Source organism: Myotis lucifugus, unplaced genomic scaffold, assembly GCF_000147115.1.
Source record: "Myotis lucifugus unplaced genomic scaffold, Myoluc2.0 scaffold_27, whole genome shotgun sequence".
Taxonomy (NCBI): domain Eukaryota; kingdom Metazoa; phylum Chordata; class Mammalia; order Chiroptera; family Vespertilionidae; genus Myotis; species Myotis lucifugus.
Window position 1 is genome coordinate 8,476,283 of NW_005871075.1, and position 61,058 is coordinate 8,537,340.

Consider the following 61,058-nt stretch of genomic DNA (forward strand, 5'->3'; position numbering starts at 1 on the left):
TAGTTAAAAGTGTAGCCTCCTGAGTGTATTACAGATGTGTCAAAACCCGGAAGTGGTAGAAGGGTCGGGGGACGTTTAAATGTCATAGGTATGTGTCCAAAGGCAGTTCACTCGGGAGGGGGCAAGTTGGGAGAGGTGATAGAAAAATTTAGCTGAATAAGGAAAAACACCAGTGGTCTTTGTAGCAGGAGAGGATTCCCGTCTATTTGGGTGGACTTGTGTTGTCCAAAATTGTAATGGTTTCCTGTCCTTCATTAATAAAAATTCTTATAAAAAGCCAAGTGAAATTGTTGGTCTTTTTTCACTGCAGTATCAATGGTGTGAGCCCAAAGGTCCGGAAGGTGCTGCAGCTTCTTCGCCTCCGCCAGATCTTCAACGGCACCTTTGTTAAGCTCAACAAGGCTTCCATTAACATGCTGAGGATTGTGGAGCCATACATTGCTTGGGGGTGAGTCTGCCTTCTCCTTTGACTTCTATTGGGGACGTTGGTTATGTTAGCGAGATGGATTTTAGGTGTTTTGACAGCGGTAACCTTATTGTTTGGTCGTTTATGTCTGCTTTCTTATTTCAGGTACCCAAACCTGAAGTCAGTGAATGAATTGATCTACAAGCGTGGTTATGGCAAAATCAACAAAAAACGAATTGCCCTGACAGATAACTCACTGATTGCTCGATCTCTTGGTAGGTTCTGCCTCTTTGGGGGAAAGTTGATATTAGTATTTTCTGGCGTCTTGTGGCCATGCATTTTTCTCTTGTTTTTATTTACTTTTAACTATACATTATAGCCTATAATTGTGTTTGTTCAGTACCTTAAAATTTAGCGATCGCGATCTTTTTAAAAAGTAATATCTTAACCTTAAAATGTTCAGGTAAATATGGCATCATCTGCATGGAAGATCTGATTCATCACTGTTGGAAAGCGCTTCAAAGAAGTGAACAACTTCCTGTGGCCCTTTAAGTTATCTTCTCCACGTGGTGGGATGAAGAAGAAGACCACCCATTTTGTAGAAGGTGGAGATGCTGGGAACAGGGAAGACCAGATCAATAGGCTTATTAGAAGGATGAACTAAGGTGAGCATCTACTCGAGAGAGGTTTACTTAATACTCGAGTAAATGGGATGCAGTCTCATACTTCTCCCACTAAATATTGATATGGGTTTGGTTTGAGTTCTAATATATTTAGTGGGGTTACAGTTGGTTTGGTTATTTATGGAGGGGGGAAGATCTGTTTTTTTCTACTTAAAAATGGAAACTGAATTGGTACTTCATAACCTCCTGATTTATGTTAATTCCTAGCTATTGAGGTGGCTTCTTTAATGTTTTTTTGTTTTTGTTTTTCCCTTTCAGGTATCTACCATGCTTATTTTTGTAAATCTGGTCAGTTAATAAACTGAGTCTTCAAAATTGAAGCATATTGTTGTCTTGGTGACTTTTTTGTTAGCCTGCCTCACCTCTGCTGTCCCTTAACTATCAGCAAATTTTAGTATGTGATAAAGTTAAGCCAACTCAACAGCCATTGCATCCAAAACTAGGATTCAGTTTGTATCTTGTGAAAAACACTTATTGGTTTTAGTAAGGACTTTTCTCTGCAAAAGAGGCATCTTAATTTTTTACTATTGAGTTTGCCAAAACTAGTTTACTAAGAAAATTTATTTTGCAGGCCTTGGTGCGTGATTTATAGGTAAGATGTAATAAAAGCAGTTTACATTTTAAAATATTGCTGAAATTCCATTCTCTCAGGCTTTGGCTTGCCTATAAAGTATGTAAATGTGTTTTCCTTTGTTTTTCTTGTTTTGTATCTTCTGTCCGTATGTCAGTAAGTTTTTCATTGCATATATTATGGTTCTAGCCGGTTTTGCTCAGTGGATAGAGCCTTTGGCCCAAAGGCTCCCGGGTTCGATTCTGTTAAGGACACGTACCTTCGTTGCAGGCTCCTCCCCAACCCGGGCCATGGTCTGGGCTCGTGCAGGAGGCAACCAGTTGATGTGTTTCTCTCACATATGTTTGTCGTTCCCTCTCTCTTCCACTCTCTCTAAAATCAATGGGAAAATATCCTCTGGTGAGGCTTAACATAAAAAAAATAATATAGTGTATATAATTATGAAGGAAGAAATGAAATTAGTGTCCATTGATAATAGTTCTTTTGGAGCACCTAAAGCACTCCTAATGAAACTATTGAATATAACTTCAAATGATAAGTGTTGGTATTTTATTTTTTTCTCCAAAATATTTGAGAGAGAGAAATACCAATGATGAGAGAATCATTGCCTAGCTGCTTCCTGCAGGCCCCATACTGGGGATCAAGCCCACAACCTGGGCATGTGCCCTGACCAGGAATTGAGCCGTGAGCTGGGTCACATTGAAGCTCAACCACTGAGCCACGCCAGCTGGGCAGTTTTGCTATTTTATAAGAAACATTCCTCTATGGTTTATGTATCATCTGGTTAATGAACTGAAAGTTTTAAGTGTACAGTGTAACATGAAATATGTATAATAAAAGTTACAGTTTTTGTAATCCTCAGATGTGCCAAGGGTATGATGTATATGAAACACGTGCCCTGTTCTTTTGACACTTTTGCACCAGAATCGTTACTTTTTAGTATTTGAAAGTTGCTAGATAAATACATTTAAGAATTCCTTTAAATTCTTTGGTCTTGGAAGCTGTTTCTCCAGACTAGTGAATTTAGGGTCAATGAATTCTGGAGAGAAATTAAAGTTAAGGTCCTTTAGTCTATCAAATCAGTAATACACGTCTGAGTATACCTGTGTTGCAAGAAATTTAGTGTCTTAGTACTAACAGTTGGATCACTGTACAAAAAAAATAACCAATGTACATTAATCTTTAGGTGGCGTCTAAGAGTCTGAGTTTTGAAGTTACCATTTTGTTTTGCTGCTCAAGTAGATACAGTCCCAGTCCCCCATCCCAGCCTTTGCTCATCCAGTATCCTGAAAGGTAGAACGTGGCTGTGAAGAAAAAAATTGCATTATTGTAATAAAGTTGTACAGATGGCATATTGCTAACTACCTAGGCGTGGGAAGGTAAATGTTGGAGGAATTGGGATAGTAATACATAGAAGTGACACTCTATATGGGTGATGGCATTTGACACAGCTTTTTTTTTTTTTTAATCTTCACCTGAGGATGTTTTTTTTCCATTTATTTTTTAGAGAAAATGGGGAGAGACATCGACTGGTCGCCTCTCACATGTGCCCCTTGGGGCTGGGACTCGAACCTGAGACCTTAAGTACATAGGCTGATGCTCTAATCACTGAGCTGAGCCGGCTAGGGCACCTTTTTATTTTATTTTTATGGTAAAATTGGTTAGATATGGTAGTCCCCTTATCCACAGGAGATAAGATTCCCAGTGGATGCCTAAAACTGGATAGTACCAAGCCCCATATATACTATTTTTTCTTATACATACATACCTTTGATATGTAAATTAGGCACAATGAGAGGTTAACAATAATAAAATAGTCATTATAACCATATTGTAGTAAGTTATGTGAATGTGGCTTTAAAGTAAAATAATGGTAACTTGAACACAAGCACTGCAATACAGGGGCAGTCAATCTGATCACTGAGAAAGCTATTCAATGACTAACAGGCAAGGAGTGTATATAGTATGGAGGTACTAGACAAAGGGATTGTCACCACCAGGCCTGGGCGAGTCATTTCATCACTACTCAGGATGCTGTGCAATTTAAAACATGTTTAATTCTGGAATTTTCATATAGTTTTGGATTGAAATCATAGAAAGCAAAACTGAGGATAAAGGGGCACTTCCATATGCCCCTGTCCCCAAGTGCTCAACAATCTTGCCTGCAATGGACAGCCGTAGGTTTGTTAGGATCCCTAGACATTGATGCATCACCACCCAAAGTAGCACAGCTTTTGAAGCTGGTGAGGGCTAGGAAATTCACGAATATCTAGGATAAAGAAATGGACTGGGCTGTTTCTGTCCTTGGTAGATACATTCCCGTTTTTAATCCTATAAATTATTTCCCAAGTGTGGCCAGAGAATAGGGACCTGTTTGGGAGTGGGGAGGAGTTGGAGACATCCAGATTAGGATTGCTTCAGAATTAAGGAATCTAGTAGGAGTGTCAGAGGGAATAGAGGGAGAAGGTAGACCCACTGTCACATTTTTACTCACCAGGAAACTGACAGCTTCAATTGTCACCCGGCAGCTTGTGACAATTGAAGCTGTCAGTTTCCTGGTGAGTAAAAAGGGGACAGTGGGTCTACCTTCATCACAGAGTCATGAAGATAGTGGATAGGGAAATGTTCTGTGAACTGTTAAAACCTATATAAATGCAGCTCAATACCTTGTTTTACTTAGCCCACCTCTCCTAAAAGGAAGAAGGCTAACCAACCTTTCTGAAGGTCTGGGCCTCTAATTAGGTGCTACGGCTACACACTCACCTGTGCATTTCCATTTGTACCCTCTGAAGTGCCGGCTTTATTAGGTCTCTTGCTGCCCCTGTCTTCAGAAAGTGTCATCTGTTGCCTCACTGGCCTTTAGCCGATGGTGCCTCGCGTTGCCTAGAAGGTTCCTCTGGTAGGCTGGATCAGAGTGCTGGCTTTGGAGCCAAACTGCTTACTAGCTTAATAAATTACTTAACCTTTCCTTATCAGCAAAATGGGGGAAATAGTAATACCTGGTTTCAGAGGATTTAAAGGATTAAATGTGTTTGGTCAAGTAAAATGCTCAGAACAGTGCGTGGCTCAAAGTGCTAAGTAAGCATTTATTGTAAAATTTGAGTACTTATTAGGGGCATACAAATGAAAATAAGCCTCTGTTCTCGTGTGAATGAAATGGGCAAGATAGACGAAACAAATACGGAGATGTACGTGCTACAGGGACCGCTAGAAAGTGAGTTTATTGGGGTCTTTGAGGACCACCTCCAGGGGAAGATTGACAACTTTCTGCCCCCCACTGTTTTCCTTTACAGATTTGGTATCAAACTGGACAAAACATTGTTCTCATACAGGCATCCCTCTCTTTAAGGCTAGCCTTTTTATCGTACATGTAACACACAGCACACCTCATTTTAATTGTTTCGCAGATGTGGCAAGACCCTTTAGCAAAGATGAATGGCTTTATTGTGTCGGTATAGAACTGAACCTGCATGTCTCCATGTAGGCACTATGTATGTTTACTGTTGCTGTGGTAACAAATCACAAACTGAAGTTACTTAAACCATAGATTTATTGTCTTAACAGTTTTGGAAGTCAGAAGTCCAAAATCTGGTTCACTAGGCTAAACCAAATTGTCAGCGGGCCTGCCTTCTGGAACTCAGGGGAGACTTAAGAAGCTGCTTGCATTGCTTGGCTCGTCACCCCTTCCTCCATCTTCAGCGTGCCATCTGTTTCCATCTTCCCATCACCTCTGGCTCTGCTCCTCCTGCCTCCCTCTCACAAGGACCCTGGTTATTACATTGGGCCACCCAGGTAATCCAGGGTAGTCTTCCCATCTCAAATACCTTAATTCTGGCTCATCTGCAAAGTCCCTGCATAAGGTAGCATGTCCTCGGGTCCCAGGAAATAGGACGGAAATCTTTGGAAGGGCCATCTTTAATCTTTAACATATGGCTCCCGGCTATATTTTTTCTTGTTCCTCGTAAATGAGAAGCTTCTAATGTAGGGTCTCGGCACTTGTAATATTGTGTCTGGAACACTGCCCTCAGGTCTGTGTACTTGGCTTTTTCATTTGGGTAAAAGGTCTCTGACACACCTCTTCATAGAATGTTTTTCTTCATAGCATCTCTTACTGTCTGATAAAACTCCGTTACCTTGTCTTTGAGTCACCTCCTTCTCTGTTCTAGTCCTTACAATGCCTGGTGCATCCCATGCCAGTTGCTGCTTTGAGTTAATCCTCTTAAAGGGCAGTAGCCATTTAAAATGATGTATCTCCAGTTGGCACATGTAGTCCTTGGGTGTTTGGATGGGGAATGGTGAAAAGAGTAGGGGCTGGATTGTGGATGTATGAGTTTTATTGTCTAGGGATAATAGTAAGTGAAAACAGAGCAACATGTTAGGAGAATATAGAGATGGTTCCACTGTGAGGATTGGAAGTTTCACATAGGTTGGTAGGATTTGGGTACCTGGTTATAAAACAATAGGAGCCAGGCCTGGAGTTGGCACAGAGCTGGGGGCAGGGGTGGTGATAGCCAAGAGGATGTGATAGCAAGACTTAAAAGCAGCCAGTTAATGAACATTTGATCACGAATTGAGTGGAGTGTACATTTAATGCACATAATCATAGGTCCGTGGTTCTCCACTTCTGAGTGCAGCCCCAGAACTGAGTTCCTAATTGGTTTTGACTCCAAATATTTTCCCCTGGCTATTCCTCTAGGTAAATATACCACTATCCCTATGAAACCATATTACCAGGGCTAAATTTGCAGCCTATTGTGGGGTCAGGAGTACAGCTAAGGTCCTGTGCAGGTCAGGGTGCTAGGCAGGCTTCCTTGCTAGGGAGAGGACACATGTAAGCCTTCACCAAAGAACCCAGACAAAGGAAGCCTAGAACATGGAATTCCGGCGGAGGGGGGAGGGAATTCGGTGTGATTCTGTCACTTACCCTAGACGGGACTAGTCAGGTATTACTGGGGTGTTTGAAAGGTCCAGACTCATCAGTACTCTGGGACCCTGGTAGTTTGAATCTTAAAAATGCAACTTAGGACTGCGCATCGCCGGCCTTGTCCAACTGCCCACCACCCACCCTGAAGCTGGGTGTACTTTTCCTGCCCCTATGACCTTGTTTCAGGACTGATTCGTTCACCAGCCTTGTTTCGCCACCGTCCCCAACTCCGACCCCTTTATCTGTGACCCCGGGGGCGGGGTAGGGTGTCTCCCAGCTGCCCAAGCACCCTCCTAGCTCGGTTCCCAGAGGGACGGCAGGGATGGCGGCGGGCGACAGCAGGGAGGGCAGCCGGAAGCTCCAGGCGCCTGGCAACGGGGGCGCGTCTGGCCGGCAGGGCTGCAGCCTCCGGGCCGCTGTGGGCTGGGCCGGGCGCTCCCCTCTCCTGAGCATCATCGGGCTGCGGGCAGCCCAGCATGTTCGCCCCGAGAGCGGCGACCCCGTTAGCTTGCGGCGGCCCTTGCGGCGGCCTGGCCGGCCCAGTCCCGCAGTGCCCCGCCGCCGGCTCCCGAGCTGCCCGCTGCCCCCGCTGGTCCCAATGCCCCCAATGCCCCAGACTCAGATCTGGGTGCCACCACCCTGGGCCCGGCAGGCGAGGAAGCCCCTTCACCCCATGGAGCTGCTGACACAGTGAGTGTGGGCGGCCTGAGGGCCCAGGGACCTTGCCCGACCTCCTCCCGGGAAGGGAGAACTAGCCTTGCGAGGCACGTGGGTCACTCCTAGAGTTCTTTTCCAGGGGACCAGGCAGGGAGGCCAGGGAGGGCGGGGCTGAGATGGGAGCGAGCGAAGCCAGGGAGGACCACCACCTGATCTGTACCTTTGCGCCCCCACCCCCTTTCCGGAACAGACCAGCACCCTCAGCCATCCCGCCAGCAGACGCACGCGCGGTGCAGGGGGGGTGTTTACTGTCCTCCACCGCACATGCACGGGGCCACGTGGATGGAGCAGGTTTGCGACGCCAATTGTGTTTATTAGAAAGCTCTGGCCCCATTTTCATTGCGGATTTTGCTTTGTACCATTTCTGATTTACCTGTAATTTGAGCTGATTACTGTTTTCATGCGGGGTTGAAAATACTACAAGAGATTTGTGTGATGCTCGGCGTCTGTTCTGTACCGGCCACTTCCCCTACAGCCTTTTGGGATGAGACATGAAAACTGTGGAGCCTCTTTCTAGACAAACCAATTTTGCACCCATTTCTGGGCATTGTGTGTCCTCCTCATCTTACTGACTTTTCCCCTCCGGAATCCTTGCTCTTCATCTTACTGACTTTCTACTCACGTTGCTAATGGTGAGTTAAGTCTCCAGTTACAATGGCTTTCCTTCAAAAATACTTCTGACATTTCCTTTTTAAGTTCCTACATTTTTGAAATTGCATCATAATATCAATGGAATCATGTATGGATTCCTTTGAGAAATTACCTTTTTCACTTATGAGGATATGGTAGATGCCTATCATATCTTTTATATAGGTCGGCATTGAATATTTCATAGATGTATCATATAGATAGATGTGTGATCATGTGGTATAGATGTATCATAATCTATATAACCATCTTGCATTAAGGTTGGTTCCAACTTTTCCTTATTACAAACAGTGAACATTCTTACCCCTGGGAATAGTTCTACAAAGTTAATTTCTTGAAGCAGAATTGCTGGGTCAGGTATATGTACACTAAAAAATGTTGGTGGAATCTTGCCTTCTTAAAAGTCTTTACATTGACATTTCCATCAGCAGGCTGTGTTTGGAAAAACCTATGTTTATCATTTAAAAACAAAACAATAGCTTTCACTTGCTGAGTGTTTATTACATGTCCAGTGCGGCTTTGAACACTTTGCACATGTTTTAGAATTAATCCTGGCTGGCGAGGCAGAGTGGAGTGGGGCATTAATCCTCACTAATACAATGCAAATCACAGGCACTATTATTTTCTTTTCTTCATGATCCTATAGTTATGCAGCTATTAAAGGGCAGAGTCAGAGTCAAGATTAGAATCCAAGTTCTTTTTATTCCAGTGCTTGTGTTCTTTGTTGGATCAGTAACGGAATTGTTTCCTTGAGTTGTTTGGGGATTAGATGTGATTGTGTATTTGATGTTACAGTATTACTGATAGTTCTTTTCTCTGCTTCTATCGAACTGGACATGGTCCAGAACTTCCTGTGATTCTGATTCCTCTGTGTCCTCTGCCTCTCCACTCACTTCTCTGCCTTTTCTTTATCTTTCTGCCTTGTGTATATTTTGAGGAAATCTGGCTTGCTTCTCTCTCTCAAATCTCCTTTGGCAACTTTAGTCTCCGGCCTCACTTCTCACCAGTAAATAGATAACTTAAATTTTTCATCTCCCAGCCAAACCTATAGTCTTCAACTCCTGTAGCTTAAACCCAGGTTAAAGCTCTACCTGGAGGTTCTAGCCCAGGGGTGGGCAAACTTTTTGACTCAGGGGCCACAATGGGTTCTTAAACTGGACCGGAGGGCCGGAACAAAAGCATGGATGGAGTGTTTGTGTGAACTAATATAAATTCAAAGTAAACATCATTACATAAAAGGGTACGGTCTTTTTTTTTTTTAGTTTTATTCATTTCAAACAGGCCGGATCCAGCCCGCGGGCCGTAGTTTGCCCACGGCTGTTCTAGACTCATGGTATCTAAAACAGTTCCTTGTCCTCCACCCCCGGGCCAGCTCTTTCTCTTTGAATTTAATTCATGGTTCCATAATTCTTAGTCAACCTAGAATTTTAAATCCCTTTTCTTTAAATCACCTTAAATCCCTTTTCTTTGCTGAACCTCCTAAACTCAATCAGTCGTTAATAGTGCATTCTCACTGCTGCTACTCTAATGTAAGCACCCTGGGCTATTGTATTAACTGTCTCAGCCTCTGCCACAGCTCAGTGCAAGGCCCTTCTGTGCCCTCCCATTGCTCCGGGAAGAAAGCACAAACTGCATTCGGATGTGTCTGTGATCTCCCCCCACTCCCTTCACCCCCCACCTCTGGTCTATCAGTTCATTGTTTCTCAGGATGCCTTTACCTGAACCATGTCTCCATTTTCCATGGCATCTTTTCACACCTGTATCTTTCCAGGAATGTCATTACCCACATTTCTGCCTGTTTGAATTTTATATAAATGTCATTTTCTAGTGTCTCCTAAGTCTTGAACCTCCTTGTGAAGGTCACATCTCCTGTCTTTTAACTCCTCTAATATGAGGCGTTATGTATGTATCACCCCTTGGGCTGTGATTTCACACTTCGCCTCATGTTGTAGCTGTATGAATGGCTATTGTTTTTCCTTTAGGACAGGAAATTCTGTGAAGGCAGGATCTCTATTTAGTTTATCTTTGTGTTTATGAAGCACCTGGCACACTCATGTGCACGTAGTACATGCTTAGTGAATATATTTGAGTAGGTGAGCTAATACATTCACTTGGGAATAAAAGATTGCATGTATTAGTGTATTGTTAGCTATAGTCACAAACAGACCTCAACATTTAAGTGATCTAACATATAGAGTGCGTCCTCATTTATCTCATGTGCACGTCTTTGGGATGTGGGAGGAACATGGAAGACCTAGAGAAAACCCACGCATACATGGGGAGAATGTGCAAACCCCACACAGACAGTGGCCCCAGCCAGAATTGAGTTGTTTTTTTCATTTACAAAGCAACTATTCCCTCCCCCCAAAAAAAATATGGAACGCTTCACAAATTTGGGTGTCATCCTTGTGCAGGAACCATGCTAATCTCTGTATCATTCCAATTTTAGTATATATGCTGCTGAAGCGAGCACACAAAACGACTTTAAACAAAATGATGCTACTAGAGCACCTGGCGTTCCTGATCAGCAGGCTGCTTTCTTCCCATAAGTAGTAGGATCCAGGCTCTGCCATTCACGAGCAATTTGCTCTTGTCTAGTTGCAGCCAGCAGAAAGGGAAGGAAAGAGTGTGGAGAAAGCAGACCTGCTTCATAAAAGCTTCCTGCATAAAGGAAGCTTGCATTTTCTCACATTCCCATCTCAGGGAGGCAGCCACTTCCCAGGAACAGCTCTGTTCTCCAGAGGAGCAAGAATTCTGGTAGGCATGCAGCCTGTTCTGCCACAGTTCATTTCTTCTTATCAAAACCTGTGGCACTTAGCTTGACGTCCTTGCTTAAAATCAGAAGCAAAACTCTCCGACTCGCACACTCAGGGTTAGCAAAGGCTCTGTAGTACCACAGCTTTATCATGAATAGTTATCACAATGAACTATAATCATTTACTTTTTCCCCTCAGTACACTATAGGCTTTTGCATCTTCACCATTTTTGTACTTCAGCTTCTAGCACAATGACTGACATGGATAAATAAATAACCAGCTTTCTTAATGAATCTATAGCTTGTCTTGGTGTTTACTTGATAATTATTTTGGTTTAAACAAAGCTAAAATTCAAGATAATCTTACCATCTGCTGTTTGATGTTTGGATTATTTTCAGCCTTTTTTCTTTTTATTATAAAAATACAGAATTTGACATTCTTGAAGATAAATATTGTGTGTGTCAATGATTATTCCTTTAGGATTAATTCCTGGAAGTGAATTTCTGGGTCAGACGTACATAAAATTTTAAGGACATACATATTGCTATCTGGAAATGCTATAAAAATGCATTTACTAGCCCTGGCTGGCATGCTCAGTGGTTAGAGCGTTGTTTTGTGCAGGGTTGATTTACGGTCAAGGGCATATATCTGGGCTGCAGGTTTGATCCCCACCTCCAGTTGGGGCATGTGTGGGAGGCAACCAATCAATGTGTCTCTCTCACACTGATGTTTCCTCTCCTCCTCTTCCCCCCTCCCTTCCACTCTCTAAAAATCAATGGAAAAATATTCTCACTCCTTGGGTGAGGATTTAAAAAATGCATATACTAAAACCTATGAGAGTGCCTAGTTCCTTGAAACCCATCTTACACTGTTGAGTAGTACAGAAAAAATTCTTGCCATTCGTTTGGCAAAAGTTACAGCTCATTATATTGCTTTTATTGTAGTACTACTGAGGATGAACTTTATTGACCATTTCTATTTTTTTTTTCTGTAACAAGTTACCTATTCTTTAATAAATATACTTTCTATAGGGTTCATTTTAATTTTTATTCCTAAGTATCCTTGTACATAAAATAAATTCTTCAGTTCTTTATGTCTTCATTCGAAAAATTATTCTGGGAACTTCTGGGCAGAGTGAGCTGACATGAAGAAGACTCCATTCTGCCTCATTATATCTCCAATGTGGGGTAAATATAATAAGGTAACTTATGGATAGGTGGCTGGGCTAGGAAGCAAGAGAAAGAAATGCCCAGGTGCCATACATGAAGGCATGTTCACCTAGGAAGCCACTGTTGAGCATCTGCCGAAAGCTGGGAATCACAAAGGAATACTGTTCCCATTACTATGACTGCATCACAAATTCCTCCAAAACGTAGTGGAAAACAACCACTGGCTGTGCTCATGGATTCTGTGGGTCAGGAATCTGGACAGTGCACAGGACGGTCAGCATGGCTCTGCCTCCCCACGTCTGGGGCCTCCAGTGGAGGACTTGAAGACTTGGGGCTTGTTCACTCCTGTGTCTGTGGTTGGTGCTGGCTGTGGACTGAGACCTTAGCTGGGGCCTCTTCCTACCACCTGGCCTCCTCACAATATGGCGGCTGGGTTTCAAAGGTGAGTATTCCAAGAGAGAGCCACGTTTATGAACTCGCCTTGGCAATCACACAGGCACTTTGACTACATCGTATTGACTGAGGAAGTTAGGTTCAGGGAGAGAAACAGACTTCACCTCTTGAAGGAGGAGTGTCGACATTACACAGAAGGAAGAATGTGTGGGGATGGATATGTATTAGTGCATTCTTCCTTGAAAAACACAACCAGCCACAAGAACCTTGACATTGAGATGGTAACCAGAAAAATGCCCTCCATTGGTCTGAGGAGGCTGCAAGGAAGCTGGCCATCCACTTGCACTAGGAAAAGAGTCAGCTACTAGACGGAGCTTCAGATCCTGTACAGCACACGTCTGAGGCCTGAATCCATATTACTTCATGGTTAAGGGATCCCAATCCCAAAAATGGACATATTAACTGGCACCTCTGAAACCCAGGTCCAGGCAGAGACGCATGGAAAACCTCTCTGCAGCGAAGTTTCTGCAGCTCAGGGACCATGGAGTCCTATAGACAGCAGTCTTTCCAAAGATGAGCTCACACGTTTACTTCATACAAACTACATAAGGAAGTGGACCACAAGGAAGGAGACTTGGCAGATTTAGCAAATGGGAGATTTGTATCCCTAAACTAAAAAATGATGGACATGATGGGAAAAATTAGATTTATAATATTCAAGGAGATGAAGGTGTGGAAACCGTAAGGCAAGAACTGGGCAGTATGGAAAAAAAATAGGCGACGTCTAGGGTTGCATGTTCTATTTTGCTGATTACATTCTGTGATGTCAGGTAGTAGGTGCCTTTGTCTCCTATATGTCCTCTAAATCGGTAGTTCGATCTGAAACACATGGCAGGCTGGGTTTGTCCCGGGGAACATAGTTTGCTGACCCCTGGATTAAAGTTTGGGGGACCAGTAGTTCAATATTCACTAATTCATTGTTAATGTTGACTTTATAAACTGTATCAATCTTGAGTAATGAGAATCAACTTTACTTATATTGTATGTTATCTGTAATAAACTTTGTTCATTTGTTTTTTTAATGTCTATCTCTCTCGCCTACGTTTCAGGAGAACAGGGACCCCATCTGGTTTGGTTCATTTTTACATCCTTGTTGTGTAACCTATGATTGTCATTCATCACATTTTTGTTAAGTGAATAAATGAATGGATGGATAAATAATGAATAGAGAACATTTAACATTTTCTATTTCTAAACTAGGTGAAAAAATAATATAAAATTTAAAATATTTGGAATATTTTAATTAAAAAATATTTAAATGCACCCTTATTTTGAAGTGCCTTTGAAAATATAGTAATTATTTTATAGCTCTTTGTTTTAAGCAGTTAGTTCAACTCAATCCCTTTAATTTGAGAAAGCATTTGTTTTTTTTTCTTTTTTTAAAAATATATTTTTTATTGATTTCAGGGAGGAAGAGAGAGAGATAGAAACATCAATGATGAGAGAGAATCATTGATTGACTGCCTCCTGCATGTTCCCTACTGGGCGGATCCAGCCTGCAACCCGGGCATGTGCCCTTGGCCGGAATCAAACCCGGTACCCTTTAGTCCACAGGCTGATGCTCTATCGACTGAGACAAACCGGCCTAGGGCTTGAAACCGGTTTCGGCATTGAGTGAGTTTTTTATGACCTGCCCTAGAACATAAGTACTTTGTTCTTTTTATTATCTCTTTCTACATGTGTTTTTTTTAAACAGTCTTTTTTTGGTCCTATAAAGTATCCTTAATTTTTCTTTTTCCACCAGAATTAGTTGGGAACCTTGTTTTCAGGAAACATCAGATCAAAAACATTTGTGTGTTTTTAAAAATTTATTATTTCAGCACATTCCTTAAGTTGTACATTCTTGCAGCTATGGGCTTTTCCTCCCTAACTTTTTATTATGGAAAATTTCAAACATACACAAAAATGTAGAGATAATAGTGTAATGACCCGTCGTGTATTTATTGTGTGAACTTTTTAAAAATATTCAATTTTAAGAAACATTTCTCTTGATCTTATTGGCTATGATGCCCTGAGAGGCATTTACTGGTATTGCTAGTCCCTGACAGTTTCTTTTGTCCTGGAGGGAGGCTTCTAAGGAGAGAAGGGCCTACCTTGGAGCAAAAAGAAAGCGGTCAGGTCACCATCACCTTTACAAGGAAAATGAAAAGCAAGTTCCTAGCAGGGAGTCAGGATTGTGATTTTAGTAGTCTGTCAAGAATTTGGAAATTTAATTGCTCCCTATTTTAGTTCAGACTTGTTGTCATTTTCATTATTGTTGTTGACCTTCTGGTTGTCTTGTTTGCTCATCTTTGGTAATAAACGCTATGAAATCAAGGGAGTTCAAGAGCATCAAAGAAAGAAGGAGCCCCTCTTCTTCCACCGCTGCTGGGAGGGAGGACAAACCCAGTGTGGGAAGCAGTGTGAGCCTCTGAGCTACTGGAGGGAAAGCCGGTGGCTCAAAGCAGAGGACAGTGGCTCCGAGGAGAGGACGGGGTGGGTCCCGTTGGGGATACCCATGTGGGCCCGTGGCATGGTGCTGAGGTTGAGCTTCTCTCATGGCTGTCCCTGCGTTTCCTAATGCTCTTCACGCCCCCCTCCTCATCTTTCTCCCCCCACCCCCGTAGCCCATAATGATGTGGTTTCTACCCTCACCTTTAACTCCAGCACTGCCATTTCAAAGGGCCCAAGATCTCACCACCAAGTCCGGTCTTTCCCCCCTTTATTCTCATCCCATTTCTCACTTCCCAATAAGTAACCTCTCCTGGTTTTCTTTTTAATTAAAAAAAAATTTTTTTTTTATTGATTTCAGAGAGGAAGGGAGAGGGAAAGAGAGATATAAACATCAATGATGAGAGAGAATCATTGAATGGCTGCCTCCTGCATGCCCCCTACTGGGGATAGAGCCCACCCCCAAGCATGTGCCCTGACCAGGAATTGAACCATGGCCTCCTGGTTCATAGATCGATGCTCAACACTGAGCCACAATGGCCAGGCTAACCTCTCCAGGATTTGACACAGCTGCTTAATAGGAGATGCTAACCTCTCACCACTCCAAGGCAGTCTTCGTGCCTACCCTCCTTTCTTCTCTCTTCTCTTTTTCCCTCTTCCTCCTCCTTCCCTCTTCTCTCACCTTCTTCCCTCTCTCCTCCCACATTCTCCCCTTTCCCTGCTTCTTGCTGCCCACCCATTTGTGGGGATGCACACACGCCACGTTGTCTCTCATTTCATATCTTTTCCCATGTTTCCTTTGCTAGGACCCTGTGTTGTTTTCCCTTATAGCACTTTCTACACTGTGTCACCCGTTCCGTGTCTGTTTGCTGGATTCTGAACTCCTCAGGGGCAGGGATTGCTCTGTTTATCATGTTTCTCCAACGCCTTGCACAATTCCTGACGCAGAACCAACCTTTGGGAAATATTTTGTATGAATGAATGAGCACAGCTGAACCTGGGTACCTGTAATCCTTTTGTTGTGAAGACTGGAGAAAATGAACATAAAAGGCCGGGCAGGGAACATGGGATAATAAGGCATCTGGTGAATTGTCACTGCCGTGCTTGTCGTCATTGTCCTGAGTCCGGGCCGCGCCTTGCTCACAGTGTACCCTCTTCAGCTTCACAGCTATGATTGAATTGAATATACAGTGCATAAGCTAGATGCGTGACTAGTTGTTCTTCTGTGTCCATGTTTAGAATAAAAGTAATGGCTATCTTGAGGGCATGCTTATTTTCTATCTTGAGGGCATGTTTATTTTCCATGGAGCATAGAAATTATTTTTTTTAGGCAGAAATGCATTTTATATTTTATTGTGGTAACACAACATGAGATTTTTAAGTGAGCAATACAGCATTGCTATCTGTAGGCCCAATGTCACAGGGCAGGTCTCTAGAACTTACTCATCTTGCATCACTGAAACTTCATCCCTACCAATTAGCAACTCCCCACCCTGAACCCCAACCCCCTGCCCAGCCTCTGGCAACCACCAGCCCATGCTTTTATAAGTTTGACTATTTTAGGTACCTCATATAAGAGGAATCATGCAGTTTTTGTCCTTCCATGACCATCTTATTTCACTTAGCAAAATATCCTTAAGGTCCATCTGTATTGTATATTTCAGGATTGCCTTCTTTTTATGGCTGAATAATATTCCATTGTTGATCTCTACCTCTTTTTTTTTTATTCCTTCGTCTATTTTTCAAAAATATTTTTTTATTGATTTCAGAGAGAGGCAGGGAGAGGGAGAGAGAGGTTTTCTCCACATGTTGGCTATTGTGAATAGTGCTGCAGTGAACATGGAAATACTAATACTTCTTTGAGATACTGATTTCAATTCTTTAGGCTAAATACCCAGCAGTAGGATTCCTAGAGTCTATGGCAGTTCTATTTTTAACTTTTTGAGGAACCGCCATACTGTTTTCCATTTTGTATTTCCACCAATAATGCCCAGGGTTTCAATTTTTCTACATCCTCACCAGCACTGCTATCTTAAAAATTTTTTTTCAATAGTAGCCATTTTAACAGGTGTAAGGTGATATCACCCTGTGGTTTTTATTTGCATTTCCCTGGTTGTTAGTGATGTTGAGTGTCTTCATATGCTTATTGGCCATTTGTATGTATTCTTTGGAGAAATGTCTATTCAAGTCTTTAGCCCATTTTTAAAATAGGTTATTAGTTTGTTTTATTTACTAGAGAGTTGTAGGAGTTCCTTACATATTTCTGTCATTAACCCCTTTTCAGATATATGATTTGCAGATATTTTCTCCCATTCTGTAGATTGCCTTTTCACTCTGTTTCCTTTGCTGTGCACAAGCCTTTAGCTTGATGTAGTCCACTTGTCTGTTTTTGCTTTTGTTTCCTGTGCTTTTTGGTGTTATAATCATAAAATCATTGCCAAAACCAATGTCATGAAGCTTTTCCCCTATGTTTACTTCTAGGAGTTTTATAGTTTCAGGTCTCAGGCTTAAGACTTTAATCCACTTTAAGTTTATTTTTGTGAATGGTGTAAGAAAGGGGTTCAGTTTCATTATTTTGCATGTGGATATCCAGTTTTCTCAACACAATTTGTTGAAGAGACTGTCCTCTCCCTATTGTGTATTCTTGGCACCCTTGTCAAAGATCAGTTGATTACATATGTGCGGATTTATTTCTGGCCTGTGTGCTGGTCCATTGCCTCCAGCTTTGATCTTCTTTCTCAAGATTGTTTTGGCTATCTGGGGTCCTTTGTGGTTCCATATGAATTTTTAAATTGTTTTTACTATTTTTTTAAAAATACCATTGGGATTTTGGTAAGGATTGCAGTGAATTTGTAGGTCATTTGGGTAGTATGGATATTTTGACAATATTAAGTTTTTGAACCTATGACCATGGAATATCTTTCCATTTATTTTTTTCTTTAATTTCTTTAATCAGTTTTTCAGTGTATAAGTCTTCACTTCCTTAGTTAAGCTTATTCCTACGTATTTTATTTAAATGATGCTATTGTCCTTAGCCAGTTTGGCTTGGTGGATAGAGCATCGGCTTGCAGAATGACGGGTCCTGGGTTTGATCCTGGTCAAGGGCACATGCCCAGGTTGTGGCTCAATCCCCAGTAGGGGGTATGCAAGAGGCAGCCAATCAATGATTCTCTCTCATCTTTGATGTTTCTATCTCTCTCTCCCTCTTCCTTTTTCTCAGAAATCAATAAAAATATATATTTTTTAAAATGATGCTATTGTTTTCCTAATTTTATTTTTAGATAGTTTGTTGTTGATGTATAGAAATACAAGTGATTTTTTTTGTGTGTTGATTTTGTATCCTGCAACTTTACTGAATTCCTTTATTAGTTCTAACTTTTTTGTTTTGGTGGAGTCTTAGGGCATTCTTGCACATAAGATTGTTTCCTTTATAAACAGGAACAATTTTGCTTCTTCCTATCCAATCTGGATGCCTATTACTCCTTTTTTGGTAACTTCTCTATCTAGGACTTGCAGTACTACATTGCGTAGAAGTGGCTAGAGTGGGCATCATTGCCTTATTTCTGATGTTAGAGGAGGAGCGTTTAATTTTTACCATTGAGTATGATTTTAACTATGGGCTTTTTACTAGTAGCTTTTATTATGTTGAGGTAATGTCTCTGTATTTCTAGTTTGTTCAAAGTATTTTTTTATCATCAAAGTGTGTTGAATTTTATCAGATGTTTTTTCTATATCTGTTGAGAAGATCATGTGGTTATTTAATCCTTCATTCTGTTAAGTGGTATATCACATTAACTGATTTTTGTATGTTGAACCATTCTTGCATCCCAGAGATAAATTCTACTTGGTAATGGTGTATAATGGCAATATTTTTGAGAGAATCCTAAACATTTTCTTGTACATAATAACTTGCTGTTGGACTTAAATTGTTTTTATATTGCCAATTACCTATAACCTGGAATTTGAAAGAATTCATTAAACTTTATAAAAGGAAAAACTCTTACTACATATTTTAGCTATATTGTTAAAGGCCTCTTGCTTTAAAATACCAAGAATATGTATTTAACATACATAATATAAGTAAACTTTTCATTTAAGTTTATGTTAGTATTTAATCTGTATAATGAAAAACAGATTGGAAAAAATATTTCTCTTTGAAATACCTTTCTTTTCTTTTTGCTTTTGTATTTTGTGTCCCAAATTCGGATCAGCATGTCACTTTCATCAGCACTGTTGAAAGAAGAAAAAATGCCAGGACTATCTCCTGAAATCAAATTTGAGACTTCTGATGTCACCAGAAATTCCATGGACAGATATTTTCTTTTTGAGAGTGGTTGGAGGAAAGCGGTTTTCGAAACACAGAAGTTGAAGAACGGTAACGTCAATTTTACTCTTATTTGACTTAAGAAAATATAGAAATAGTGAGTTTGAATTTACATGTATATTTTTAAAGTAATAAGAGACATTTTATAATGTTTGTAACATTTAAGTAAGAATACTGTCTTAAGCTTACGGAAAAGATAAATGGAAGCAAATTAAAATTAATTTACTTCATGTAATTCTGTGACTCATGATAGAACAAATTTAAAGAACTACTTCCCTTGATATCAGTGCAGTTCTCCCTCTGTTGGATCATGCTACTTTTCATGAATAGTGTTTGTTTTCAAATACCTCAAGTCGCCCTTGCTGGTTTGGCTCAGCAGTTGGAAAGTTTGCCTGTGGACTGAAGGGTCCCAGGTTCCATTCCAGTCAAGGAAGGGCACAAACCTCAGTTGCAGGCTCAAATTCAGGCCCCAGTTGGGGCACATGTAGGAGGCAACCAATCAATGTGTCTCTCTCACATTGACGTTTCTCTCTGTCTTTCCCCCTCCCTTCCACTCTGTCTGGAAATCAATGGAAAGGATGTCCTTGGGTACAAACTAACAAAAAGAAAAAAACAAAACAAAACTGGTTAAATACCTCAAGCTGGTTTTCATATTTTAAGAAACCCAGATCTTTTACAGCACCTTTCTGTATTAATAATTCTAATCAAAATTATGTCTTCTTTCCTTTCCTGTAAAAAGTATTTTATATCCTACTAGAGGCCCGGTGCATGAAATTCATGCATGGGGTGGGGAGTTGAGGGGGGTGGGAATGGGGGTCCCTCAGCCCGGCCTGCGTCCTCTCGTAATCCAGGACCCCTTTGGGGATGTTGGGCCTAAACCAGCAGTTGAACATCCCTCTTGCAACCCGGGACACTGCATGCACCAGTGACCATACTTTTCATACAGGTGAAAGGCATCTTGCTGTTGTATGGGCAGCTACATTTTTTGCCCTGATTATAAAAAGTAGTACATAACATGATCCTGCTGAGTCAGTAGTACCATTTTCCCCATCTTATGGGTGGAAAAACTGAAGCAGAGAGAAGTTACGAAATTGGCTTTGTCACACAGGTATAAGTGTCAGAATCAGGGCTGACCATAAAATGTGCAAGCCAGAGTCCATGCATGTCATTGCTGCATCATCCTGGTGTTTGTTTTTTTCAGTTTTAGAGTAGCCTTGCTAGGTTTTAATTTTTAAATCTAAGAGACTGTTCCCAATATATACGGTAGGGTCCCTAGGCCTAGCCAGCAAGCAGGGCCATCTGTGGGGCGACTGGTGGGTGGGACGATCTGGGAGCCCCTGCTGGCACCCGCCTTGGCTGGCAGCCTGGAGCCACCTGCTGGCTGGCCCCTCCCCCTGATCGCCACCACTGATCGCTTTCCTCTCAGAGGGCAGACGCTCAACACAGGAGCTGCCCCCAGTCGGGAGGCGGAGGGGGGCAGGGGGACAGCTCTTGCATTGAGCGTCTGCCCTCTGGTGGTCAGCGCATGTCGTAGTGACCAGTCGTTCCACCAGTCATTCCACCGTTCGGTCGATTTGCATATTAGGGTTTTATTATATAGGATAGTTGCTCAATAAAGACTAGTTTGAGGACTTTTGACACGTAAATGAGTATGTATAACTTTCCCTCCTTAATTTCAAATTATAAATTACATTTTTTATTTGTCCTGAATTCTGCCATTAGCTTTATTGATGAAGATATAATTCTTGAAAATAGCAAAATTTGAACTCCCTCACCATTTCATCACTTCTGGTTTTGAATGTGTTGCTACAGTTTTTCAATTTTTCCACAGGCTTCCCATTAAAGGTACTCAGAAGACACCCGTTTATCTGTCCTCCTACCCCCAGGTTTAATTGCTTAAAAGAGAATCTATATATTTTTTTGATCAAGAGAAACTTTTTTTTTCCAAAAAAGAAAAACAATCAAAGTTTGTATAAGAGCATTTTGAGTATTTAATATAATTCTAGCCCCACTAAATATCTTTTTTATTACTGGGCTAGACTTGCTCAGTAGAGAAAGCTTTAAAAACAATTCTCTATGTTTAGTTTAATGACCAACCAAACCTTTAATCTCAATCTTTTTTTCCCTTCATTTTGAAAATTTTTAATAATTTGATAATCTCTTTGTCTAATGATATGTGAGGTCAGTAGAAGAAATCTTGGTGTTTCAATATTGTTATTTACAGATTTGGAATTTTGCAGCGAAATCATTAAAATCAGTGCCTGGAAAAATAAAATAAAATCAATGCCTGAAAATAGAATTCTTTTATCTCTTATTGCTAGCTCAGGTGATCATGTATTTACATTCCTTGATTTTCTACGTAAAATCAGGAAGCAGATAATGTAAGACTCTTGAAAGTGCTTTCGGCTCTTTTCAGTGTGAATCCATCTAATATTCTGAGGATTCTAGAATCATGAAGACAGAGGACAGTGAAGACTGTGAGGCTCTGGGAAGCTGTCCTTTTTCTTGGTTCGAATCTTAAGCAGCCCCTTACCCACTCTCCCCTGCCGTCCCTATGTTAGGAATTCAGGTGTTCTCTCAGGAAAGATGGTAGGTAAACTACAGTAGCTTAATTTCCTTTACTTATGACACATTTAGTATGTTTTGTTATGCATTGTAGTATTAGGAAAAGAAGTTACATACTTTTAATCAGGAAATAATGAAGGTGGTTATGATACTATTTTTTATTAGAATACACCCAAGCATTTGGTCTAGAAGAGCTCAGAGAACGTGTCAAAATGCCATACTTACCAGGATTGCAAAACTGCCAGAAAAGTGTGAGTTCCCCTCCACCCGAGGTTCCTAGCAGACGGCCGTGCATTGACACCCAGATGCCTCCAGTCAGGTAGGTCCTGCCTATTCCATCTCTCCTGTTGAATACTTAGCTGGAGTAATACTTCTACTTGGAGAGGTCTTTCTGGCCCGTGAATCCAGTTCTTTCTTGCTTACTAATTTTTTTCCATAAAGGATTTAATTTTGTGATTTTTATTCAGTTTGATAAGTAGGAATTTCCCACGGTTGTTAAGTGACATTGTCAGAAAGGATATGAGGTCTTTTTTTTTTAAATTTTTATTGCCCTAGTGTAAGTTGCTCATGAGAATATTGGAATTTTTAGCAATAAAAATAAATGAACTCTGCAATATGAACAGATCTCACTACCCTGCATACAGAACCTTGCATTTCATTTCCCATTTGAAGTGATGGAGGGGTGATTCTGAATGAGACATCAGCCTAATGAAGAGCCTGCATTGTTAATCAGAAATGAGTTTGTCAGCTGGAATCCTTGCATTTAAAAACATTGTTATGAACTAGAGGCCCAGTACACAAAATTCGTGCATGGGGGATGGGTCCCTCAGCCCAGCCTGCACCCTCTCCAATCTGGGACCCCTCGGGGGATGTCTGACTGCCGGTTTTTATTAAACTGTGTTTAATAAAACAACGTAGTTTATTTAAAAGTTCCTGTCATTGCGCTTTTACCTTACCTTGACTTTTTCACCTAAACTGCCAGTCGGACATCCCTCTCACAATCCGGGACCACTGGCACCTAACCACTCCTGCCTAATTGCCCCTAACCACTTCTGCCTGCCAGCCTGATCGCCCCCAACTGCCCTCCCCTGCCAGCCTGATCACCCACAATTTGCCCTCCCCTGCTGAGACCCACCTCCTCCACCAGGCCCCACCTCCACTGTGAGCATGACCATCTTGTGACAGCCATTTTGTGATGACATTAGGGTGTGATGCATGAGGGCGTGATGACCACCTAGGCTATTATTAGTATAGATACCTTTCCCACTGTAAATCAGACTGACATATCCTTAAAAGAAAACCCCTTTCATTAAAGGGATGTATGTATATATTCATTAGTAAGGCAGTCTTCTATTTGGTTTCTGCTTTGGTTTATTTATTTATTCATCGGGTATTTATTGAATGGCCAGCCTAAAAACAAGACAAAGCATTGAAAGCAGTCTGATTTGCAGATCTCTTTAGGGGAGAATTTATATCTTTACATATATTTATATTTTCATGTCATGAGCTTTAAAGTCAACCAGTTGTACATAGTGCACAAGTATCAGAATTTCAGAGTTTATATCTTGAGTTTTCCACCAGTATTATGCTCTTGCTAACTACTCAAAATAAATCCTGATAATATAAATAGAAAACTAGAACATACTAAAAATGAAAAGTTGTGGTTAATTTATATCTAAATTGTGAAAATAAGAGCTTTGCAGAAAATTTACCCATCTTAACATCGATTTTTATTGTTGGGTGTTCTAGCCTTTTTCATTTTGATATATTTTTATTTTAGTTGTAATTTTAGTGTACTTACAATGTTTTACTTTGCCTTTTTCACACACACACACACACACACACACACACACACACACGTACGTACTTATCTCACTATATAATCTTCAGTTATTGATGTTATTAAACTGTGTTTAATAAAACAACATAGTTTATTTAAAAGTTTCTATCATTGCACTTTTACCTTACCTTGACTTTTTCACATTTGTGAGCAATAGCACACATAAAATCTTTCCCCTCATTTTAAATATTATCTGAGGACAGATTGCCAAGCTCTAGAAATATACTAAGCAGCACTGCTCTTTCTGAAGTGAGATTACAGTGAGACAAGGCAGAGCCAGAGACGGTGGAAGAGAGTGAGTTGCCAGTAGAGTAGATGGTGGGAATTAGAGAGACAGGACGGTAAGACTGTGGAAAGAAGAGGGCCCCCTGGGAACCTGAGTACAACACCTACTCAAGGACACTGTGTTTCCATCACCAGGACACCTGTATCCCTGTCACTTAGCCCATCCCTGTCATGTCCCCAGGGGTCACAGCCCTTGATGGGGAAGGGAGTAAGAGTGTGGAGGGCTGCCTGTGATGATGGACTTGTCTCAGTCCAGGCCAGTCTTCTGACCCTTCTTTCAGTGTGTATGATCCCCTAAAAAACTGGAAGCCCAGAAAGCACCCCCTGAATTAGCCTATTCGGCCTCTAAATTTTCAGTCTTTATGTTGCTTCCTACTGTTTCACTCTATTTCAGTTTTTTGTGTGTGTTCTTTTTTTAATTTTTCATTTGCAATTTTGGCTGTTTGTGAGATGATTCATCAACATTTCACATTGACTTGAGTGTCAATTCCATAAGTCAATGAAAGATAATTTGAATATATTGCAATTGTGTTATGACAAGTGGTCTTCATATATAAGCGGAAGAGAGGAGCTAAGTGCATGATGTTAATGAGTGCATGGCAAGCAAAAATGTTAGTTCTTGTGCCTGTCTTTGAAATGAGTGTCTTTATTTTCACCATTCTGGTGAGGACACGTTGAGTTGCCTGCAAGTTTTGTTGTTGTTTTTTGTTAATCCTCATCCGAGGATATTTTTTTCCATTGCTTTTTAGAGAGAATGGAAAGGAGGGAGGAAGGGTGAGAGAGACAGAAGAGAGAGAGAGAGAAACATCCATGTGAAAGAGGTATATCCATTGGTTGCCTCCTACACACACCTGGCCTGGGGCCGGGGATCAAACCTGCAACACAGGTAGGTGCCCTTGACCGGGAATCAAACTCGAGACCCTTAGGTGCTCAGGCTGACACTCTATGCATTGAGACACGCCAGCCAGGGCTACAAGTATTTTATTCTCCTCTTCGTATTGCCCAGCTCCCTGTGAAGGAACAATCTTGGTAAAGCAAGGAAGTCCTCATTTTTGTTTGTTTTGTGTACAAACCTTTACCCTCTTTGATTCTAAAAGACTAATGTGTTTTCATATTTCTTTAATGCTAATCAGAAATTTTCAGTGACTCTCAAGGCACAGTCTGGTAATATAACTGATAGTAGGAATCCTAACGGTGATGAGTATTTAAAAGTTTTGGCTGACTTCTAAAGTTTAATGTAGCTACAAGAAATTCGGAATTCTTAGGTACCCTCTCACCCACAGCAGATTCAATCATGGCATATTTCCTACATATTATCTAGATCTATCCCAGGGGAATGAGAGTTAATTATGTCAAACTTTAGATTGTGGGGATGAATAGGTGATAAGTGTACAAATAACTGAGTTGGTTAGCTGGCATATCCAGATACCCTGTTGATCTAATCTTGATTCCCTTCCTCATAGCATTCCCTGAATCATGATTAGTGAGAATTAAGATAAAAATAAATTGAGATAAAGATGGGAAAAGTTACACATAACACTCCTTCATGGGTAAAATTTATTAGCAAAAATTGAAACATTAAGTTGGTTCATATCTGTTTCTGATTAGATTAGCTATGATGGAAGGAGTTTCGTTTCTTTAAAGTTTATTTAATTTCTTTGTGATGTCCTTCAACAGGTGAGTCTCACTAGAAGCATGCTTCATGTCTCTTACTGCATTTTGAAAGATTGATGTGCCCTGGATTTGTAGAGAAGTGACTTCATGATAATATGTAATTTCAGGATAAAGAAGACCAAGGAGTCCTGCATTGTGGTACCACTTCTGGAGAGACCAAAAGGCAAGCAGGCTCCTCTTTTTTCTGACCACATGTCTTATTGGGCTGCGGAATACTTATCTTTTGTTTTAAACGTCCTTTCTTTCCACTGATTTAATTGTCTTTGTTTTGTTACTGCTTCTTTGAAGCTTTAGTTTATAAATGTAGTAGATGCTGTGTTCAGTATATCGTGTATCTTTAATATCCCAGGACCCTGGCATGGGCCCTCCTCATCGCAGGTGGACCATTGCAGTTGCCTGCAAACTAATCTGGCTTGGAATTTCTGGCCTTTGAAATCCTTCAATACTGCAACAAGCCTAAGACCTTGGCCTCTAATCACATCACTCCCTTCTTCAAAAACAATTCCTCCACATTACCCTCAGACTAAAGTATGAACTCCTTAACTTGGCACTGAACCCTTTACCATCTTGCACTAACTTGCCTTTCTGGCCTGATCTTCTAATTAATTATTTTCCTGAATCCTCTGTTATCTTATCACATCCAACTGCAGAAACTTATCTCTATGCCAATAGTTTGAGTTCAAAAGAACTACTCGTAACATTGATTTATTCCTAAGCCTTTGGTGACTAGGAAGGTTTATAGCACCAAGTTGTATTTTTACTTATTTGGAGTATGAATTTGTTCCTTGAAGTGATAAAATCAGGCATTCTCACCTCCACATTTCTGATGTGTTTGATCAGAATTTTGTTTTTCAAAATTAGATTCTGAAAAATCAGTTGAGCCCTTTAGGTGAGGTCTACAAGATCATGGGAATTTCTTGGCAGCTCTGGTATCTAGACTTACTGTCTCAGCCCTAACTTTTGTGTGTTACTGATTCCTGGGCCTTACACTAAGGGAACCGTATATGGCATGTGACATGCACATGTCTAGCATTTAAGTTCTCCAATAAGTTCGTGCTCATTTCCTGAAGGAATTTTATCCAAAGTTAAATGGGAGACATTCTTTTTTTTTTTTTTTTGAAAGATTTCTTGAAGTCAAAAGTTTTCCACTTTCTTGTCTTTTGTCGACTATTATGTAAGCCAGGGTTTTTCAACAATGGCACTATTAACATTTCAGACCAGATAATTCTTTGTTGTGGGGCTCTGTCCTATGCATTGGAGGAGTTTAGCAGCATCCCTAATGCCAGAGTATGGTCACTAGATGCCACTATATGGTCATCAAAAAGGCCTCCAGACATTGCCAAAGGTCCTTAGGGTGCAAAATCACTTCCAGTTGAGAACCACAGGATTAAGTATAACACATCGAACATTATATATTATTTACTATTTGTCCTTCAAACTATCAAATGTTTCCTCCTTTATCTGTGTATAACAATTCTTTCTTTACCAGTTGAAGATTTTTTAACCTTATTATTATTTTTTTAATATATTTTATTGATTTTTTTCAGAGAGGAAAGGAGAGGGATAGAGAGCTAGAAACATCGATGAGAGAGAAACATCGATCAGCTGCCTCCTGCACATCCCCCACTGGGGATGTGCCCGCAACCCAGGTACATGCCCTTGACCGGAATCGAACCTGGGACCCTTCAGTCCTCAGGCCGACACTCTATCCACTGAGCCAAACCGGTTAGGGCTTTTAACCTTATTTTTATGATAATCACAGTTATCCATCACTTCCATGAGTTTATACTTATAGACGAATGGAGCTAATAGAGCACCTCCAAAGAAACCACAGACACTAAAATTGTAGAGTAAATAATATGTAATGCTTTCTCGACACTGTTAGTAGCAGTCAGAATTGACTTATTAGGAGCTTTGCAAGTTCAGTCTCTGGATGGTCATAGGTTAAATGTTCATGAACTTCTCCTTGGATATGTCCTTTCTCTGAATTTCCATATATATAAACAATTTCTGTGATCAATAGGCAGCATAAAATAAAAATATACATGGTAATTTAAGCAAAAGACAACTTGGCCCAAATGAACATTTGTCTGCCTATGTTCCAATAGGCCAAGTTTATGGTTCTTTTGGGCCAGATGCTATATCTTCTTCACCTTTATAACCTGCAGTGCCTACACCAGTTTCTGCAATATAAAGAGTGTTCAGTAAATACTTGTTGATTTTCCTTGAGTCATGCAAGAACACAGTTCAGGCACTCATTCACCAAATGTGAATTGAGTATCTATTCTGTGCCAGGCCTTGTTCTAGATGCTTGGGCCTCGGTTACATCCCTCCACAAAACCAAGGTCCCAGGCCTTGTGGAATTTACATTCTAGTGAGAGAATACAGCTGACAAACAGCCTATATAATAAAGAGTAAAATGCTAATTAGACCGAACAGCAAAACAACCATCTGAAGGTCGTTGTGAGGTCCAGCCGAGGCAGCTGGGGCTGCAAGGGCCGAGCTCCTTGCACGAATTTCATGTATCGGGCCTCTAGTTAAATATAATAAAGAAGGTCCATTGCCTAGTATATCAGAAGGTGTAAGTAAAACAGAAACAAAATAGAATAAGGGAAGGGAGATCAGGAGATCTGGAGTCAGAACAGGTTTACTGGAGAGGGTAATATTTGAGCCAAGACTTGAAAGAGGTGAGGGAATTAAACTCCTGGAAAACAGTTACTCTCTTGGAGCCAAGAAAGATCCCAGGGCAGGATGGTACCTGACCGGTTGGAAGAATTCAGGAGTCAAGAGTGGCTAATCTCAGAGTGTGAAAGACCAGGTAAATGAGGTAACATCTGACCCTGTAGGGCCTGGAAGGGTCACTGTATCTAACTCTGATTGAAATGAGGAGCCACTGAACAATTTTAACAAAAGAATGATTTCCATGTGATCCGATTTAAGTTTTTAAAGGATCATTTGGTAGCTGCCATCTATTTCAGTAGTTACTCCTTTTAAAAAAAAAAATGGCCCAATCCTGGTGATGTGGTTTAGTTGGTTGGGCGTTGCAAGGCCCATGCACCTAAAGGTTGCTGGTTCAATTCCGGTTGTCAGGCAGCTAATCCATGTTTTGCTCTTGCATCGATGTTTCTCTCTCTCCTTCTCCCTTCCTCTCTGTGTCTCAAAATCAATAAAAATACTTTATAAATTAAAAATAAATAAATAAATCCTGTAATTCCATTATAATAAATAAATACCCATAGAACTTCCACCTCCAGCTGTGCTGGAATAGCTTCTATTAGATGACTTTACCACTGAGAATTAGCATAAGAGCTAATTATAAAAAATCATAAAAATATATTTTATAATAAATATAAAAGTTGTATATTTATTATTAATATAAAATAATAAAAATATTAAAAAGCAACTACTTTAAGGTGCCAAGAGCTCTCATTTCCAGTAGGATTTCAGAGCTGAGATATTGGAGAAATAACCACAGAGAAGTGAGCCCCAAATTCTGTGAGCAGTTTTCTCTCAGGTGTTTGCCTGTTCCTAAGGGGCATGTCTGCCAGGTCATATGTCAGGACCTCAAGCATAAAACAGCCTCTTTGAGGCGAAAGAACTGAGCAGAGGTTTCAGTAAGTTAGCATTTGCTGGGGAGATAGAGGGGCAGGTTAAGGCCTAGCCAGGAGAGCCATTAGTGAACTCCCAGGCTCTCAGTTAAAACTCCCAGAAGCTGCACACAATAAAGGCATCCCAAAAAGAGACAAGCTTTAAAACAGCCTATAGCCCATCCTTGGCCGGATTAAAGTGACGGCTGCCAGAAGAAAATGAAATCTCTCTGGAAAACATAAGGTGACAGAGCCTTGCAGGTAAATCACTTGAGCCATTTGTTTTCTTTGGAGGAGTCTTTTAAAATGATCCAGTCATTTTAACTTTAGGACTCTTAAAGCATTCTAATTTGTCAGTCAGTTTTGGTAAGTTATATGTTCTAGAATTTCTTCCATTTTGTCTAAGTTTTCAAATTTATTGGCCTAAAATTTAATCTTTGCTCTATCTGTACTTCTGTTCCTTTTCTAATATTACTTACTAGAGTCCCGGTGCATGAAATTTGTGCACTCAGGGGGTCCCTCAGTTGGCCCTGTGCCCTCTTGTAGTCTGGGAGCCCTCAGGGGATGTCCGACTGACGGCTTAGGCCCGCAGTTGGACATCCTTAGCACTGCCGCAGAGGCGGAAGAGGCTCCCGCCACCTCCGCTGTGCTCACCAGCCGTGAGCCAGGCTCAGGGCTTCTGGCTGAGCAGCACTCCCTCTGCAGGAGCACAATGACCACCAGGGGGCAGCTCCTGCATTGAGTGTCTGCCCCCTGGTGGTTAGCGCTCATCATAGCAACTGGTTGTTCTGCCATTCGGTTGATTTGCGTATTAGCCCTTTATTATATAGGATTTGTTCCTTCTGCCTTGTTTTCTTGATTAATCTCACCAGAGGCTTTCCTTTGTTATTAGTCTTTTCAGTGAAGAACTCTGATCTTTTTAAAGTTTCTTATTGCAAATTTGTTTTCTGTTTCTTTTCTGAATTATCATTTCCCCCCATGTTCTGTGGGTTTATTCTTTTCCTAATGTATATCTTACACCTCACTTATTAATTTTCAGCCTTTTTTCCTAACACAGGAAATTTAGAAAATTATACCCTAAACCATACAGAGGTTAATACCCTAAAATTTCTCTTTTGTTTCACCACACAAGTTTTGTAATATTTTTATCATCTACTTAAATGTTTATTATGATTTATTTTTTATTGATGCATAATTTAGAATGTGGGTAAATTTCTAAATATTTGAGAATTTTTATATTTATCTTATTGCTGACAACTTCAACTTAATTTTATTGGTCTGTATGATAACAATTCTTTGAAGTTTTTCGAATATTGCTTAATATCTAGCATCTAGTTATTTTGCAGCCAGAGGGTCTAAGATCAAGTCCATTGCAGTGCTAAGCACAAGAATGCTGATCATATTCTTGCCCTCTGCTCTCTCTGAACTTCTCACTCATGTTACACACTCAAATAAAAACAAAACAAGCAAACCCAACCACCCTGGAGATTTGAAGACAGTTTTTTTGATACTTGAAACTTTAACGTGAAATAACAGTATTTTCAAAATAATATATGGATTCATATATTATTTTCAAACACTTGTGTGTTTCAAAATAGAAGTATTTACACACACTTACATATTTAGGTAATAAGTAGTGATTTACATGGGAACTTTGAATTTGGTGGATTTAGGTTCAAATCCTGCCCCTAACAATGGCTAGAATTTAGGCCTCATTAAATCATTTTAAAATATATAATCCAAGATAGTACTAGTTACCTACTTCATTGGGTTGTATGGATGAAATAGATGAATAGAGTACTTGACATAAAGAGATCACTCACGCCGAAACCGGTTTGGCTCAGTGGATAGAGCGTCGGCCTTCGGACTGAAAGGTCCCAGGTTCGATTCTGGTCAAGGCATGTACCTGGGTTGCGGGCACATCCCCAGTAGGAGATGTGCAGGAGGTGGCTGGTCGATGTTTCTCTCTCATCGATGTTTCTAACTCTCTATCTCTCTCTCCCTTCCTCTCTGTAAAAAATCAATAAAATATATTTAAAAAAATAAAAAATAAAAAAAAAATAAAGAGATCACTCACTAAGAGTGAACCTACTAGTATTATTACTATTCCTACCACCCTATAAGAGAGGCTCAGAGAAGGCCCATTTCACTTTACAATTTTACTATGTTACTTCACTTAGTATTTATGAGAAATGGTTTCATTTGCAAAAAAATAACTTGATAAGCACTTAAAGCATTAAATAAGCTAATTATTTATAGAGATAATTTTTATGGAGGATACATTTTTATAATTATTTATAGATAATAAATTCCACAGCCATCCCATGTTACAGACACAGATTTAGTTTTATATAATTAAATGCATGCATTACAGGTGTTTTTAGTGAGATATTTTTGAGATGACTTATCACAGTCACTTTAGAAAGTAAGTAGCAACATTTCTAATTCAAGAAATCATAGTGCTTGGTGGTCGCTCGAGGAACAGACATTTTGCTTGCACTATAGTTGAGAGACTACCATTGATATGTGATTATTTGAATTTTATCAGCTGATCTTTTTTCTTGACAGGTTCTGGCTTCAGCAATCCCCTCGCTGGAGCACCCCCTCAGTACTTACAGAGACTTTCCAGAATGTCCATGCTGGAGTATGACACCATTCGTCAAGAAACGGCCACGAAGTCCAAAAAGGGTAAGAGACGAGAGCTGCGAGACTGCTGGTAACACGCAGCACGACGCTTCTTCACTCACCATTAAGGCTTATACTTCTTCCCTTCCTTTTTCTTTTTCTTTCTTTTTGATATGTGATATGATATGGAATGATATATGTAACAATGGAAATGTAAATAGGAAATAAATATTTTATGTTACATTCAGAATACTTTGTGCTTTGTTAACTATACAAAGAGACATTTAAGTTATAGATTATGTAGACACAATCATAAGAAAAAGTATGTTGCAGCCCAGCTGGAGTGGCTTAGTTGGTTGAGCGTTGTCCTGTGCACCAAAAGGTTGCCAGTTTGATTCCCGGTTCAGGGAATATACAGAAGGCAATCTTCTCTCTCTCTCTCTCCCTCTCTCTCTCTCTCTCTCTCCCTCTCTCTCTCTCTTCTCTCTGTCTCTCCCTCTCTCTCTCTCTCTCTCTCTTCTCTCTGTCTCTCTCTCTCTCTCTCTCTCTCTCTCTCTCTCTCTCATTTCTTCTCGCATGAATTTTATGCACATGATTATGTTTTTTTGACTCAACTTGAGAAATGTTTTGAGTGCCTCTGTAAAATGATATTCACCAAGAGCTGTAGAAGATTCAAGAAAAAGCTCTAGTTGGGGTTCGAAAGCACCAATATAAACCCCTACTTTTCCCTGCTTGAGTGTGAAACAGTTGTGAGGTACATATTCAAGCAGATGACGATGAGAATATTAGCTTTGCTTGCTGATAAAACCTGGAAGGAGATCCTGGCTTAGATGTGTGGCAGCCTCCTAACACTGAACTTCAGAATTGGGCCATCGTACACACCCAGGTAAGTGCTGACAAGCTCAGACTCACCTGCCGAGTCAGGGCCTGGATGGCCAAGCAGAACAAGGCTCCTCCACTGTAGACAGGCAGGTCCCCGAGGCGGGGAAGAGGGTGGGGAGACTTGCCCCTCTGTGGGGAGCAGGGGAAGGTCTAGATCAGGAGGACACTGCTCCACTAGAAAGCCTGAGGGGTGGGAGAGGCGTGCTTGCCAGGAACCAGGAGAAATCCAGCGCACCAGAGTCTGCGATCCAGTGAGAGTGGGGTACAGGCACAGCAGAACCTGTATGATATGGGTTATGGAGGGTGTTACGGAGGGTCAAGAACAGGGCGGTATTCCGGTGGGAACGCTTCCTGGAAGATGCAGTGTTCAAAGTGGACCTTAAAGCCAGGAAAGATGAATAACATAGCAGAGGTGCAGTGTGCATTTGGGAGTGACACTGTGGGTGGAACACTGGGGAGCAGAGGGCAAGCAGCAGAATTCACGTGCCTACAGGCACCAAACCAAGTGCCATGCTGAGTGACACCATGAGATGAAGGCTTTGGCGAACTGGGCACTCACCACCCAGCTTTAGCTCTTTGTCACCTGGGAATGTAGGCCCAAAGTCACCAGATATTCCAACTTTTCATTAGATTCTAGATTTTCATGTGAAGCCTTCTAATGTGTCAATGTTAGCAACTAATTAGAAGTTTATGAAGCCATTGTGTGGGCCAAAGAAAGTTACATGTGCCAGCTAGCGCTGGCTTTGGGGGCCATTCTTTTCTGCAACCTCGGGGTCAAAGGGTTAGAGGGCAATAGGGCTTGAGATAAGCGGATGATATCTGGTAGAGAGCCTCAGATCCAAGCATGAGTTTCTATTTCCTCGCTTTCTCAATGGGAGATTTTGAGTCTGAAAGTAGATTATTGCTTTTGTGACTTAGGAAGATTCATCCAGGCCAGATTGTGATGGGAGGAGACTAGGACTAGGGAAACCAGTGAGAGGCCATTTATAAAAATTGAGGTAGGAATCTCTCAATAGAAAGGTAGAAACAGGACATCAAGGCAAAGCACCCAAGATCAACTGATTGGACATAAGGGTATCAAGACAGGAAGATGCAAAACTAGCTCATTTCTAGTTTTAGACATAGATTCTCAAGAGGAGATGCTAGTTTGGGGGAATAACAGGATGAATGCAACTTTGAGTATATTCAGTTTAAGGTGCCACCAGGACATCCATCCAGAGATGCCAAACAGGTAGTTGAGAGCAGGTGTGTTGTTCCGGAAAAAGATGCTTGACTGGAGTTAGAACTTGGAAAAACATGTGCATTGCCAAGGCTGAGTTTTCCTGCTAAAAATGTAGAGAGAGAAGAGAGGCCAGATTCATAAGGGATGGGAGCGAATAGGAAGAAGACAAAAATAAAAGAAGTAAAGCATCACAGATAAAGGAGAATGAACATATTTCATGTTCTTGCATGCTTTATGTTCATGTATAAGGTACACTATTAGTATGTATGTGCTTATAGGCATTATCACAATGCATCAGTTCCTCAGGGGATAACTAACGTTACCTGGAGATGTTTGTGCTGACATTTGCATTTCGATTGAGAATGATTTAGATATTACTTGTACCTTTTCTTTCTTCTAGTAACCCATTCCAAGTGTGGTCAATGATTTAAGAAATGGGAAACAGGAGAAAAGGTCCTCTCAAACATTTTGTGAACTCTTTCTTGGATGAGCACTTCTCAATACCTTTAATTGCCAAATGAGTTTCATCTAGTGAGCTCCTATTGTGTACTCTAAACATTTCATCTCATTTGTAAACCTTATTAACATCCTAAAAAGTAGGTAGGTGATAGTATTCCTGTTCTATAAATGAGGTAAACAAAGGGTCTTTGTTTTACACTGGCTCTCAAGTTAGAAAATAGGAGAACTGAGCCCTAGTTGGACTTCGGACCAAAGGGTCCCGGGTTCGATTCCAGTCAAGGGCATGTACCTCAGTTGCAGGCTTCTCCCCAGCCTGGGCTCTGGTCGAGGTGCATGCAGGAGGCAAGTAATCAATGTGTTTCTTTCACATTGATATTTCTCTCTGTCTTCCACTCTCTCTAAAAATCAATGGAAAAATATCCTCGGGTGAGGATTAAAAAATAAAAATAAATAGGAGAACTGATTTCTCACCTGCTAAGCTCCAAAGCCCATATACATAAATTTAATGGAATAATAACTTTTTAAAAACTTGAACTTAGTTGATACATCATGGTTTAATTACTTAAAATGTAGGGAAAGATAGTACTTGCAGAGAGGAAAATATCTCGTAATGTTGAGTTAAGTTCCCGATGTACGACGCCAACACATCTTGGAGCATTTATACCAGTAGAATAGAAAGATCCCTGCCCCCACATCCCCCATGAAAAGTTCAACTCAAGTCAATTTGGGAAAGGAGTGGAATGTTTATTTCTTTTTAATAAATGAGATATGCTGACGATAATTAATCACCTTTTTAGCCTTGGGTTGAATTTAACTTATGCTTTTCATTAAATCTGGTTTTTTTTTTTTAAACCCACAGGCTCCACTTCCTTACATTGCATTCACTCTTTTTGTCCTCATGAATTTTTTAGAAAAACAACAACAAAACACAACAGCACGTAGTTAGTACAGAGAAGGCTCATGTCACCCCCAAGTAAGATAAACCCACAATTAAGAGATAAGGGGTAATGCCAAGTTCTGATATTGTTGCTAGCATGGATATTAAATTTATGATTGGGGTTGAAGACAGTCTTGCCAGAAATGATCTTTTTGTGTCTGTAATTTGGAACGTGCACCTGTGTAAGCCACATCAATCATAATCTTGAGAAACTGTACCTTTTGATAAATATTTAGGATGGCAAGATTGAGTCCTGATTTAAGGATGAGAAAATAGTTCTTTACAAAGAATAGTTCACTCAGTGACAGATAAATCATTAGTCAGTGATAGTTTTAAAGAAATTTCCTAAGATTCACTGCCTTCTCTCTAATCCTAAACTCATCAAACAGCCTTCTAATATGTAATTTGGACTCCTGAGTAAATATACTCACCAAAAACCAGATGCCTTCTCTGGATGACAATATAACTAAAGTTTTTACATGTTCACTGTGCACAGGGCATTGTGGGAAATGCTTTTCATCTAATATCTTATTTAATCATCCCAACAACCCAACTTGACAACCCCTAGTCAATTCGTTCTCACTCCATCCCCCTGGGCGACTGTTATCTCCTCTTCTCTCTTCAGCCTTTCCCCAACCTCTGACTCCTTCCTTCTTACTTCCCTGAGAACATAGGAGCCATCCGAAGAGAACGTCCACTCACTGTTCTGTGAACCTACTTGTTTCTGGGCTCCTGCACCCACGGCCGTGCTCCTCAGAGCAGCCCCTCACTCGTGCACAGATATCATCAGCATTTCCCCTCCTGACACCGTCATTGCACCGTGTAAAACTTGCTGCAGAGTCTCCTGTCTTAACCCAACATTTGACCTCTGTGATCTGCCCTCCACGTGTTTCCCTTTACTTCGTGCTAGCCACTTCCCCTCCGTCTCCTTGATGAGGTCATACAGGTCTCACTGGTGAAGTGGCATGTCTGGGCTTTGAAACTTCAAAGGCAGAACTGCTGATCCATTTCTATGTTCCTAGTTCTTGACTCTGCCTGGCACATAGTGTAAACTGAAAAGCACTTGATTATTTTGTGAGAAAGAATGCAGTTAGAGGTCAGTTGGTGATGAGACAGTTCAGACCAGAGACACTGGACTTTCCAGTCCACAGGGTCACTAACGGAGTTTCTACGGAGTGGGAACAGGTAGGAGATCTGATGGGTAAGTGGCAAACTTTGGTTAGCACTTCAGAGAAGGAAATTGGGTCTAGTCCGGCAGGAACTGTCTTCAAAGGCTAGCAGCCCGGAGTCAAATGGCCACTGCCTAGTCAGTAGTGAGGAGCCCATTGTCTCAGGACAAATTCATGGGAAACAGACCCTCAGGTGGAGACGCACAAAGGGAGTTTGCTGGCCATGCTGTCAGGAGCAGCTCCGAGGAGGGAGAGTCCCCAGAAGGAATGGGCAGAGGAGCCAAACAGCAGTGGCCAAGCCCCTCAGCCTTATGAGACCCCGAAGCAAGGAGACCTCACCTTCATCAACTCCAACCTCTTCCCGCTGACCAGTCAGTCACTGGACGTGAACTGCGGTTGGGCAGGGCTGTGACCCTGGCAAGGTGCTCTCGTCTGTTGAGAGCACTGTCACCACGAGCACCCCAGAGCTGGGGGATGAGTGCTGTGTTCCAACAGGGAGATCTGGGTGGCACACCCCAGTATCCACCACCCTGCTCCCCAGGGAGCCAATGCATCAGGTAGGAAATGAAGTTGGGCACCCAGGAGTGGAGGAAGAAGAGGGCTTGGCCTTGTGCTGGTAAGGCTCCTGCTAGGACGTGGTTCAAGGGAAGAGGTTCATGGGTAGGGTCAAGGAAGCAGACAATCGGGAAGGACCCAAGACCACCGCTAGCGGAAGACTGTTACCACCCTGAAGGGCCTAGGGAGGAAAGTCATGCCACTGAGCCCAGTGGGGACAGGAGCTGTAGTCACGAGGGACGCCCGAAGGTGCACCATGGGAATGGATAAACCCCAACCTCTTTACCACTACTCCCCCCTCGGTGCAGTACCCCGCATGGCCAACACCAGCTGAAAGTCAGTCCCTAACAGCCTGGCTGAGGCATTCCATAGGAGGTGGCTCTGGGCTCAGAGCAGGATGAATGGAGAGTGGATTGGGGGTAAGCAAATGGAGAACCACCAGCAAAGGGCACAAGTTAAAAACTATCCAGGGATTAGAACTTGTGGCCAAGAGCGAGATGCTGCTCTGCGCTGCCTTCCAGACTTCTCTGCTGACCAAGACTGAGGCTGACCTAGAGCCTGGGATGGAACTGAATTTTGGGTGGGTCTCTGATGTGAGGTGTGGACCCAAAGTACAGGGGCAAAGTTGAACAAAAGATGGGCCAAATGGTCCCAGGTGGGAAGACTGGAGGGGCCAAGGGGAAAGGAGGCCTGGAGAGCAACATAAAGCCCAAGAAGGCAAGAAATCCACTCCACCCCCACCAAGGCCTGCTGTTTTTGTTTGCTTACCGCTGAGGTCTCCAAACCCGGGGTCAGATGAAAGACCAGGTCTTCTTCCAGTGGCATTTGGACCGGTGAACTTGAGGACGGCAGCTTGAATGTGCCATGCAGCCTGAAAAACCTGTGAGACGTTGGGAGGGGGCAGGAGGGAACAGGAAACCTTGAAGTGAGGGAACTGGTGCAAGGATCTGTCATAACCCATCACCTAAAATCACCAGCGTCTGATGAACACACACGAAGTCCAAGTGATGGTGGCACATATTTGTTCCTTTTCCAATCCAGTCAGCCTGAGTCGGGCATCTGGGAATGCCTGTCTCCTCCTTTCATCTCCTCTACCTGTTTTTAATCCCTGTAGCCTACCTCCACCCCACCCCTGCCTCCACCCCGCTCCTGGGAGTGGGAGGGTAAGGCTCTGAGAGTATTTTACCCGAGGAGATGAGAAGGTGGTGGCTGGTAAACAGGCCTCCTCTGTAGAATAGACGGGCTTTTTAGCTTTCTCACAGGAGCACCTGCAGGACATGCAGCCCTCTGGGTAAAACTGAATGACAAGGGGCTTTACCTGAATGACAAGCTGCTCTGCTGAGTCATTCAGGTAAAGACCTTCGCACCAGGAGCCAGGCCGGGAAGGAAGGGAGAGGGAGGTGGAAAACCCTGTCCTTCCACACTGGAAATAGTAATAACAACAATATTTCTAGTGGCTCATATACTGAGTGGCTGCTCTGTGCCAGATACATATTAGATGCTGTAATGTTGGCCATCCTCCTCCCCAAAGGTATGCCCATGCCCTAATCCCTGGAACCGGTGAAAGTGACCTTACTTGGAAAAAGGGTCTTTGTAGGTGCCATTAATTTAAGGATCGGAAGATGAGATCATCTTTGGTTATCCCCAGGTGGGCCCTACATCCAATGACAAGTGTCCTTATAACAGACACACTGTGACACAGAGGAGAGAAGATTATGAAGAGACTGGAGCAGGGATTGGAGTGATGCAGCCACAAGCCAGGGATGGAGCCACCAGAAGCCAGGGAAGCCCAGGAGAGATGCTCCCCTGGAGCCCTGGAGGGAGGGCAGCCCTGCCGACACCTCCATTCAGTCTTCTAGCTGTGAAAATAGAAATCCGTGTGTGTGTGTGTGTGTGTGTGTGTGTGTGTGTGTGTGTGTTCTGGTTTCTTATCTGGAGATTTTTTTCTTTTTAAATCCTCACCCGAGGATATTTTTCCATTGATTTTTAGAGAGAGTGGAAGAGAGAGGGAAAGACAGAGAGAAACATCGATGGGAAAGAAACACATCGAGTGGTTGCCTCCCACAGGGGCCCTGACCAGGGCCCGGGCTGTGGAGGAGCCTGCAACCAAACCAAAAATCCCCGTTGTTTTAAACCAGCTCCTTTGTGGCCCTGGGAACCTAAACAAATGCTCTACATGCAGCATTTCCAGTTCTCACCATGATGTGAGAATTGGAGGTGAAGGTGATATTTTCCCATGTTATAGACAAATTGGGATTTGAACCTGGGCCTGCTGGACCCGCAGGGCCCTGTGCTCCCCATCACAGCACCATGTCATCCAGTCCCAAAGTGCCTTCTGCATTTCTGGCTCATGAGCAGGTCCCTGCTTGCCCCACTCGGACTTGTTCATCAGCAACATTTAATTGATGGGCCGTTGTGTAGGCTGCAGATTAGGGCTGTGGATACAAAGCCAATTGTCATTAATTCTTCCTTCTTCAACCCATTTAGGGCCTGAAGCTTCAGGGAAGGAAAAGTCTAGCATAACCACCTCAGGAAATACATAGAAACAGTATGGAACCCTCAGTAATAGTTTCAATTTTCCATAGTAACTGACATCTATAAAGTGATTTACCCAGCCCTTTCCCTGACACAATTCCATTTGAGCCTTGGAAGACGAGGTTACCCAGAGATGATCCGTATGGTGATTTATTTCACAAATGAGCACAGCGGAGGGTGCCCAAGTCAACTGGGCCCTGGGCGCCACATGGTTACTGAGAAGCAGCTCCCCACAGTGCCCACCCCTCCTTGAGGGCCACCATAGACTCATAATCGGCCACATGGTTTCAAGTACTTACCGTTTATTTGGTTTTTCTGTCGGGATTGTTCTCCCTCGCAAACAAGGGAGAGCCGCCCCCGGAATGAGGAGGAGCTGGCTCCTATTTGAACAGGGTTGGGGTGTTGAATAAATGACTGATGTCAGCGGACAGCCCCGAGTCAGAAGAAAGCTGAACTAAGACCTGCTTTAGAATAAATATTTGTGATTCCTCAAGCAGCTCTTGCCTCTTAATGTCTGGCTTTTGCAAAATGCTTACGGCCTGCAGCCTGATGGATGCTTATGTTTAAAGAAGCAGAGGACTGGCCACCAGGGCCTCGTGACTCCACCAACGGGCTCAGCTAAACACAGAAACGTGTGAGTTCCCGGTTGTGGGCACAATTGACATTGGAATGCAAGTTGGTACCTACATATAATGGATACGTGAGGAGAGGAATGTTTTTCATTCATTCAGAGTTTTGCATGTGCCATCTTTTTATCTGAAACTAAAGAGATGTTGGTTTGATTTTCTATAACTCTACAAACCTGAGTCTAATCTGAGATCATGTGAGCATGAAGAGACACCAAAAATCTGTCTTCCAAAAACTGGATCTGGTGAAATAATGCCACCAGGGACCTTATCCTAAAGCTGATGATTTCTGGAGGAGCCGACACACGTACTGTCTATGCGTATAGAGTGTTTTTTTGGCAACAAAGGAAAAACAGACAGAAGAAAAGACAGCTCTGGCTCATGACAAGTCAATTTCATTTCATGTAAATGTATTTTAGTACATTAAAAATATTCACAAGTTGATTGACACATTAGAAGATTAGGCACATACAGTTGAAACAATTTCTGATAACTATCCCTTCCCCCAGCTACAGGTTTTGTGTGTACAATCTTTTTGTGTATGTGGTAAAATACACATAACATAAAATTTGCTATCTTCACCTTTTTTTAAAAAATCCTCACCTGAGGATATTTTTCCACCGATTTTTTTTTTTTTTTTTTTTTTTTTTTTTTTTTTTTAGAGAGAGAGAGAGTGAAAGGGAGGGGGAGAAAGAGGAAAAAAAAATCAGTGTGAGACACTTCGATTGGTTGCCTCACACACATGCCCTGACCGGGGCTGGGGATCGAGCCTGCAACCGAGGTATGTGCCCTTGACCGGAAATGAACCCAGGACCTTTCAGTCCAAGGGCCAACATTCTATCCACTGAGCCCAACAGACCAGGGTTCTTCACTATTTTTAAATGTACAATTCTGTGGCATTAAGTACATTCTCATTGTTGTTCCTTTCTTCTCTCCTTTTTCACTTTTCTTGGCTTCTGCCATCCCCACACAAATGCAAAAGATTCTGAAGGGAAAAAAAGAATGATCCACGTGGCACCTGTGGTAGGAGATCTCATCAAAAACGTCAGTGCTGAGGCCTCACTGTTTTGGGTTGCACTGCTGTGGCAAGGGGCCCCTCATCTGGGCTGGGGTGGGCTGGGGTGGGGTGGGGGCTGGGCAGTGGGGTGGAGGGAAGATGTTAACTTCCCAGGAAGAAGTGGAAAGTTTTCCAGTTTCAAAGGTCAGGTCTTCCTTAACCCTAGGGAGGCCACACAGATCTTTTGATGCATGAGGACCCTTCTCTGACCCAGCTCTAACTGATGGGCCGTCCGGTTGTGTGGTGGCAGAAGAGGGGAGGAGCAAGCTCTTTTGTGTTGGAGGACTCTGATCCAAACATCTGGGAAGAGAGGCGAAAAAGGTCTCTGTATCCTGAGGCTCCAATGCTCAAGCTCCAACTTGATACCAGTCTGAGGGTTGGCACAGGGCCCAAGACATTTGGGGCTGGTGGACACTTGTGCCCACCATGTGGCTAGAAAGAGTGGCTGGACCCGAGGATCCATCCATTTCAACCCCACGGCTCAGGAAAGAGTAGAGCTACCATGACTTCCCCACTGGTGGAAACTGGTCTTAGAGAAGGAGTTGCAAGCTCCCAGGGAAATGTAGTGATTCTGACATTGTTTATCTGGACTGGATGGAGCTGAAAGCAGACAGAATCCTAGGCATATTCTGGGATGGAAACACACATCTGCAGTCTTCAAAGTTGCTGAGAACATTACCAACCCTGCAGTTGAACTCATCTGCCCCATCCTATTTCTTGGCAAGTTTATCACAGTCCAGCTTGTCTATGGCCTGGGAAGATAAATGGGTGTGGCCATGGCCTAAGGTCCAATTTAGGGTCAGGAAGGTGGCCTGGGGGTCCACAGTCACGGCCCACATGGTTGGCTGATTGCTAAGCCCCACATCTGTCGCTTCCAGAGAAGTTGTGGATGAGGAGTGTCGTAGACCTCCCAGCATCATGGTCACTAGCTTTACCTGGCAGGATGGAATTGCCGTTAGAATACAGGCTCTGATGCCAGGCTGCAGGGCTCAAATCCCCACTCTGAAACTTGATAGCTGTTTTCCTGTAGTCAGGTTTCTTTGCCTCTCCAAGTGTCATCTGGGAACTGGAAATGTAACAATCCAATTTAATAACCTCACCTACTTCTTGGGAGGTGTTGGGAGAGGTAAGCAAAATAATGTGTCTGCCACAAGGTGCTTAATTCTGTCATTTTATTCCTTCAGGATCGTCCCCACGTCTCCGCAAAAGCCGTGGAGTGTCGGGTGGTGTGGGAAACGCAGGACTGCAGGGACAGACGAACCCAGGAAGGTTGATCAGCCACCGCCCCCCAGTGTGGAGGTTGAGCAGGACACAGTGACCAGTTCCTGGGTTTCTTTTCAATTTTAGCAGAAAGGGTATCATTTTAATAAGATGAAAGGAGGCTTGCCAGCTCCCAGGCACGGCTGTGTGTCCACACCGTCTCTGATCATCTGGAGAACTCTGAAGGGACCACACTGGGGCCCTCCACCAAGACCTGGGGACATGAGGACACAGGGACACGGGGCTGGGAGCCTTTCATAATTGCTAATGTTCAGATGGGGTGGTGGTGCCAGTGTGTTTAGAAAGACCTTTTTGAGCACTTTGAGCTCTCCCATCAGGGCGATGGGTCTGATTTCTTAAATTACCTGGTGGCAGTTTACACTTTTAACTTAGGGAAAAGCGAGTATGTCTTTAGCTCCATTAAAAAAGATATGTAATTTTCTAGAGAGGAAGGGAGAGGAAGAGAGAGTCATTGATTGGTTGCTTCCTGCATGCCCTCCACTGGGAGTCGAGCCCGAAACCTGGGCATGTGCCCTGACCAGGAATCAAACCATGACCTCCTGGTTCACAGGTTGATGCTCAACCACTAAGCTACACCTGCCAGGCTGATGAAATGGTACGTTGACTCAGTGTACTTTCTCTACCTAGCCGTTAAAAAGAATAAGGCTTGCCCTAGCTGTTTGGTTCAGTGGATAGAGCCCCAGCCTGCAGACTGAAGGGTCCCGGGTTTGATTCTGGTCAAGGGCACATGCCCGGATTGTGGGCCTGATCCCTAGTAGGGGGCTTGCAGGAGGCAGCCGATCCATGGTTCCCTCTCATCATTGATATTTCTATCTTTCTCTCCCTCTCCCTTCCTCTCTGAAATCAATACAAATATTTTTTTAAAAGAATGATTTAAGGACTAGCAAAAAGAGGAATAAATATGATTCTGCCTGCACGTCTAGACTTTCTCCCCACTCCTTTTTAAAGAAAGGTTTATTTTTATTATTTTTTAAGGAAATGTTTACTTTTAAACATTTTTATATATTTTCTACTTGAATCCTCTTATTGATTTTGAATTTTTCTTTTCATAAAAAATTAAGTGTTCTGGGACCAACAGGGTTCCAGGGACTTTACTCTTTCTGGTAATAAATAGTATAAAATTTTGGAAGGAGCGTGAAACAAATGGATTACCCAAAGAACCTGCGTTTTGGACACGACGCAGCTAAGCTCATTGCCATCTTATTGGTGAATGGCTGTTGCCAGAATGTGTTGAACTGAGGCCCATGCAAGTGATTTCAGTTAGTAGTTGATTCCAAACCCATTGTCTTTCAAGTTTAATATTGGTCCGCCTGGTCACCGTGGCCAAGAACTTTGAATAGAGAATAAAGACGAGGGGGATTATTGGCCTCCAAGCACCCCTCCAAGGCAAACCTTGCCTTTGATTGGGTTTTACGTGGATACTCCCCCCCCACCCCCCGCCCCGTTATGCTGTTCGGTACCCTTGCCCTGCATGCCAGAGCGGAGTTATTGGCGGGGGAGTGTTGACTCGCCCGGTGGGGATAAGCTTTTAATCACCTACAAAGAGCGGTTGGCCTCCCCTAAAAACGCTTCAGTAAAGTGGGATTCAGCTCAGTCGGCTCAGCCCTCGTCAGCACCAGGCTCCCTCGGCCAAGATGACTGAGCCAGAGTGGAGGTCAGAAGGTTAGTAAGCATCACCATGTCTCGCTGGCTGGCTTGTTTGGTGTATTCTTACTACAGCACAGGTGAATGTCGGCTAGTTTCTTTCCCGCTTTTATAAATGCTGGCGTGTCCATCTTCATTCCTTTCTTCTCTGCCTGCTTCTGCAAAGATGGCTGTGATAGAGCTGGGCAGGTGGAGCTCATCTGCAGAGCTGTCAGCTCCTAAGAGGGACTCACAGAGGGTGGTGTGGTGACATCGCCTGGGAGCCGGCCATGGGACCGGGACCAGGACCAGGAATCCAGCTCTGTGAGGGCTTCAGGCGGCGGCTGAGCCCTGTGTCCACTAGATGGCACAGTGACATTGGGCACACACACCACGGGCCCTGGGGCTTGGGGACTCACCCTTCCTGGCTTGATGGTCCCTGAACAGGAGCTGGAGGATCAGTAAGGTGGGGAGCTGGGGACAAACTTCCTAAGTTCTGTATCTTGGGTCCATTTTTCTGAATCTTTATTATACACACTGTGAACATTGTGTGGCTTTTGTAAAACTTTGGGCAATAATTAATGACGAGGAAACAGAAAGATACACAAATGCTTGATTATGCAGGAGAAATGCCAGTGAAATGTAGCTAACAATCTCTGATATGTAAAAAACGCCTCCTAACATTTGGGGACGGGGGAATATAAGGCTTAACGAGCTCTTATGTTATGCCAGGAATTGTCTTAAGCGCCTTATCTGCATTAATTCAGTTAATCCTTATAATAACGTATGAAGCAGGTGCTCTTAACATACTAATTTTTCAGACAGGAAACTTGAGGCACAGAGAGGTTACGTTACTTGCCTGCAGTCACAGAGCTAGTAAGTGCTGGAGCTGAGACTCAAACCTTGACTTTTGGCTCCGTGACGATGCTGTCCACACAGGAGACCTCTGCAAAGTACACTTTTATGCTTTCTCGTTGCAAAGGGGAAAGCTTCCTCCCTGGTATCCTCGCTTTAGCCCTCGGCACTGGGATGTCCCCGCTACACGTCCGCGTGTCAGTGTTCTCATGTTCCAGTTCTAGAGCAGAGGTCACTGTCCTTACAGAGATAATGCTGGGACAGCATCGTTCTCTGTCCTTCTCTTCAGAAAACCATCACTTTAAAAAATTCGCCTGTGGGTTTTCATTCTGGTTTTCACGTACCGGTAGGAAAATTAATATGCTACACAATTTATCCACTTAAGAACACAGTCTATGGCTAGAGAATTCGTTCTAACATTCATTCCTCCCTTGACTCGATGACGTTGGCAGAGCCTATGCAACGTCCCGGTCCTGCGGTTAGAGAGGTAACTCGGGCAGGGCCGCCACCTTCACATCACTCCCAGTTCGATAGAGGAGGCAGGCAGGTAAACACCATGAAAAGCAAAGCTGTTGGGCTGTACCAGGGCTTTGGGCAATGGCGGGTGGGGCCTCAGGGCAGCCTCCACAGGATGGGATCCTGGGGCTGAGACCAGAAGGATGAGCAGGGATCCCCTCGTCAAACACCGTGTTCCCAGGGAGAAAGAGCACAGTGTGTTCAGAATGCTCAGAGTTTGGACACTGTGGGAGATGAGCCTGGAAAATTCCCCGAAACTACCAAGTTCTCATGAGCCAGTCAAAGTTCTGGCTTTATCTACAGCTGGTGGATGCCACAATGGGCTTGCCTGGAAGGGAGTGTAGCATCAGATTTGTGTTTTAGGAGGAGAACTCGGGTCTGAAGGACGCACTGGGGACCGAGGGCGGGGGCAGCAGCTACAGTGGGTGCAGAGCAGGTTAGGGGGTCCTTGTGGTGGTGGAGGTGAACTGAGACAATGCAGGTGGGGCTGCTGAGTGGGATGGGGGAAGGGGTGTCAGGGAAATTTCCACTTTACGTGGGGCCTTTATATACGTGGGTGTATTACAGCCAGCTGTCTTCCATCAAGGGTTGGGGTTGCACTGAGGGTCTTGTTGATCAGATGAATGCGGGAGCTGAGGGACAGGAGAGCTTGGCTTGCACAACTGGGTGGGCCGGTGCCTTTGGTCAGTAAGGAGCCATGCTGCAGGGGGCTGTGCACTGTGTCATTTTAAATGCGTGATGTTTGAAGTGCTATGGACAATAACGTGGCTCTAAGGCTCTGCCCTTGGGAGCAAAGTCGAAGTTGCAAATGCAGAATTTGGAATTAGCAGGCCACTGATGGAGGCCCAGACCTTGAAGTGTCGTTACAGACTCTGATAAAATACGAACCATTTCATTGTTTCCAAATGTTTAGCTCTTTAGGGTCTCATAGATCTGTCTGCATTTTTTTCACCTTTCATCAAACGTTGAAACATCATATAGGCAGCTTTCGGGAGTCATGCTGGGACTGAGCAGAGAATACCGCATCTCCAGGTTTGTTTTGTCTGCCTTTGCTTGTGCCCAAAGCCCGAGCACATCTTATCCTCAAGGTTCTCCGAGATCCATGGAACACAGGTGCGGACGGAGACGACCTGAGATTCCAATCAGACCACGTGCAGATTCTAGATGCCGCCCCCCTCCCGCGCTGCAGTCCCAGGCTGGCTTTTTGAAGAACTGAAGAGAACGTGCTTCCCTGGCAGGTGAAGTGAGGGAGGGGACCAGAGCCAGCCGCGGGCTTGTATTTATTTTAAAATGGTGTAAATGTTTAAAATATGATATGTAAACTTGCTTTTCACTGTAAGCAGCCTTGACAGTTAACCATTAGGTGTCTCTGGGATGGAGAAGTTCTGAGTGTTTTTTTGAGAGGTGAGCAGAAAGGCCACTTGCTCCATAGCACAGGGTGAGGCGGGGAGAGGGATTAGTAGGGCGGGGGAGGGGGAAGGAGGGGCTGGCCCCGCAAGGCAAATGGGTTTGCCATCTGCTCTAGCTGAGGTGAGATGGAGGAACTGGTGGCAGCGGGGCCAGCACATGCGTGAAATTCAGTTGAAGATGCCTCATTCCTCTTGGGGCCTTTGCCATGATAACAGCTCCCCAATCTAAGTGGCTTACACCAGCGAGCGTTCACTTCACAGCGCCACATGAGAGTGTGGCCTGGGCACGGCTCTGCTCCAGGCTGTGGGCTGACTCGACCAGCCTCTCTTTCGTTCTGGGCCTCAGGCCTCAGGTGCATTCCCCACCTGCATCTTGCAGCGGGTGGCAGACATAGCAGCAGCTCGGGAGGCCGAGGCACGCCACGCAGTCTCACTTCCCTGTGCAGAGGTGGCTGTCATGCCTGCTTGTGTTCCACAGGCCAAGGCAAGTCGCAGGGCCAAGCCCAGAGGAATGTGTTGCAGTGGTTCTCAACCTTCTGGCCCTTTAAATACAGTTCCTCATGTTGTGACCCAACCATAAAATTATTTTCGTTGCTACTTCATAACTGTAATGTTGCTACTGTTATGAATCGTAATGTAAATATCTGATATGCAGGATGGTCTTAGGCGACCCCTGTGAAAGGGTCGTTCGACCGCCAAAGGGGTCGCAACCCACAGGTTGAGAACCGCTGCTTTAGGGCCTTCTTGGCTGAGATGGTGTCAGGCCTTGCATGTTACCTCCCTTGACATCTTTTGTCCCATCTGCCACCTTGCAAACCCAGCCCCACCTGGCTTCCCAGTCGAATCATGTCCTGAATCACTCAAGACTTCACCAGATTCAGCCCTAGCTGGTTTGCCTCAGTGGATAGAGCATTGGCCTGTGGACCAAAGGGTCCCAGCTAAAGGCACATGCCCGGGTTGCGGGCTCATTCCCCAGTATGAGGCGTGCACGAGGCAGCCGATCAATGATTCTCTCTCATCATTGATGTTTCTATCTCTCTCTCACTCTCCCTCTCTAAAATAAATAAAGAAATATATATATATATATATAAAAAAAGACTTCACCAGATCCAGCTCTGTATTCAGAGCTGAGGCTCAAGTTACCCTTCGCTCCTTAGCTCTTCATGACCAGCGGCCCCAATTTTGAAAACCGATTCCTGCCACATCCCGAAGCTTTCTTTCTAACCTTCCAAAGTCTTCATTACTCTCATGTCCATGCCGCTCTGACCCCACATCCCAGGGCTCCCACCTCTTTATACCTATTGGACTCCTGCCCTGTTCCAGGGTTAATAAACTCCACCACTTCCTCAACATCATCCCAGAAGGCTACCTCTCAGAAGACTCTTCCTTGTGGGTGTCTCTTAAACTCAGAGCCTAGAAACAGGTGATGTTTCTCCAATTCCCCTGCATGGCTTCCTATACTCCGGTGTGAGCCCTGTGCTCCTTTGTAAGGAGAAATTCTTGGTTACATACACGTGGACAGCTCTACTGGGGTCAGGGAAGCCCTGGCAGCTGATGACTGTGCTCTTCTCCATACTCACTGTTCAGTGCAAGCAACATGCTGTGCAAGTAAAAGGCTGGCCCATGCACACGGAGTGCAGATGATACTCGGGGAAGGGTTGGCTTTGAAATATGGCAGACCAAGAGTTTCCATCAATGACTCATTCAAATTTACCTTTTCTGTGAGTTCTTGGTATCAAGAACAGTGACCCTGGGCATTGGGGTCCAAGGTCACAGGTGAATATAAATACACCAAGGTTCTAGAGAAGTTTACACTGGGCTAGTTAAGTCTGAAAGCAAGCCAGCCAAGTGGGGAAATAGCTCAAGTGCCCTGTCTGCAAAGCTTTACTAAGATTTATTTGGAAAGTTATGGTCTCTCCCGAAATGAATTCACAGATTGCCTTGCTCTGATTACAAGAAGAACGTTGAGGTCTTTATTAACCGTCCTTACGGAGATTAATTAGGTAAATTTCATTACAGTAACACCAACTTTCTTGGAAAGAAACCATCCAACTTCAGAATGACTTTGAGTTTATATCTGGAAACTAAGCAATGTTAATGTTTACAGTTGAGAATGTGAAACATTAGGTTTTAATAGATGTTGATGTCATTCTTGGCATCCTGCAATGATATAAACTACTCAGTGAAGAGGTAACACATTGTTAAATGGAACCGAAATGCAAAGAAAGAAGTTGAAATGTACACACGCTCACTGTTCAACCGGCCTCCCACCTCCCCACCCGGCACTTGCTGTCTGAGCTGAACCAGAAAATGGTGGTTGACATGCCCCATCTATCAAGAAGGTCTAGGCCAGCAGTTCTCAACCTGTGGGTCGAGACCCCTTTGGGGGCCGAACAACCCTTTCACAGGGGTCGCCTAAGACCATCGGAAAACACATATATAATTACATATTGTTTTTGTGATTAATCACTATGCTTTAATTATGTTCAATTTGTAACAATGAAATTGGGGGTCACCACAACATGAGGAACTGTATTAAAGGGTCACGGCATTAGGAAGTTTGAGACCCACTGGTCTAGGTAGAGAGATGAAGGAGTCCCTCCCGTCCCGTTTACTGGTTGGATGCTCTAGTATTTCCAAGGAGCAAGAAAGAAAAGCCAGTTTTAGTCCTGGTTCTGCCACTACTTGTTGCCTGACCTTGGACCAGTTGCCCTCCCCGGGCCTTGAAGGTGATGTCTACATGAGAGATGTTGTTTCATGCATGATGTTGGGAAAACTGTCAGGTGAGCTCGCTTGGATAGAGGTAGTCGAGGAGAGATTGGTAATCATCTTCAAACACATAAAGATCATTTACATTCATCATCAGGGAATAGGGGTATGGATAGTCAGGAACAAGAAGAGAGGCCAGGATGATCGGAAGGGGCCGGAGTGGATAAGAAAGGGGAGAACAAAGTGAGAGGGTCCAGGCTGTTTTTCCATGAGTTGGTCTGGGAGTCTCATAACTCATTTGTAGTAGCATAAAATTCCATTTTCCAGACAATACAAGTCGTTGTGGGTCAGATTTTAAATAGCCATTCAAGGCATCCAGCTCTTTCTACTGCCTCCAAACATAGGATCTATAGCAACGTTGGAATCTCATCGATTTATTCACAGAGGGCATTGGAGGTATCTGAGGGAGCTGACACCTAACATCCTCATGTAATTTTGCTACAGCTTCCCTGTTGGTTGCAGCCACTTGAGAAGGTGTTGAATGGTACCACCATCTCACGGCCACTGCCCACATGAGGGCGCTGATGCCTTCACCGGGGATAGAGGTCCCTCGAAGCCCTTCAAGCTGCCAGTCCTTAGAGTGCATGTGTGTAGGCAGTGAGTACAAGGTCTCCCACGCTGTCTGCCCAGATTCTGAGGCTTCAAACCCAGTCTGCCAATGCCGCACGGGAGGTGGACCCCAAAGCTCTGAATGCATTGTGAGGAGGGGACTAGCGAGGATGTGGCACATCGTGACATTTAAACACAGACTAAGTCAGTTAAGGTCCTAGTGATGGATATGCAGACTCTATTATTACTGAAGGTATTTGCATTATTAAACCATGGTATGAATCCTAAAAAAAATAGATAAAAAGATTATTTCCAAGGACTGGAAGCCATTTGCTCTCCACGGAGGAGAGTACAGGAGACTCGGGCACACATGTGCTCATGTGGATTCAGGTGGCTGGGGGAAAGCTGTCTTGCTCATCAGAATGATAGAGCCTGGAATGGGTCCAAGGGAGCTGTGCCCTGCCCTCCTCTGGCGCCCTGTTAGCAGAGGGAATTCTCCTGCTAGTGAGGCTGAACTCCCTGATGGGAGTGAGAGACTAGATCAGATCTACACATTCACACTCACCTGGCAACTCTCATTCTTCATTGAGGCCGAATAAAACCCACCTACGGGTTATGGAAAACGGTGTTGAGTGAGAATAAGAGCATGAGAGAAAAACAGGGAAATATTCGAGCTGCCAATCCAACAATTTCAAGGGTGAGAGCTGGGATATGCCTTAGACATGGGAAGGCCCAGCTCTGCCCCCCTCAGCTATTTCTGAAACTATTTACAAGACCGAGCTTAGCTGTTCTCTCCAGCTTCCAGGATTCTAGGCTCACTTCAGTGCTTTTGGAAAAGAATAGTTTGAGTTTGTCTATAAGCTGTACAGGGACGACATGCTCTGTTGCTTCAGCCACTTGGGAAATGAGACAAGAAGGAACAAGACTGTCAATGTCAAAGGTCTAAGCTAGTGGTTCTCAACCTTCTGGCCCTTTAAATACAGTTCCTCATGTTGTGACCCAACCATAAAATTATTTTCGTTGCTACTTCATAACTGTAATGTTGCTACTGTTATGAATCGTAATGTAAATATCTGATATGCAGGATGGTCTTAGGAGACCCCTGTGAAAGGGTCGTTCGACCGCCAAAGGGGTCGCGACCCACCGGTTGAGAACCACTGGCTCTAAACCAACAGTGAGGGCTGCTTTTGCTACAAGTTGCCAGATTTGCAAAATGGGCAACTGGCTTGCGTGTGTGGCAGTATTAGACGATGCCACTCTGAGCTATGTTTCTTATTTTAGGGTTTGCTCTTGGCATGCCTGTGGCATGAGTCACAGGACAGCGGGTCCCTCGTCTGCATCCCTGTCCTCATCACTAGGGACTGTGATCCCAGACAAGCCACCCAACGCTCAGAGTTGCAGTTTCCTCTCTGGGTCTCGAGGCTGTTAGAATAGACGGAGTGTCTTAGATGGCCGGCAGTTTGTGATGGAACGTCACATCTTTACCCCACGTGTACTCTTTAAAATAATATTTTTCTTTACATTAACTCCTTTTTAATTATATACATGTACTTAAAAAGTGGTTTTATATCTTACTGTACAGGGAAAGCTGCCCCACTTGCCACAAATAAAAAGTAAATGCAAAAGTAAGGACAATGAAAAGAAAACGATGTTATTAAAATCTAGCGAGAGCCGTGCTTGCCAAAGTCAGCCTGAGGCTTGCTCTCTCTTTATTAAAAAGGGAGATTAGCAAGTGTTAGAAAAGCGTTAAAGATATATTAGCCCCAAACCCATACGTTCTCTTGGACATAATCATGGGGGCTGAAAGAAACTTGAAAGACTGGCTTACTCTTTTGTAAGAAAAGTTTTTATTTGGAAATATAATTTCAAACTTACAGAGAAGGTGTGCCAATAGTTCAAAAGAACTACAGTTGCCTTTTATCCAGATCCACTAGTGTTGAACATTGACTTGATCATTTTTTCTTTCTATATATATACTTGCAACTTTTTTCTGAACCATCGAGTAGGTGGTTTACCCCGTGCCCTGAGTACCTCGGAAAGTCTTTCCTAAGAATACAGGGAGTCTCTTTCTAACCACAGTGTGATGGTCACAGTCAGGAAATTTAACATTGATGCAATACTTCCAACTGTAGGCTATAACTCAATTTTGTTAGCATCCGCCCCACCCTCCCCACCCCCCAGTACAGGAATCAGCTCAGCTGATATATTGCATTTAGTGGTCATGTCTCTAGTTTTATTTAATCGGGAACATTCTTCAGCTTTTCTTTGTATTTCACGACTTTGGCATTTTTTGAAGAATGCAGGCTAGTCAGTGCACAGACTGACCTTCAGTTTCTGGAATGTGGAGTAGATGCTGGAAAGACTGACGGACTTCTGACTCAGTGTTACTTATTGCCACATTCACGTTCCTGTGAAGTCGTCTCTTGTGTAACAGTGACAGCTGCCCACCCATGACGGACTCGGAGAGATTAACTCCCTGGTTCCTTTTAGCACCTTTTAGTTCTCAGTTCTGAAGAAATCCAGACACTGGTATTAACCAAACCACATGATCTGTAATCGGTCACATGGTTGGCAGTATTTCACGTGGTGGCTGGTGCCACCAGATACGGCACAGACAGCCTAGAAATGAACGAGAAGCTTCCTTCGTACCTCTCCCTGCCTCTGACAAGGGTGGATAATGCCTTTTATTCGAGAGTCCAGCGTGGCCAGGCAGAGAGGGTGAAGAGGAAGAAGGATGCATGAGTGATGCTCAGAGTTGTAGCAGGAATTCCTCTCTCTGTGACCTTCATTGTGAACAGAAATGGCTGATAAGCCACGGAGAGAGATGATGGAGCCATTGGGTCAGAGTGGAAGTCTCCACAGCAGTTACGGGGCAAGAAGTATGACTCAAGCCTACCTTTAACTGCAGTTTTTCTCCCTGCTTTCTGAATTGGGGACCCTACACTTTGAATTTTCATTAGGTCCCACAAATTATGTAGCTGGTCCTGGTTAATGCCTATACTTGGGTGCAAAGGAATCTGGGAAATGTAGTTTTGGGGTTCCACCCTGGGAAGGAGGGCTTATTCATAATGCGAAAAACCAGCTGGTCAGGAGTAACAGAATATCAGCAAGCCACCCACCTCAATGGCTGCCAGGCCACTAACCAGTGTTATTTTCTCTCTTGGATCAGGTGGGCCCTGTAGAGTCTGAAAGAGGATGAGATGCCTCAATCCCTTGGTTTTAAGGAAGACTCCAAGAATTCAAACGGCCAGGAGGATACATCAAAGTAAAACCAGCTTCCCCCAGCTCTGTGAGGGGCGGCATCCCTAACTGAGCATGTTCCTTGATTCCAGCTCAGCTCTCCAAACGCCTCTGGGCACCTGCCTGCCTCCCAGCAGCAACTATTGTTTTTTAGTGCTTTCCTAATGCTCTGTTTATGTCACAGAATGGATCAGACTGCAAACATTTACCTTTCTCAAAGTCAGGTCCCAGGAAACCCTTCCTGGTGTGACAAGATTCGTCATGTAGTCCCTGCTATTTCTGTGCTCGTTGAATGACTGAGTAGCCCTAGGATTCTCCGCTGCACATGTCCTGAACGGAGAGGAGGAAGAACCAGTTTTTCCGAATTGAGCAATGACTGAACCTGTCACTCAGAGAGCTCCCCTGCGAGACTTGGCAGAGATACATTCGCTGTCAGCATCCAGATCTTCCCTTTTTATGCCCCAAAGAAAACCAGGACACGTGTGTGTGGGTGGCCAGTTTCCTAGAATCCATCTCCTTATGTCTCATTCCTGCCCCAAGATAGACCAGCAAGCCCTCTGGGACCAGCAAGCTCCCTGGGAAAGCGTGGGGGCCACAAAAGGAATGACCAGTCTTGCATCACTGAAAAGAGCCCATTGAGACATCACGTGTTCATGTTTTGGGGATTGCGGAGACCAAGTCCTCCAGTTTAGAGATAAGAACCCTGTGCCTGGGAGGCTGCCTTGTTGGCTGGAGGTAGAGTTGGGGTCCTTGAGTCCCCACCCAGGGTTTACCGGCTTCTCCTCCACTCTGCTCCACCACAGCCAAGATCAAAGAGACAGGAGTCCAAGAGCAGCCACCTAATGGGCTTAGAATGCCTTCATCCCAGGACACGGTAGCTTCGTGGTCTGGAGCTGTCAGAGCAGAGAACATTTGAAGAAAAGGACAAACTGTTTAGATTTGCAATTGAAATGTTGGGATCAGGTGAAACAGAGGCAGGGTCCAGAAAATTGCTTCAGGCCAGGACGGGGAAGGTAAGTAAGTGAGTTTGTACACCATTCTTGTGAAGAGAAGAAAAGAAAAGGCATCTGATTTTAGCATCCCAAGAAATCAGTGTGTGTGTGTGTGTGTGTGTGTGTGTGTGTGTGTGTGTGAGAGAGAGAGAGAGAGAGAGAGAGAGAGAGAGAGAGAGAGAGAGAGTGTGAGTCACAGTTGTGGGATTACTAGTATGCTGCTGGGCTCAGGTCCCAGCTTCACCCCTTATGAGCCGTACACTGTGGGCAAATGAAGTCCTGTCACATCTATAGGCCAATCCCTTAGTGATGAAGTAGGGAGTTTTAGTGGTAACTTCATTGTGGGGAGTCGGTGAGGTTTTCTATGCAAAGCACTTGGATCAGTGCCTGGCTGTCGGTAAGTGCCCCGTTAATGTGTGTTGTTATCTCATCGGACAACATCTACAGCCCATACTTTCCGGGCTGTCGGTTTTCTGGGACTCCTGCCCACCAGGTGTGCTCCTCACCTGTTGTACACAGAGCTAACACCCTCCCATCCAAAGTGCGTGCCAACACTATGGTGCTTAGAAGGGACAAGCTCACCTAACACGCCCAGTCCTCTGCAGGGGGTGCCCGGTCCCCTCACCCCCTCCTCAAATCTGCCTCTGGCGGGGCATGGCTTGCTCAGATGGCTACCCACACAGCTTCTAGCCTCATCCCTAAATGAATACAGACTCTTTCTCTCTATAAGGACTCTCATGTCTGAATTTCCCTATGAAATGTGTACATCATAGAACTAATTCCTCATAGTAGATTCTTTAAATAAAATGTACTTTTTCGAGTAGAACAAAATCACCACATTGAATAGAAGATTTATATTCATCCACAGTATAAGGAACCCAGCCTTGCTCCTTGTTTCTGCATTGCATGACCTCACAGGCCTCCCAGATTTCCTGGTATTCACGCTTTGGTGAGTGTGGCCATTGAAATGTCTTTCTTCATCTAGGCCCGTGGTCGGCAAACTCATTAGTCAACAGAGCCAAATATCAACAGTACAATGATTGAAATTTCTTTTGAGAGCCAAATTTTTTAAACTTAAACTATATAGGTAGGTACATTGTTATTAACTTAATTAGGGTACTCCTAAGGCTTAGGAAGAGCCACACTCAAGAGGCCAAAGAGCCGCATGTGGCTCGCGAGCCGCAGTTTGCCGACTACGGAGATAGGGCAATAAAAAATTTTTTTGAAAAAAAACAACAACAATTAGGTCTATTGGTAAGAAATCTTAAGTGTTTGGGGAATTGTGATGATTAATTTTATGTGTCAACTGAAGATATTTTTTAGATAAGATTAACATGTATATCAGTAGACTTTGAGTAAAGTAGATTACCCTTCATAATGTGGGTGGGCCTCATCCAATCAGTTGATGGCCTTAATAGAAAAAGGACTGACCTCTAAATAATTAGAATTCTTCCAGTAAATTGCCATTGGACTTGAACTGGAACTGGGTCTCCAACTTGCTGGCTTACCCTACACAGTTCAGACTTGCCTGCTTCAGTTGCCACACTTGCAGGGGGCAATTCCTTACAACAATCTCTCATTCTCTCTCTCTCTCTCTCTCTCTCTCTCTCTCTCTCTCTCTCTCACACACACACACACACACACACACACACACACACACTTCTGTTTCTCTGGAGAACCCTGACTAATAAAAGAATCCAGTCTCTGTTTTATTACCCTCTTGATAACTTTGGCATTTTAGTAAACAATTTATTTTCCAGAATATAAAATACACACAGTGGAAAACATAGAAAAAATAAACAAATAGTACCAAGATGGTCACTGTAAGCATTTGCTGAAAGCCCTACTTTTTTTTCCTGTGTACATATTGGCGTGTATACCCCACAGACCTGGAATCACGAATCTTTTCCTGTGTTTTTTTTTTAATAAAAAAAAATCACATTAATTGTAAGCATTTTTAAAATGTCATTAAAATATATGGAGAGAAGTTTAGGGCCTGCCCACTGGTCTGTTTTTGCTGGAAATTTCGGTTGTTTCCTATTTTCTGTTATTATAAATAGCTCTGCAAGGAAAGTTTTTGTACATAAATCTATGTCTGCCTCTGATTATTTCCTTAGGGAAGATTCCTGGAAGGGGAATTACAGAGAACTCCGGCCTCATAAATGAGAGAATTATGAAAAATGGAAGGGGAAAATGCAATAAATTAAATGAATTGGGTCGCTTGACTCATTTTAACTGAGAAAATAAGAAACACCTGACCTCCTCCAGGGCCGACCTCGTGGTCATGGACATTACTTAGGGCGGCGGGAGGCCCGGCAGAATGAGCCCAGGATTAGGAGCCGGAGCTTGGGCCTGGGCCAGTTCATTTCTCTTTACAGCCGGGAGCTCCTGGGCCAGGCCCTGACATGTCCCCTCCCATTTTTTTCTGTAAAGTGGAGATTTAGTAAGTGCCCCGCCTACCACACAAGAGGTCTTGGAGAGCCTTCGATTGCGTGTGTGTGTGTGTGTGTGTGTGTGTGGCCTCCTCCCCCACCTGGCCTTCCTCCTCCTGTGAAGTCTGTGTTAACTCAAATCGGAGCCTCCCCTCACTTTCTCCACGCTCCTTTCTAGAGCATTTCTAGTGCTGAATTGTAATGATTTTGTGCACACTTCCATTCTTTCCAGCTGGCCTGTGAGTCTCATCCAGCTTTTCTCCCCACTGGTGCTTACCAGGGTGCAAGGCCTGCAGAAGGTGCCCACTTAATGCTGGCTGACGAAACTGCAAAGTGCTAAATGAGCATGATACCTTCCACGAGCATCACTAAGCACCAAGGACGTGTCTTTGAGCTCAAGGCGCTCACACTACTGTAGAACCAGTATTAAAAGGATTCAAGGCAGCATTTGCTAAGTCCCTGGTTGGTTGTGCAGATGCAAAGCACTGTGGGAGCTTGAAGCCGAGCAGGGAGCCAGGGCTGAGGGCTGTGCGGCCAGGGAAGCCTCCCGGGACCAGAGCTGGGCCTCTGAGACACGTTGGCCTTGGACGAGGGGAGAAGAAAGGTTATCCCAGAAAGGGGAACTGAATCAGCAAAGTGATCGGGGTGTGACTGTGTTCTCTGGTATCCAGTAGGGACACTTGCTGAGTGAGTGACAGGCCTGGATGGCTGAGTGGGCCTTCCCACAGGGACTGACGATGTTGTCAGTGAAAAAATACCACGTTACCCAATCAATGTTAATGCTGTGCTAATCAGCCCCTCATTTTGCAAATACAGGTATGAACACAGTTCAGCGGGATGTCCGCGATGCCGCGCTTACAGTGGCAGGCCTGTGCTCCACCGCCTCCCTCCACGTGCCCGCCCTGGCCCTTCAGCAGACCCGGGACAAGGGGATGTGGCTCTGCTCTGTCAGATCAGCTTCCACAAGTGACACCCAGCTCGGAGGTGTCCTTCTGCTTAATTCACTGTTCCTTCTGATGTTTTAAAAGCCACTCTGTCTGTTCTGATGTGGCCGACACTTGTGTAGAAGTCACACTGTTTGCCAAAGACAGAATCATGAGTTGACGGGTTTATCACAAAACCATCAGAAAACCACCCAGTGATCATGTCAGACAATATATTTTGCCTCTCGGCCTCTTACTTTAGGTAAGAGATTCAAACTTGTCTTTGAAATTGATGGGTCATAGAATGATATATTTTTTTATTTATTTCAGAGAGGAAGGGAGAGGAAGAGAGAGAAACATCAATGATGAGAAAGGATCATCGATCTGCTGCCTCCTGCATGCCCCACACTGGGGATCAGGCCCACAACCCAGGCACGTGCCCTGATCAGGAATTGAACTGTGACCTCTTGGTTCACAACCACTGAGTACTCAACCACTGAGCCGTACCGGACGGGCTAGAATATTTTTCAGTTAAAACTAGATTCAGCTGTGAAGGAACAGCTGCATTTAAACAAGATGGTAGTGTGGTTCTTTTGCACACGTCAGAGGCCCGGAGCAATGTCACCCAGAGTTTTAGGCTGACTCCATTGTCACCAGAGATACAAAGCCCTTCTCCTCTTCCCCTCTTCCTTCCCCCTCCGGGAGGCCGGCTTCCTGCTCCAGGCGCCCACTGCAACTTCAGCACTTGCCCGCCACCCCAGAGCCCGTGTGCTCTCCCACGGCTGCCTCTCAGGTACTGCAATCCCGCGGCATTTGGCTCAGGCAGAAAGAGGTGAGTGTGACTTTTGTGAAAAATTATCGGTAAGTAAAAATGAATGGGGAGGAGTAGTAGTCACTGTAGATATTTAAACATAAGATACACTGAGGCTATGGAGTAGATGCAGCATGAATTTACTTGAAATAAACAGTGTCTGGTAAGAGGAACGTGCCAACTGCTCTCATAGATTTAAGATTTTACTATAAATGACATAAAGGGAGGGAGAAAGGACACATCTTTGGCAACCCTTTCTCCTTGTCACTATTTTTGGTTCCCTGTCTAAAGAAAGTTTTAAAGATTTCCTTGTAAGGACAAGAGAAAAAAATCATGTCACGGCCTCATGACCTCAGTGGAAGCAACCATGGGTGACTGCCTCGTCGTCAGCAGTTGGAAAAAACTGGTAGCCGACTGTGAAATCTCCCCCCTCAAATGGCGCACGCTGATGCAATCAGTTCAGAGAGTGGTCCCTGAGCATCATGAACCCTGTGTTTCAGATAAGGAATGACCCCCCGGGCTTGAATAGAGGGTGCCCCCCGCCCCCCCAAGGAGGCAGCCTTTTCTTCCTTAAGCAGGCATTGGAGCAGAGCCCTTAGGAGATGTTTGGTGAGATGCTTTTGGTTCTCACAAACTTCTTTCACGTCTGGAATTCCTTCTGGGTGGTGGAAAGAAGAGAAGCAATAAAGAGACTGTCTTGCCCACATGTGTTTGGAGACCGGTGATAAGTGTGTAAACAAGTTGCTGAGCAATAAGGAATCAAGAATAATTTTTCTCACAAAAAAATGTTGAGCTCACCCTGCGCATATATGTATTAAACACACACTTAAATGATGTTTATTGCATGCCTTGTAGGGACGTTAGAAATATGAGCTCTTTTTTAATACTCTTAACAACCCGCTGAGGGGGTATTGTTTTACCAGTGAGGAAACTGAGGCACACAGGCTTGATGAGAAGGTCAAAGAGCTTGTAGGTGCATCCAGGGCCCATGCCCTGAACCCACCTTCCTGAATCCCGACGTTTGGGAAGAAGGTCTGTTTGAAGAGCACAGGTGATAATAGGACATTTAATACATTGTAGGCAGTGGGAACGGCACCAGGTGTTTGATGGGTGGGGTCAGACCAAACCTGGGTTCAGCAACCTCGGTACTTGGGTTCTCGCTAGGAACGAATTCAGAGCAAGACCCGACTGTAGAGAACATTTATTTGGTAAATTACAGAAGTAAACGAAGTAATTCCTAGAAGAAATGGGCTTAGCAAACAAGTTATGGAGATAAAGGGCCAGCCCTTGGAGCTTGGGAGCGAGGAAGCTCAAGGTAACGTGCCTGGGGGTGGGGAGGAAGGGGAAGGGAAAGGCAGGGCAGGCGTGCTCCTGGGAGGGAGAGCGCACTGGGTCCTCCATCCTAAAGGTTTTAAGGGCGGAGATTTTAGGGGAGGTCCCAGGGCAAGATCTTACTTAATAGAATATTCAGCAGTTTTCCAGGGGTGTCCTTTCAGGGTTGTAGCCTCCACTGATTGATGGGCGGGCACCAGGGCAGGGCGTCATTATTCAGTGCAGCTGGTCCTGACGTCAGCTGTCAGCCGTGGCTGGTTTTGTTGCTTATCTGGGCCTGGAGCTGAAATACAACTGAGGCCTAGAGGTTATCTCTAGGGAGGAAAGGTCAGGGGTCCAAATTTCACGACCAGCCCTATGCTGGGGGACGAAAGGTCACCCTGGGGGCAAGGTCCCACCCCACCACTGGTTGTCCATTACTAGGCACCTGGGGCCTTCCACCCTGGGGACCTTCTGTACCTGGCCCATCGCCCTTGCACTGCTCAGCTCTAACTGCCTGCAGCAATTCGGTTCAGTGCCTTGTACCAACACTAAGAAGAAAACACCATTTCTCTCTCTCCTACTGCTTCTGACACCTAGCATGGGGTTTTCCCACACCAACCACAGGGCAAGATATGGGGAAGCTCAGTGCTCGCCTGCCCTCTCTGGACACACCACCTCCCAGCACCTCCGTTTGGTACCCGCCTCTCCAAGCCCTCTGACCCTTCAGTTAGGGTCTTTAATGGAGGCTTTTGTTACATAGACATGATTAAATCATCGTCGTTCCAGAGTAATTCAAGCCCTGGGGTGGGGAGGGTGTGCTGGAAGTTCTAACCCTCTGATCACAAGTTTAATTTCCTGGCAAACAGTCCTCATCCTTCAGGCTTCCTAAGGTCACCTCATTTACATAAACTCAGGTGTGGTTAAAAGGGGCTTGTAATAAATAACAAAAGACACTCCTTTCACCTTTATTGCTCTGAAGCCATTTCAGGAGCCAGATATGAAGACAAAAATATCTATTTCTTTTTTTAAAAAAAATATTTTTATTGATTTCAGAGAGGAAGGAAGAGGGAGAGAGAGAAACATCAATGTTGACAGAGAATCATTGATCGGCTGCCTCCTGCACACCCCACACCGGGATGGAGCCCGAAACCTGGGCGTGTGCCCTGATTGGGAATCTAATCCTGACCTCCTGATTCATAGGTCGACGCTCAACTGAGCCACACCAGTCAGGCTATATTTATATGA

At 43.7% G+C, this 61,058-nt stretch overlaps 2 protein-coding genes and 1 non-coding gene across 3 annotated transcripts; 2 read left to right on the plus strand and 1 right to left on the minus strand.

Annotated features, from left to right (window-relative positions):
• Positions 1 to 221: 221 nt before the first annotated feature.
• Positions 222 to 1,412, plus strand: RPL7 (ribosomal protein L7). The gene is given in 5 exon segments (XM_014453741.1): positions 222 to 448; positions 572 to 681; positions 870 to 906; positions 908 to 1,071; positions 1,348 to 1,412. Coding segments are annotated over 4 exon segments (522 nt in total). The 5' UTR covers positions 222 to 236; the 3' UTR covers position 1,071; positions 1,348 to 1,412.
• Positions 1,413 to 10,318: 8,906 nt separating this feature from the next.
• Positions 10,319 to 10,422, minus strand: LOC111825467. Its single transcript, XR_002828638.1, has one exon. It is a non-coding gene; the product is annotated as a U6 spliceosomal RNA (small nuclear RNA).
• An 8,550-nt stretch (positions 10,423 to 18,972) lies between these two features.
• On the plus strand, positions 18,973 to 31,898 carry CUNH8orf89 (chromosome unknown C8orf89 homolog). Its single transcript, XM_023751906.1, has 4 exons — positions 18,973 to 19,132; positions 21,812 to 21,965; positions 25,553 to 25,608; positions 31,601 to 31,898. The coding sequence occupies exons 1-4, from the start codon at positions 19,006 to 19,008 to the stop codon at positions 31,750 to 31,752; spliced, it is 489 nt and encodes a 162-aa protein (XP_023607674.1). The 5' UTR covers positions 18,973 to 19,005; the 3' UTR covers positions 31,753 to 31,898.
• Positions 31,899 to 61,058: the final 29,160 nt, after the last annotated feature.

Excerpts from the sequence above, each read along its gene's own strand:
- CUNH8orf89 (XM_023751906.1), top strand. The coding sequence starts at position 19,006 with ATGCCAGGACTATCTCCTGAAATCAAATTTGAGACTTCTGATGTCACC. Across the intron at positions 19,133-21,811 it reads AACACAGAAGTTGAAGAACG|AATACACCCAAGCATTTGGT; the intron begins GTAACGTCAATT and ends ATTTTTTATTAG. Across the intron at positions 21,966-25,552 it reads ACCCAGATGCCTCCAGTCAG|GATAAAGAAGACCAAGGAGT; the intron begins GTAGGTCCTGCC and ends ATGTAATTTCAG.